The 72089-nt window shown below is 33.5% G+C and overlaps 1 pseudogene; it reads right to left on the bottom strand.

Moving 5' to 3' along the window:
- Nucleotides 1-23968: 23968 nt before the first annotated feature.
- On the bottom strand, nucleotides 23969-35229 carry LOC149576957 (putative anthocyanidin reductase; annotated as a pseudogene).
- Nucleotides 35230-72089: the final 36860 nt, after the last annotated feature.

Consider the following 72089-nt stretch of genomic DNA (forward strand, 5'->3'; position numbering starts at 1 on the left):
TAAGGTTGACACTATAGCAAGTACAACTATAGGGGAGACAACAAAAGAGAAAATTAGATAGAGAGATACCTCTATATCTATAGCACAAACACAAGGTCCATTTCCTAAGATAAATATCATTAACCAAGGTAGAAAATAATAGGACAAGGAAGGGGAGAGCCCTAAGGAGAAGGATCAATAGGAAATTCAAACATTAGCCAACTTGCTTAAAACATGGACTCCCATTGAAACTTCATAGCAGCCGAGCTCTGCAATACCATTGCAGATATCTATACCAAGATTGAGTTCTACCAAGGTTGCAAGGGTACTTCACTATGGATACCCTACTCTTGATGAAGAGATAGTCATTCCCAGGTATGACTCTCACACCATGACCATTGCCCAAATGACTAAAGTGCAAGAGGCACTTGAAAGGAAGAAGAAGCAAGAGGTACTTAGGTATGAGTATGAATAGAGGCAAGCATTAGTAGAAATTAAGGATATATTTCTAGATGCTTTCAATTTACAGGTACCTGATGAAACAAAGACCATAATGGAGCAACTAGCCAATATAGTGGACTAGGTACAAAATGAAGACCAAGAGATCAATGTAAAACTAATGAAATGGTCTGAAAAGAAACTTCAAGGGAAAGTAAACGAGAAAATTTCAAATGAAATAGCACTATCACAAGTTGAACTGGCCAAGAAAATTGAAAAGGTCAAACAGGTACTTGAGAATATATTCTCATTGTACAAAAAGTTGTGTGACTTCTCATATTCCACACAAGAGACCAACTAGAGGATAATGAGCTTGTAGAGGAATCTAAATATTTCAAGCATGTAGCTACTTAAGGATCCAGCTCAAAGTGAGAAGCATTTTTCTCAAACGCTTTCTACTCAGAAAGAATTGGCTAAATTGACAACAAAAGAGAGCACCATCAAAACCAAATTGCTATAGCTTTAATCTTCCATCACCCCACACTTGGAAATCCTCCATAAGGAACAAGCCTATGTAGAAAATGTTCTAAAGAAAGACCCTAATTTGTCTACTTTAGATGGTCTTGTTCATCTTACTATAGAGACTACCATCCAGTACAAATCTCTTGAAATTGCTTTAAGTAATTGGGATGCTTCTCTCAGGATGATTATGGAGGTAAATAGTACATTTTTGGTGAAATATGGTCTTAACCCTTAGAACCCTTTGATATAAGTGTCAAAAAGGGGGAGATAAAGAGAATGGCAGAGATGGGATAAAATGGGAGATATAATGTTATATTAGCATTCAGCATGAGACATATTCAACACAATAGTTTTGGTTACCAAGACAGAATAGATAATGGCACAATCAACTCAGGGGAAGTTACAATTATTTTGTGGTATATATTGTTTCTTACAAAATTTTGATCAAGTTTTTTTAACCTCTATATATATACTGAGTAGATTAGTGAATGTACTCATAAGGTCAGATAAATAATGGTTAGTTAAGTGTTTTTGACACTCATGTCAAAGGGGGAGATTGTTAGTCTCAGAATGGTTATGACATTTGAGTTCCAACACACTTAACCACTTTCTACATTGAAGCCAAGTGATCTTCAAGTGCTGAGCAGCCTTCAGGTGCCAAGTGAAGATCAAGTGTCGAGTGATCTTCAGGTGCTGAGTGAAGATCAAGTGCCGAGTGATCTTCAGGTGCCGAGTAGCCTTCAGGTGCCAAGTGAAGATCCAGTGCTGAGTGACTTTAGGTGTTGAGCATGATACAAGATCCAAGTGATATTTAAGTTCTGAGTCACAGATAATGCTGAGCAAAACATAAATGCAACAAGAGCCGAGTGAGATAGTTTTGTTACATGTGTCGAGCATCATAAATTAGTAAGTACCAAGTAACACAGAATGCACATATGATTTTATAACTTCACTAATTCAAATGTAAACCATTTTTATGGCCAAAATTGAAGGATCTAGAAGGATCAAATAGATAAGATTGAATCTTTTATTTTTCCTATGCAAACTACATGCAGCCAATTAAAAAAATGAAGAAGGCATGCAACCAATAACAAAACTGCAAGGAATGAGGGGGAAAAAAAGATTCAATATGGATCGTAGATCCACACCTAACCCTAAGTCTTTGAATGTCTTTATAAGGAAGACAAAATCTCATTGTATTATAAATGGATGAAGGAGTGTATGGGGAAACTATAGTGAAGTTTAGAGTGAAGAGTAAAATGACTTAGAGGAAGAGAGCAATAGTTAGACATTTAGATGATCAGAACAAAGCAAGGGATACAAAAAAAATCATATCTCAGAGGATCAATGTTAGAGAAAGTAGATCAAGTGCTTGTATTCAGCAATCAAGGATTGTAAGCTATCGGATTTATTATACCTAATACTCTCTAGCCATTGTATTAGAAAGGAAACCCTATGTTGATAGGTTAGCTTAACAGCTATTTTGTAGGTCCTTTGAAAAGGTGATTAAATCCTTTAATAGGGTAACATTTCATGTGAAGTATTTGTAAATCCTTTAACCAGGTCACTATTGACATAGTGTAAAGCCTTTAATAGGGCAGACCATCAAAAATGGTTAAACATTATTGCTGTAGTGATTTTGTGGGTATCATCCCCACCCCAATTTTACCTTCTTATTCCTAGAGGGTTTCTGGGTTACCAAAATCTCAAGTATAATGTGGTGATGCATGTTTGTTTCTCATGATTGTTTAATGTTTATATGCATGCATGTCAATTTCAGTTATATGTTATTAAGGATTTAAAATAGGCTAAAGGCTAGTACTTTTGATTCACCCCTCTTAGAAGCATTATTCCCATTTGAATATTCCAATAGTCAACATAACAAATTTCTATGGTATTTGATAGAAGAACAATGGAATGATCAAGTTGTTATGGATGGCTAGTTGAGTATTCTCACTATCTGAGGTAATAGGAGATGTATGACTGAGTATTTGGTATATGCAATTAATGCCGAATGAAGAAATCAAAAGTTTGGAAGAAGTTATGTAAGTTTTGGTGATGTTTGTTTAGGGATAGAGTTTATAGAGGCATGTTTTGGTAAACATGTTATATCTCTTAGAAAAATTATTATTCTAAGAATCAAGGTTGAGAATATGAAGAAGACATGTTGGTGATGAAATGGCTAAGTTCACTCATCACAATATTACCTGTACATAAATTTATTTAAATTATGAGGTGCAAGATTAATGTTATTTCTAAATGTAACATGTTCTTAGTGTGGTCCTATAATGATTAATTGAGATGGTCTAACAGATGAGTCAGTAAATTTTTTTGTGAACTCACTATAAAGGAAGGACATTTTCATTTTTCAAGATGTACAAAATTACATAATCTATAAGCAACACAAGAGAAAAATGTGAATTTGAGCATAGTAGGGTAGAAATGAAGGAAACTTCATTGTTGAAGTTTAGCTGAGCGACCTGAGGTTTGATATTTGGATCCAATGTTCATGTCCTAGTTTATAAGGTTTGATAGTGATTGGTTTAGTTGAAAAAATTGAGGAAAGAGGAACATAATAGTAAATTGTATGTTTGAGCAATGACCTCTTCTTGTAGTTGGAATTGCATGTTTGGGAAGTGGGCTGATCTTGCATATTGTACTACAATCCCTAATAGAGTCAAAATCTCCTAACAGGGATTCAAAGTCTCCTAACAAGGACTCATATGTGATAAATGTTGTAATAGAATCCTAATAGGTTCCATCCTCTAACATGAAATATTTATGTTAGTACATGATCTTGTGGGCATCATTCCCACTGGGGTTTTCCCCTTGATCAAGGGTTTTCCTAGTCAATATATCTAGTGTAATTGTCTATGTGCATCTTTATGTGGTTGTTGTTTACTATGGTTGAATGGTTAATTTTATTTAAGGAAGATAAATTTTCAGATTTCTAGATAGTTGATTCACCACCCCCACCCTTTAGTTATCTTGGTCGACTATTGTTTCTAATAATTGGTATCATAGCATCAAGTCCTTGAAGATAAAGTTAAACAACTTTGGGAGATCAGTGGTGAGTTATTTTACAAAATATAGTCCTGAGTCTAATGGAGGAAATTTTGAAACCCAAAAGATGGAGCTTCTTAGTGAGATCAGAATTATGTACAAAATTGAGCATTGAGTTTCTAGATAGAGGCACAAGAAAACATACATCTAGATAAGAAGAAGACATAAAGATATAGGAAGGTATTGATCTACTTACAAAGAGAGAACTAGAAGGTATGGAAATTTTTCTTGTTGGACATGTAAAGAGTTTTCTCATTTTTCATCTTCATGCCCTAAGAGAGTAAAGAAAAAAATAAAGAACCACTTTTTGATGAAGATGAAGAATTTAAGGAAAATACAGAAAGATTCTTGAATGATTGTGATAAGGATAATTTAGTTAAGAAAGAGAAAATATTAGAAGAGATAGCTTTAGTAGCTATTGTTGATCTAGAGGCTAACCATGAAAATGTAGAAGTTATAATTAGCAATGATTTACAGAATGGAATCATATTGAAGAATAAAGATTTGATTGTAGAGAAAAACAAAGCATTGAGTTGAAGACTCTTGAACATAATGGTATAGCAGAGAGAAGGAATAAGTTAGTTATAGAAGTAGCAAGAGCTGAGAATGATGTATCCATGATGTTTTAGAGAGAAGCTATGAGCACAATAGTCTACAATGTGAACTGAGTGCAAGTTAGGAAAGACACAAATAAAACCCCTTATGAATTGTTGTTTGTCCACTCACCTATAGTTAGGTATTTCAAAAATTTTGGTAGTAAGTGTTACATCAAAAGAGATGATGATATTTGGTAACTTTGAGCCTATTAGCATAAATTTTGATGATACTACATTAGGGGAGTATTTTGAGTATTGGTGAGTATTGATATGTTTACATTCATGACTGTATTTGTCATTGATGTCAACATAGAAGTAATTCTATTAAGATTAGAAAAATAGTAGTCAATAATATTAGTATGTGCAAAATTTGAGGAAGGTTCAGATGATGCATAGTAGAGGACATGTTTCTAAGGTTTTCCTAATGACGTTGTTTAAAGGAATAAGTCTAATTTGATGGTGTACAAAAGTTACACTTGATTTACTAGAAGTAGTATAGAAATAGAGCATTGGAAAATAGATTTCTGTTGATCTATCACTATCTTTCATCTGACATGTAATGAAGATATGTGTAGTCACACAGTGATAGATGAAATTCGTATGGTGACACAAACATGTGCACAAGACATAGTTTCACATGTGTGAAGTTTTTTATAGATTGTGAGCCAGCAATGTTGTTGTAATTGTAAATTGATTAATTATCTTATTTTAATTAATTGAGAAAGCCTTAAGCTTGACTCATGGAATTATTATGAAGATATAATATAAAGGAAAGTTGTTTTCATTATTTGTAAAGAGTCTTGAAGGAGAGGATCAAGTGGAATGTGAAATAATAGTGTGCAGTGAAAGGAGTAGAAGGCTTACTAAATGCATGTAGGAGATCCAAGGAATCATTGGATGCATAGTATGAAAACTGATTACAAGATTTGAAGGAGCATAACTTTGGTTGATAGCATAGAGATAGAGGAAGAAGTGCATTTTAGTTCTATTATTCTACAAGGAATAATAGAGAGATCATTTAGACAGTGGGTTCTTTGATCTTAACCTTGAAGCTATTTGGGTAGTGGGTCTAGCTATCTTCTACAACTCCTAAAAGGTTTGGAATATCCTAACAGGGATTCAAAGTCTCCTAACAGGGACTCATGTGTACTGAATGTTGTAACATATTCCTAACAAGGTCTATTCTCTAACAAGGAGTTTCTATATTAGCACATCATCTTGTGAGCACCATCCCCATTGCGGTTTTCCCTCTGATTAAGAGTTTCCCTAGTTAACATATTTGGTGTTAATTATTTATGAGTATCTTACTCTGGTTTTAGTTTATATTACTCACATGGTTAAGTTTTTTTAAGGTTAATGTTTGTGATGATAGTTGGATAGTTGATTCACCCCCTCGTTTTAGTTATATTAGTGGACTATATATTCTAACAATTGGTATTAGAGCATCAGGTCCTTGAAGATACGGCTTAACATCTTTGGGATATCAACAGAAAATATGCTTAGGAAAGATAGTCTAAGATTCGATGGGGCCAACTATGATGTTTCAAAGGAAAAGATGAAGACTCATCTATTTTGCATGGGTTCAGGTTATCAAATCTTCACAAAGAGTGAGAAGACAATTGTTGAAGAAGGAAAGCTTGAAGAATGCAGTGAAATAGGGAGAGATCTATTCATGTGTAACATGAGAGCAAGAAAACTACTACTATCAACTTTTCTAAAGAATGAATACAATCAAATAAAGACATTTCAAACTTCTCATAAAATTTGGACTTTTAAGGGTGATGATCATGCAAAAAGAATGAAAAATTACAAAGTTGGATTTGTGTATTTCAAGATGCTAAAATGATGGAAGATGAATCCATCAGAAATTGTTGTAGGTGTTTTCTCTCTTGGTGGAACTAAATAAGATGATGAGGTTACATAGAAGATCTTGAAAGGTTTATCACCACAATTCAAGCAAACAACTTAGATGATTTAGCTAGTAATGCCCTACACCAAAGATTTCACAAAGGATACTTTGGTTGGAAGATTAGAATTTGTAGAAGCAAAAATGAGACAGTTTGGAGAATTAGCTAGAGTTGAGACAACTTTCAGTGCTATGAACATTCGACCTAATCTTTCAAGAAGTACAAGCACAAGAGTAGAATTTGCTAGTAGTAAAAGATCTAAAGAAGATAAGAAGATTAAAGGAGGAATATCCCTTCTAGCAAGAAGAGAAAAAGATAGTAAAAAAATATTTAAGTGTTGGACTTGTGATGAATATGGTCATTATACATCTAAATATCATAAAAGAGACAAAAAGTTTAGAGGAATATTTAATCCTAGAATAGATAAGGATATAAATTGTTTATATGCTAACAAGGATGAAAAATATCGAAGTGAAAGTGATGATTAATTAGGATTTGTGGGTATCAGGGAAGATAAACTTGATAGAGAAATCAGAGAAGAGAAAGCTCTAGTTACTCAAGTTGAGAAGAAATCAGATTAGATAATTGATAGTGGATGTTTACATCAAATGACTGTTGATATGAAAAAAATTGTTAAGTTCATAAATCATGATGGAGGTATTGTTAGAGTTGGTAACAATACAGTCTGTCATATCATATGGATTCTAGAACTATTACTTTTCATGGTAAAATTGGCACTGATAATGTTTACTTTGTTGATGATATGAAACATAATTTGTTAAGTGTTGGACACTTGGTAGGAAAGGGATATCTATTGCAATTCATAGAGAAGACTTGCATTATCAAAGACAAAGATGGTAAGATGATTGATACTAGAACCAAGGTCAATGCAAGAAGTTGGGTCTCACTTTTGGCCAAAAACTAGAAGTGTTTTTCCTATTTTTGAAATATTTTGTCAATTGATGCCAAAATTTGAGCCATTTAGAGATTAAATATTTAAAAAAATCAGAAATAAAAATTGTAGTGCCTAGGGTCTTCTTTTTGAATATGTAATTTATTTGTATACCCATCTGATAGATTTTTTTTTGGTATGGATCTTTAAAAATCACTTTTTCAAAATTCATGTTTCAGGATCATACCACACTCATGTACAAACACCATAATTTAACACAATTAAATGAATTTTTGTGAATCCTTTTAAACAAAGTTACATGACACACCAAAGACTGATGAGAATATTTTTCTTAAATTTTTTAATGAATAATTTTTTATTAATTTTCAATTGATGATTAAGCTAATTTCTAAAATGTCTTTTGTACAGACGCCATAATTTAATCAAAAATTTATTTTTTCTATTTTTTTAAACTTTAAAAGAATTGTTTGAGGATTGATGTCATGTAAATTAATTTACAAAATATGAAAAATAAAAAAAGTTATTAAAGTTTTAGTGAATGTCACTTTGTAACATTTAAGAGATAGTTTTGATCAATAAATAATGCAAAAATAGAAAATGAATTAATAACACTATAAAATTTAGATTTTTGAAATCAAAATAATAAGACCTATAATGGGTTTTTTTTTTCATCAAAAAATTCAATGGGGATGACCATATAAAACTTATGAAAATACCTGATATTGTTGATTAAATGCCTTAGAAAAAGGGTGGTTCATAAAAGTATGGCTTGGTGGGACCAAGCCTATGCCATGCCTTTCCCTAAGGCAAAATCCCATGCAAAAGTCATGATCATTCCAAATTCTTACCCATGTCACAAGAATCGGGCACCCAATTTGTAATTCAAAAATTGGGTGCCAAATTGCATGGTAACCATTGTAAGAATCGAGCATCCGATTCTTTAAAAATTGGGTACTCAATTTGTAAGTGGGTACCTAATTTTTAAAGAATCGGGTATCCAATTTTAAAGAAATTAGGTACCTAATTCTAATTTACCCATTAGGCCCCAAAAGCTACCCCACATGCCAACTTTCAATGATTGAAATGATTGAATAATAGTTTTGATCTACAATAATGAATTCTATCATAGTCATTCTATTTTCTTTTCTTCATCTACAAATTGCAAGCTATTGATTCAAATTCAAAACTAGTGCAAACATGGGATCAAAACAATGAAGAAAGAAGAAAACAAAAGTTCTGAAAGATGAGTAGATTGCAACAAATAAAGAGAATGATGTACAATGTCAATGAGAGAGAAGACAAAGAATTAGAGACTTTAACAATGTTTCAAAGGATAAAAATATTGAGGATACCATGATGGATGAAGAGGCCAAAGAAGACAACCCAATACAAGGAGATTAAGGTGCACATTCTAATCAAAAATTCAATATAGGTGTGTCTCCAAACCCTCAAATTTTTTTGCATGATGAAATTGGTGATATTTTAGAAGCAGGTTATGATTTAAATGATTTGGATTTTCTTCATGAGAATAAATTGTCAAATGATCATGCACATCAAACTCCAATGGAAATGCATGCCCCAAAAGAAATGCCAAGAAAAATTGAAAATGAGATTCAAATCCCAAATAATAGTGAAAATGAAATGTCAATTGAAAATTAAAATTGTATTAATGTAGACATAGAAACACCAACTACTGAACAAACATGTCAGAATGATAGTAAAGTGTCTGAACATAATTTTCATTTTCCTAATGATGTGCTAGATAATCTTGAGGGATTTCTTTTATGGAGACAAATTAGGACAAATGCTAATAGATTATATAGACATTTTTTTAATAATAAGAAATTTGGGTTTCAATGTTAATTGATGTTGCAACTAATTAAAATGTCTAAAATGTGAAAAGTAATTAGAAGGTTAGGAATGTATGCAAAAACCAAGAATAAAAATGAGTCTTTAAAAAAATTTGTATCCATTGTTGTTAGTGCCTTTGATGTTATCGGAAAGAGAATTCGTTCTAAAGATAAGAATGAAACGCGACAAGCAATAACAATAACTTTAGTTAACAAATCAACAATTGAAAAAAGATTTATTAGCAACATAAGTGTATATCTTAATGTGAGTCATAAGACTTTAGAAAGAACTATCAAGAGAAGGGTTAACTTTGAATGTGATCCAACAAATATTTTGTGGACATCTAGTGGTAGACTCTTGAGATGTGATATGAAACTTACTAGTGAAATCAAAAGTTTGGTTGAAATTTTTTGGCATCATAATACAAGAGTATCACCTAATTCAAGAGATGTTCTTAAATTGAGATTTGGGTCAAAAATAAATGATCCACATCCTAAACACCTTTTGGACATTGCTCAAACTGAATTTTTTAAGAAAAAATTTAGATGGTAAAGTATTAACTATTACCATTAGTCAAAGATCTTTTGAAAAATGTAAATCATGGCATGTAAGGATTAACAAGGAAAGAATCACATGTTTTTGTAAAACTCATGTTCAATTTCATTACCATTATGATGTATTTCGATCTATACATAGTACCATGCATAGTAAAGAAATGTTGTAGGTATGTGGTATAAAAATACCACCTCAAACTATAAAGGATTTCATATCAGGTTTTTTTTGTAAGCCATGTCATGATCAATACTTTCTTTTCAATGCATGTCTTTCTGGTACATGTGATATGTGCAGCAATCTTTCTTTGTTAGATGAATCTTTGCATGAAAATTCTATGAGTACTTTTGGAAAAAAATTAGTTGATGTAAAAAGATTCAAAACTATTGAATATACATTGAAGGATGAGAAGATTGGAAGAAGGTATGATCTACTTACAGATAAAGTTAGTTGTCATGAATTTATGGATGAGTTTAAAAGTGTGATCATACCAAAATATATTAACACTCTCAATATGCTAGATAGCTTGATGGACAATTTCACATATGTAAGAATACATTTCCAATTAGTACTATACTTTTAGTTGTTGACTTTGCAGAGAACTACACACTTGCACCACAAGATGAGATACAACCACAGTATTTCAATTCAGTGCAACTAACAATTTATGTTCATATAGTTTATAGGCATGCACCTGATAGTATAGAGGAGGATCAAAAAATATTGAGAGAGTACTATTTCTATGAGTGATAATAAACTTCATTCATCTGAGTTTGTCCAATGTATTTTCAAGGTCTTTTATGATAATTAAAAAGAGAGACAAATTCAAATGACAAAACATTGAATATGTTCAAATAATTGTATAGGATAATTCAAGAATGTTTGAATGTTCTATTGGTTGAGCAGAACACATAGACAAACTAATATCCAACGTGTGTGGAGTTTTTTTGAGGCACAACATGGTAAAGGAGAACATGATGGTGTTGGTGCATGTGTGAAGAGAGCCCTTAGTAGAGAGCAATTAAAATTTGAGGAAAAAGCCAAATTCAAAACAATCAAATTTCTCTTCTACCTAGTTGAAGAGAAGAATATCCCTTCAAGATATAACTATGATATAATTAGTGGGTGAGCTAAATGGCATTCATTTAGGAGTTCAAATTCTAACACTTGGACTATATGAACTAGAGAGCTTGTTTGTTTTTGTCAGTTTTGTTTTGCAGGTGAATGGGAAGAATGAGAGAATACATAATGGGTTGAAGATTGGCAAAAAAAGTCATTAGCACCTACTAACATACATTTTCAAGATGATATAGTAAATGAAGGCCAAAATATTACTTTTGCATTTGAAGACTATGGTCATATTTCATTCCTCATACAACCCAGTATGCCCAATGTAATTAGATTTTGTTGCAATGTTGTGCTTCAATTTATATTATTTATATATATGTACTCATGTGACTAAAGTGTTTATGTACTTTATCTTATCTTGTAGGACATGTTTATGTTGTTATTGCACCTAATGATAAAAATGAATAGATTAAGTATTGGCTAGCTAGATGTGTGGAACCTAAGAAAAAAATGATATGTCATCAAGTAGATGATGATGGTTTTGAGTATCCAATTGGGTTTGTCATTGTAGCTGGCACCTAGCTATGTAGATAATTAACAAGAAGAAATGGTTTACTAGCATTTGAAGACTACCAATCCAAAAAGAATATTTTACACTAATCTCATTTGGTTGTGGCAACAAATATCAAATTAGAAAGATACAAAGGGAGATCTGCCAATAAGGTATTATGGACAATTTCAATGGACGAGCATGAGACAATCATAGATGCATTGCAAAAGAGAGAGGATGCAGATGGTACAGTGGGATGACTACATTTAAATCAAACACATGTAAGTTTTTTCTTTATTTTGTTATTTTTATGCATGTACTTATATAATTTAATTACATGTATGTTTGCACTATCAATACAAAATTCGAGAACTTATATATATATATATATATATACACACCTCTTATTCAAGTCTTAATTATAATTTATGAAAATTTAAATGTTAAAGTGGATCGAATATCAACATCTTGTGCAATTCGACATAGTGGGTACATACAAATTACACATATATTTACATAGTTCAAATAGCTCATATTAATTTATGCATTTATTAACATGCGTTTTTATTTTACAATTTAATTTTATAGGACCTCATTTGAAGAGATGTGTTGAACTAGTTTTCTGTTTTGAGTTCACTTCGATAAATATATCATTGACATTGTCTTACATATATTGTGAAATATGTTTTACAAAAAAAATTTAAAACAACAGTTTACTTCTATTTGAAAGTTAATGGTGTGCACTTGATGTTATAAATTAATTGTCAATTCAAGTAATGACCTAATATATTTTGCCATTACTTTTACATTCAAGCATGTTTAAATTAATGTTTGTTTGAAGTTTCAAATTACTATTGATTGTAATATTAAACCCTTCAATTGTACACAATAATTTAAAGATCATTACTCATTGTATTGATTATATGCTATTGTTATGTTGATAATTTTGATGTATATTTAACCATGTTAACCATGTTAAGTGAGAGGGAGGGAAGGAGGAAGAGAGGGAGTCAGAGGGAGGGAGGGATATGGGGAGGGTTATAAGTTCTTGTAATTTATCAAAAATGGTTATAATGGGTTCTAGGTGGTCCTATGATCCTTTTGGACCCATTATGACCCCTTAGGACACATTAGGACCCATTAGGACACCCTAGGACAAATTAGCATCTCCTAGGACCCCTTACAACACATTAGCTATTGTAGTCCTAAAAGAAATATTTTCTAATGTGTCCTAGTACATTCTAATGTTTCCAAGATGTTTTTATGGGTAATATGTGGTCATAAGAAACCTTAGGACCCATTATGACTCCTTGGAAACCATTCATACCATTAACAAACTTTATTAACCCTTAGAACACATTAATCATCGTAGGATACACTTTAGGGTTGTAATGTGTCCTATTCAATACTATTTTTTCCTAAGGAGTTTTAGTGGGTCCGAAGTGGTTTGAGGAATCCTTGAGACTAATTAAAACCTCCTAGGAACTATTATGACCCATTATGAGCCTTTATAGCATATTAGTCATTGTAGGACACCGTTTATAGGGCTAATGTGCCTTAATGAGTCCTAATATGTTTTAAGGGGACATTAAGGATTTTTAGGAGCCATTAGTACACATTGTATCTCATTAGGACACATTAGGGTTGATTCCCACACATTAGGACCCATTAGACCCCATTAAACCCTCTTATAACATATTAACCATTACAAGACATAGTGATGTATCATAAGTGGTCCTAATATCTCACAATGGATCATGATTGGTCCTATGTGGTTTGAGAACCCATTAATACCCTTTCGGGTGCACATTATGACCATTTAAAACATGTTAAAATCTATTAATGCCTCTTAGATAATCTTAAGGGGCATAAGACACACTAATGGGTTATAATATGCCCTAATGGGTCCTAATGTATCTTAAGGGGTTCTAATGTGTTTTAAGTGATCCCATTACCTTTTTGGACATGTTAGGAACCCTTAGAATCCACTAGGGCCATTAGGACACATAACAACCAATTATAACCCCTCTAAACACATTCCCCATCATACGATACACTACTATGTCCAAAGGTGTTATAATAGTTCCTAAGTGGTTGTAATTAGTCCTAATTTTTCCTCTTGGATTTTAAGTGGTCTTAATATATCATGAAAGGTCATAATGGGTTCTTAGTGGTCCTAGGACATCTTAGGGCCTATTAGGACCCCTTAGAACACATTAACTATAGTAGGACACACAAATGGGATGTTAATGATTCTAATGTATCATAAGGGGTCATAATGGATTCAAAGTGGTCCCAAAACCCAATAAAAAACCTTAGAATATATTAGGACCAATCAGGACATGTTAAAACTACCTCAATCATTTATTTAATTGCATAGGTAAATATATTTAAGAACATGCAACAAAGATAAGACATCGAGTTTCTTGTCTAGAAAAATAGGCATTCTAGCTAGAGTGACACTTGGGATGTAAGTAAACCTAAGTCAAAGTTACAATGAATCATCTAGGTATATTACTTTCCTAGGTACATAATCTTATTCATATATACATAGCCTTGATGAAAAATGTGTGAAAGGAAGGGTGTCATCCATAATTTTAAAAAAAAGTATCTGCAATCTTTACCTAAATTTTATAAATTTGAAATTTTAGGATGAAAAATATTTAAAATAGTACCAATTTTATTTGTATGAACCTCAATGTATAAATTTTATGTGATAAATCCAATAATCTTTTTGATATAAGTACTAATGCTCTATAAATACTTAAAATTATTGTTTATGTACCATATATACTTACAAAATGTGTCATATGTTCATGAATAAAATATGTCCCAATAAAGAAAATGGTTTGAATACTTAAAACATGATTTAACATAATAATATATAGTACATACACTAGAATGATAAGAAGTCATAAAAAAATAATACATGGTCTAACATGTCATAACATGATCTATGAAGTCAAAAAATACATATAATACAATTAACTGACCTAATACAAGGTGAATCAAAATAAACAATATCTATCATAAAAATAAAATCTAAAGGTGCCAACAAGACCTAATCTATCTGATCTGTAGTCCTCTTTACTCCATGTGAAGAGGACTTAGATGGATCATCCGATGTAATATGAGCTATCTCATCATGTGTGACACCCTGTGAGGTAGATGGATCATCCTATGTAACATGAGGCATGTCTCATCATGTACATGCTTTATTGAAATGGGTTTCAAAATCTAGCTTGCAAATACATTAAATATTCACTAAATGATAAAATTAATACCACATGAGATGGGTGGTCCTTTTTAATTTGAGGAGGTGCACTATGAAAGCTACCAAATGCAGCAGTGGTGAGGTCCTGTAATTTACAATTCATAGATTTTTAAAATTTTATAAAGAGCATAATGAAATATGTACATCATAAATCACAATAATGACCTCAAAGGATGATGTAGGTACCTCCATCTGGCTTAGTGTCATACTCTCAGCAACACTCATGGCAACATGGTCATAAAATTATGGATACATAAATGTTGAGTCAAAATTATATATACATGAATCCTTACAAACTAAATAAACTAAAAAGTACATAATTTGTACACTAAATTTTTTATACACTATAAAAAAATGCATATATATCATACCTAAGTAGTAACCAATGTCACAGATGTGTCTGAAGGTATGCTAGCATGATGATCAAAAGATGGAATTGAAAATAAGCTATACTAAGGCCTGTATGGATAAGTACGATCCATCCCCTATTCATAAAATCAAAACACATAAAATATATACATGAATCAAAATTGTTTAGATTATAAGATAATAAAAATGTACATACATAAAAATAGTACAAATTATTTGTCTTCAGTCAAAAGTTCATATCGTATGTAGTTGAGGTTGTGCCTCAATGGTCAATGGATTAGGACCTATACTAACATCCAACTATGTAGTAGCCAACAATCCCTACAAAATCAGATAAAAAGAACATATGAGCACATGTTATTAAATTTGAGTTCAAATGTACATTTTTATAGTTTAATTAGAAGTGCATACTATATGAGGGATGCCAATGTCTGTAGGTCTCAAAAATATATTGTACTCTGTCCTAGAAGGAACAATATCATCCATCCTCATTTATTTCAAAATCAACATGTACAAATTAATGTGGTTAATACAATTACACATGTATATAGAAAGTAAATAATTATGTACTTTATATTTAAATTTTAATTAAAATTTTACCTACTGCTCTTGACTGACTCCAGGCTCTCCCTGCATGAGGTCAAAAAATGATGACACATCAATGTCATCACTACCATCACCATTGGTAGCATATACATCATCATCAAAATCAACACCCTTAGCATAATGGTATCATGTTATTAATGTTTCTTAATTGTATCATGTTATTAATATGGGAAAACAATAAGATTTTTTATTGGATTCAAGAGGTCTCTTAGAGTGTGTTGATGTATTATTGCCCGACTTAGTTAGTTGTCATGTTGCATTAGATCATCAGTGTGATTGATAGATCATGGAATACTAGAGATTATATATGTGGGTCCTAACTATGTCTTAGTTTATATATCTTGGCTAAAATTGATTATTGTAGTTCATTTTTGTAATTAATATGATGGTTAAGATAAACTTTTTTTATGTTAATTGCATGCATCTAAAGATGAAATTATTTTTTAGTGTTACAAGAAAATGGTGATGCTATGAGTGTATGAGGTATAAAGGTGTGTAAGAATGTCATACTAAACATTGATCTAATAGGCATGACTAGAATATATTGAAATAGGGAGTCAATAACTTATATAGAGTTGTATTAGAATATCATAGATGCTACCAGTTAGTCCATAATTCAATGGATTTTTTTCCATAATGGATTGTTGTTTGTTCTAGGGTTGTTTCCCTCAAAATTGTTTCCCTTTTGTATATTCAAGTAGCTAGATCAATTTTTATGTATACTTATTTTGTGATGCTAGGGGATTGTATTCTCATTATGGAATATATGTTCACCTCAAGATCAAACAAAGTTTAGTAATGTTACCTTTTTGGCTCAAAATCTTAGTAATGAATGGGTTAAAAAGGTTATAAAATCTAATAGAATCATACAAACTCATAGCTAAAGTTGTAACAAATGTAGACTTCATCCCAAGTTGAAAGAGTACTAGACAATTATAAAATATACTTAATTTAGTAGTTTGATAGAGGAAGTTTATAGTTGGTATAGTTTTAGTGTCTCAAAATATCAATGTACAAAGATCTAGTATTTAACTTAAGATAATTGTATATATCAAATATACACAATCCATTTCATTATTTAGAACTAATTATTAATAACATATATTCTCAAAATAATATTATTCATATTATCCATAATATTTCTTCAAGCCAATTTAAAATCATTAAATATAGTTTTCAAACTTAGGATTAAGATTACTTTCCATTATACCTACTGTTATGGTTACTTGGCTAGGGATCAAGTGTTAGGTTTAAGATTTGAAGTTATAATTAGAATTAAGGTTTAAAATTTAGGAATAATTTTATTAATATGATTAGAGTTAGGCTTAGAATTAAGTTTATTGATTTTAATTATATAATTTTTTAAATAATTTTAATCATTGTTAAGGTTAGGTTAGAATCATGGTGAGAGTGAGATTCTACATCAAGGTTAATACTATGTTTACGGTTAGTGTGTAGTTTTATTTTTTTTAAATTATGGTTTTAAGGTAAGGGAGCACATTATGTAATGCCCAACCAAGGGATCCAATGAACTAACCTAAAGTTTTACTAAGTAAGCAATAACATGTACAATAATTTACATAAAAAACATAAGAGATTACATTCCTTAATGATTACAAGATGTTGAGTCACGTTTCATTTTTAAATAAATATACTAGAAATAAAACAAATAACACATCCACATGAAAGACTAACATCAAGTTCAATCCATTTAAATAATATAATTTTTTTCTGAATGCCACTTGGCATTAACTCAAAATGCACAATCATCCACTGTACATGTCGCATGGTATGAAAGGCTGAAAGAATATACATTTATAAAATAGTTTACATCATCCCTTTTCAATCCATGAAACAAAGTATAATACAATAAGTAAAATCATTAAATACTAAGTTTTGTGTTTGGATCCCTTGGCAGGGTTTTACGTGATTAAATACTTAGTTTTATGTTGAGGGTTTTAATGTACAGATATGGTTAGGTGGAGGTTAAAGACTTATGAATATAGTTAATTTTACTTTCTTTGTTATATGGTTTACAAACTAATCTATAATTAATCATTATTTATTTGAAATAAATATAAAAATATTGAATGTAATTACATGTTTAAACAATGAATTTACATCTACCTAATCATTCAACATTGTAATTTACATATCTAATACATTTCAAAACATCTAAAATAATAATTTTTAAATCAATATCTATGAAACTATTATTTAAATTAATAGATACTATAATCTAAAGATAATGCTATTAACAATGGAAATTTACAATTTTATGTATATTAAAATTGAGAGATAAAATAAATTGACACTATATAAAATGTAAAACTAAAAACAATTAAATAAAATAGTACAAAACAAAATAAACTACCTAGTATGTTAGAAAATATTAGTAGGGGGGTCAGTAAACATCAAAAATGGGCTTTTGTATTGCAATGAGATTAGGCTTACATTTTGAAAATGATAAAAATGACACAAAAAAGGCCAAAAAGGACGGGATTTGTAATGTTTTCAAATCGGGTACCCGATATTTTTAGAATCGGACACTCGATTTTAAAAAAATTGGGTGCCTGATTCTTAAAATGTTTGGGCACCCAAACTATGTTTTAAAAATTGGGTACCCAATTTTGTACACATGCATTAGGTGCCTGAAGCAAGATTTTAGAATTGGGTACTCGATTCTAAAAAAATCGAGTACCCATTTTTGAGAGGTCCAATTTCGTGCAATTGACTTCCATGGAATTGTAACCTAACTTTGAGCTCTTATCCATCAGATCCAGAGGTATTGTATTTTTGTTGAATCCTATTGAGATAACACATTTGGTTGCAAAGGTTGATAACAGTTGGTTATGGCATAGATGGTTTTTTCATATAAACTTTGATAATATAGTGAGGATTAGTAGCACATTTGTAGTGAGAGATCTGCCTAAGATTATCAAGCTTACTAATGTTGTCTGCAAGGAATGTATTTTGGCTAAGTAGAGGAGACAATATTTTCCTAGCAATAAATTCTCTACTACAAAAAAATTGGAGATTGTTCACATAGATCTGAATGGTCCTACAAGAACTAGAAGATTCTATGGTGAAAGGTACTTTATAATTTTTGTTGATGATTTCACTAGGATGATGTGGGTAGCATTTCTTAAAGATAATTCTGAAGCATTTGAGAAATTTAAGATATTCAAGAATAGAGTTGAAAATGAATTTGGTGTCAAGATTAAATGTGCAAGATTAGATAGAGGAGGAGAGTTCACTTCTAGAGAGTTCAACATGTTCTATGAAGGGAATGAAATCAAATTATAGTTATCTTGACCTTGAACAACTAAATAGAATGATATTTTTAAAGGAAGGAACAAGTCAATAGAAGAAGCAACAAGAGTGATGTTATTTGAGAATGATATCTCAAAGATATTATGGAGAGAAGTAATTAACATTATAGTATATACTCTTAATAGAGTACAAAAAAAAGGTATGAGCAATAATTTCTATGAGTTATGGTTTGGTCATTTAATGTCAGTCAAGTATTTTAGAATATATTTGGAAGTAAGCTTTACATAAATAGAGATAATGATATTGTTAAGTTTGATCCTAGATGTGATGAAGATATTCTTCTTGGTTACTCATTGAAACGAAAAACATATAGACGTTTTAACTATATAACCAAGACAATAGTTGAGTGCACAAATGTAAGGATTGATTAAACATTTGGTACTAAAGAGAAGATGGTAGATTATAATTTTGATGAAGAAGAGGATAATTTCAGATTTTTTAGACATAATGTTGAAGTTCTTTTTGAGACTAATAATGATTTGCAGAATGAAGTATTTGTTGAGCATAATGAAGATCAAAGATTTAAACATACAGAAGAGATCATATTTGAGATGTCAAATCCTACCTCCAATAGAAATATCACAAAGAATCACCCTCTAGAGAAGATAATTGGGAGCAAGGATAAAGTTGCGATGACAAGGAATAGATTGAATGAGGAATTGTGTCTAATTTCTCAAGTGGAACCCAATAGCACAGATGAGGCATGCAAGGATGACCACTAGATGCAAGGTATGAAAGAAGAACTAGATCAGATTGTGAAGAATGAGACATGGGAATTAGTTCGTAGACCTAGAGACAAGAATGTGATAGGAACCTAATGGGTAATAAAAAATAAGATGAATGAGCAACGAGAAGTTGTGACAAATAAGACCATATTTGTTTGCAAAGGTTACTTGCAATAAGAAGGCATAGATTATGAAGAAACCTATGCATTTGTGGCAAGAATGGAAGTAGTAAGGATGTTCCTAGCTTATGCAACAAGCATGAATTTCAAGGTTTATCAGATGGATGTCAAGTCATCTTTTCTAAATGGAGAAATTGAAGAAGAAGTCTACATTGAGAAACCTGATGGGTTCCCTCTGACATAAGATAAAGATTTTATATGTAGACTAAAGAAACCACTATATGGTCTAAAACAAGCACCTAAACCCAATATGCAAGACTAGATAGGCATTTATCAAAGGTACATGAGATAGTAATTTGTATGTGAGGTAAATTGATTATAGTCTATTTATCATTGTAATACTCGTGGATGACATAATATTTGGACGAAATGATGAATAAAGTGACAAGTTTTCTGACGAGATGAAAAATGAATTTGAAATTAGCATGATAGGAGAAATGAAGTTTTTCCTAGAATTGCAGATTATGCAAAACAAAGATGGGATATTTATTTCACAAACTAAGTATCTAAAAGATTTGGTTTGGAAAGTTGAAAACCTCTTGGTACACCCATAATAATTGGTGACAAGTTATCCAGTAAAGATGAGACACCTACAATTGAGTAGAAGAAGTATAGATCTATGAATGTAGGACTCCAATATGTGACTTGCACCAGGACAGATATAGGAAATACAATTGGGATTGTAGCAAGATTTCAAGCTGATACAAAAGCATATCATGATGAAGCAATAAAGAGGATATTCAAATATTTGAAGGGTACATCTGATTATGGAATATGATCCATGATAGATCAAGTGATTTCACCTTGTGCACATATACTAATGCAGATTGGGCAGGCAATAAAGATGATAGAAAGAGCACTAGTGGTGGAGTATTCTTTCTCAAAGGAAGATTGGTTTCTTGGTTGAGCAAGAAAAGAGATTGTATATCTTAGAGTAAAGTTGAGGCCAAGTATGATGTGGTAGAAAATAACTGTAATCAAGTTATGTCAATGAAATAACCTATTATCATTTATTGTGATAACCCAACTATGGTAAGTATGTCTAAGAATCTAGTATTGCATTCTAAGACAAAGCACATATCCATAAAGTATCATATTTTGAGAGAGAAGAAAATAGAGAAATAAATAAGGTTAAAGTATGTAAGCACTAAAGATTAGATTTCCAATCTCTTTACAAAGCCTTTGCTTAAAGATACTTTTGACTACCAAGGAGGCATGTTAGTGTTTATACCCCAACCTACTTTAGAGTAGTTGATGCAAGGAGTGCATCAATCTAATGGTATCTAGAGAACTATGGTTAGACTAGACTGAATGCTAATGCTTCCTATATGGGGGAGTATCTGATATGTACTGAGTCATGAAGGACTCTTAGTAATTGGTACTTGGTATTAAACAATGTCTTTGAACACTCAAGAGTATGTAAAAAAATTGTATTGTGATTGACATCTTTGACATTCATGTCAATTGGGGAGATAATGTACATAAAAACCATATTTAGATAAGGTACATAAGAAACAATAAGAGAAGAACCTATTGAGATGGAAATGGGGGAGAGTTATCTCTTTAGTGGAGATTTAGAAAGATTCATGTAAGTGGCAGAAGAATACTTAAGTGTGCAGAAGGATGTGTAAGTGCACAGATGCAAATAGAAAGTATTGGAGCTTGTTTACTATGAATAATTTTTGCCAGTCCTAAAAGAAGAAGAAGAATAGTACAATGTTCCTAAAGATTTGATTAATGAAGAGGATTTGAGAAGATGACAATAGCAGAGTACAATTTGGTGTTCTTGGAACTTCAATTTTTTTCATCTATTTTACCATCAATGCCAAAGGGAGAAATTATTAGCATGAATGTTGATAATACTACATTGGGGGAGTATCCTGAGTATTGATATGTTGCATTCATGACTACATTTTTCATTGATGTTAACATAGCAGTAATTATGTTAAGATTGGAAGAATAATAGATAGTAATCTTAGTATGCATAGAAGCTAAGGAAGTTTCAAATGATGCATAGTGGAGCACATATTCTTGAGGTTGTCCTAATGACATGGTTTAAAGGACTAAGTGTTATTCAATGTTGTACAAAAATTACACTTGATTTACTAGAAGCTGTGCAAAAATAGAGCATTGGAAAATAGAGTTTTGATGATCTATCACTATCTTTCATCTAAGATATAATGAACAAATGTGCAATCACGCATTGATAGAGGATAATCATATGGTGATGCGAGCATGTGCACAAGACATGGTTTCACACGTGTGAAGTATTTTATAGACTATGAGTTGACAATGTTGTTGTAATTGTGAATTAATTAATTATCCTAATATTAATTAATTGGGAAAGCCTCAAGGCTGACTCAAGGAATTATTATGAAGATACAATATAAAGGAATTTTTTTCCCCTTATTTGTAAAGAGTCTTGAAGGAGAAGATCAATTGGAATGTGAAGTATTAGTGTGTAGTACAAGAAGGAGTTGAATGCTTGTTAAATGTGTGTAAGTGATCCAAGGGATGATTGGATGCATAGTATGAGATTTGATTACAAGATTTGAAGGACAAGAAGTTTGGTTGAAAGTATAGAGATCGAGGAAGAAGTACTTTTAAGTTCTATTATTCTACAAGGAATAATATAGAGATCATTTGGACAGTGGGTTCTTTGATTTTAACCTTGAAGCTATTTGGGCAGCTGGTCCAGTTGTCTTCCACAACTTCTAACAAGGTTGGCAGACCTCCTATTAGGGTTAAAATCTCCTAACAGGGATTCAAAGTCTCCTAATGGGGATTCATATGTACTGAATGTTGTAACAGACTCCAAACAGGGTCTATCCTCTAACAAGGAACATCTATATTAGTACATCATCTTGTGGGCACTATCCCCACCAGGGTTCTCCCTCTAATCAAGGGTTTCCCTAGTTAAGATATCTAGTGTTAATTGTGTAGGAGTATCTTATTATGGTTCCAGTTTATATTACACACATGGTTAAGTTTGTTTAAGGTTAATGTTTGTGATGAAAGTTGGATAACTAATTCAACCTTCCCTAGTTATAACAAGGTTCGCACAACTCCTATTAGGGTTGGAATCTCCTAACAGTGATTCAAAGTCTCCTAATAAGGAATCATATGTATTGAATATTGTAACAGACTCCTAACAATGTCTATCCTCCAACAAGGAACATCTATATTAGTACATCATCTTATGGGCACCATCCCCACCGGGGTTTTCTCTCTGATTAAGGGTTGCCCTAGTTAAGGTATTTGGTGTTAATTGTGTATGACTATCTTATTATGGTTTTAGTTTATATTACTCGCATGGTTAAGTTTGTTTAAGGTTTATGTTTGTGATGAATAGTCAAACCAAGAATAAAATAATTGGCATTTTTCATTTATAATATATGAATCACATTCAAATGTTTTTTTATTCATTTCTAACTTCAACAAACAATGTTCTTTGTATTTGGTCGTTTCACACTAGGTTTTATTACTTCTAACATTGTCTAGTGTCTAACATTTGTACCAGAGGTCAGCACCCTCTTGCAATTTTTTATATTAAAAAACTTCAAAAAAAATAATGAATTATTAGAATTAGAATTCTAACAGTTTAAATAGTCTTTAGAAATATATATATATATATATATATATATATATATATATATATATAGAAAACAACATAGTGTAACATTTCTTTATATATGTTATTGATTTAAACCTAATATTTATTAGAAAACAAAATCAAAACTATTAAGAGTGAGCGAGCGATAAAATGACTACTCCATATTTTAGTTTCTAACTTTGATTGAATATTTTTTTTAAAGCCTTTGATAGAGCTATATTCCATGTCAGTGTTGATTTCAATGATAACTAGTAGAGAACAACAAAATATCCCCAAAAAATGGATGCATTTTAGCAAATCTAATAAAAATATTGAAAATGTTGACTTTTGAATACATTTTGTGGGTAAAATAACTCGTGTCTATTAAAAGAAGCCATAAAGCTTATTAAACAAACCAATCCCACATGAAAGCTTAGTAATCAAATGCCAATCACTGCGTAGTTAACAAGCCAAGCTTTTTGTAAGACTCGATGCAATCGTCATAAATTCCCTCGATCCCGTGCGGGAAAGTGAAACCTAAATCTTTGAGCTTTTCAGACTTCAAATGAGTATTCTGAACAACCATGAAATCCATATCCTGCGACCTGAATTGAAACATGCCAAATCGTAAGCTACATAAACATATTAAAACATAATAACAGATAAAAACGTAATGTATGAATGCAAAAACGTAATAATAGATCTTATTGAAATCCCTACCTGTCTACAATCTTCATATCTAGATAACGTTTTATGAAGAATTCCAAATACTCTTTAATAGAAAGTGCGTCCGCAGAGCACAGATATCTCCCTTGAGCTGCGGATTGCTGCATCAGAAATATGTTGGCATTACAAACGTCATTTATATGGACTATTGGAAATTTCCCAAAGGTGGCCAGGACAGTTCTTAGAGTGCTGTTAAGTAAATCCTCGTTGCCTAAAATGTAATTAACAAGACATACAGTCATTTACTATAGAGAAAAGATAGGCCTAAAATTGAATTAACAAAGCTAAAATGATTAACTAATAATAGAGAAGAGATAGTTAAGTGGTGGGTGAACATTAGGGTGAGAAAGACGTGATAGAAACCATAAGAGTGCGTGAATGCTGCCGGGAATGTAAGGAGTGATGAAAGGTCCTCCCACAGCAGCTGGCCCAATTGTTACAAGATCTAAATTGTTCTCGCCAGCGAATCTATAAGCAGTCTGCTCTGCTAGTGTCTTTTACACGATGTAGGACTGTTGTGTTCAATGCATTAAAGAACCCACATTAGAAAACCTCTTCCCAGATTTATATTTCAATCAAGGAAACCTACAAATTAGGCCATTCAAGCTATGCCCAAATTTGGATTCGTTGCGTTGAAATCCAATTGAATGCGGGCACTACCCTATTTGTAAATATTGTAATGAGATCAAATAAAGAACTAAAGGCAATATTCAAATAAGATCGAATGCACTTGTCTTTGGCTTTATTCTTGGCTTTCTTGATTACATTCTTGATAGTTTAAGTGATATGTGGAGAAGATTCAGCTATGTAAAACAACATAGATATATCTCTTACTTGATCTTGAAGTCTTACCAATAGAAACTAGAAAAATACGTGAGACTAACTCAAATCAGTGAAATAAAATTAAAGGTGTATCCTTATTTTAGAAGGATAAGCCATTCACAATTATATATATAGGTTCAATATTTATCGAAATACAAAATCATATAACAATTTTTATGTTGTTAGAATGCATAAAATCATAAAATCATATAATAATTATATAAAGAATGCATTATGTATAGGAAATAATTAGAAGAATAACTTGGATTTAAAAAAAAAAAATTGTTTCAGAGACATAATCAATGGACATAAAAGCTCTGAGACCAATCACAACATGTGTAGCTAATTGAAGTAATCAATTTTTCTTTAGCCAAAGATGCCACCATAAATTGCATAATACAATGATGAGATCTCCATTGCATGGTGACAGAATCACATGGATTAATCTTCTATACCTCTTCTTACCTACTCATAGATTAATCTCAATAATACCCATTTTGCACATTAGTGACAAAATGTAATTGTGTATTGGAAAAGTGTTATATTAGTTAAGTTATTATCAAACACATATTTTTACAAAATCTTTCCATACTTTTGACATTATTATTATAAGAAAGGTGCTCCACTGCCTATTATTATCTATATTTATCAGTTATTATTCATAAGATAGTTTTTGTTCAAATAAGACTATAAATGAATAGTCAAATTCAAAATAAAATAATTGACATTATTGATTTGTATTAAATGACATTCAAATTAAATTATGTTCTATTACTTTCCAACTTCAACAAAATATAATGAATTATTATAATTAGAATTCAAACAATTTTAAAATATTCTTTTATAAAAGTAATATATATTATATAATTTCAAAAATATTCTTTTACAAAAATAATATATTATATAATTTATAAAACAACTTATTATACCATTTCTTAATATAGAATACCAATCCATAGATTATATTTATAGAAATACAATAAATATTTACTAAAACACAATGAAGTTTTACAACAATTTAAGTGTAATGTGTGAATTTTTGTTGATTTCAATGATACATGGTATGAAAAATATAATATGCTAAAAAAAATCGTTAGATTTTAAGAAGTCTGAAGGAAAAACTTAAAATCTTTGAAATGCATTTTTTAGAGAAAATAATCCGCACTTATTAATAGAAGCCATACAGCTTAATATTAAACAAACCAATCCCACATGAAAGCGTAATTAAACTCTTGGAGTGCATAAGCTTATTAAACTTTTGGAATGCAGTTTATAGAAAAAATAACCCACACCCAATAATATAAAAGAAACCAATCCCACATAAATGCTTATTAAACAAATGCTAATCACTGCATGGTTAACAAGCCCAGCTTGTTGTAAGATTTGATGTAATCGTCATAAATATCCTCAATCCCGTGCCTCAAAGTGAAGCCCAAGTCTTTGAGCCTATCAGACTTGAAATGTGTATTTTGAACCACCCTAAAATTCATATCCTGCGACCTGAATTGAAGGGCAAAGCATGTCAAATAATAAGCTACATAAATAGATTAAAGCATAAGCTACATGATTGTGAAAAACAAAAAAATAGAGCTGGTTGAAATTCCTACTTGTCTACAATATTCAGATCTGGATAACGTTTTATGAAGAATTCCCAACACTCTTTAATAGAGAGTGCATCTGCAGAGCACAAATATCTGCCCTGAGTTGTGGGCTGCTCCATCAAAAATATGTTGGCATTGCAAACATCATTTAGGGGAGAGGATTCAGTACTTGAACGCGTTCCAATAGTTGTGAATGGAGTTGTTCACTTAATACCTACACTTATTGACTTAATGTCCATTTTTTTTTGACAACATTGTACCAATACTTGTGAGCTTAAAGTTGTTAGTACAATGTTAACTACCCAAAATTGAATAAAATGTACCCTCAGTTATAAAAATTAACCAATGATGTGATGCAGCATCAGCTATTCAACTATGGGTACCCTTTATGCACAACCATTGGTCTCACTTTTTTTTGGGCTGATTTGGACAACTTGAAAAAAAAATGCTGATGTGGCATCATAACGGGTCATGTGGACTTGAAATCTTAGTTATAAATAGACGACTCACCAAATAAGCTGCTGTAAAAAATTGAGAGTGATTTGAAATATTTACATAGGGTTTTGATAAGCGTGAAGTTAAGGTGTTCAAGTATCGGGTCCTCTCCCCTATATGAACTATTCCAAATGTCCCAAAGGCCGCCATAACGGATCCTAGAATGCTGTTAAGTAGATCCTTGTTGCCTAAAACATATTTAACAAAATATACAATCATCTACTATAGAGAAAAGATGGGCCTAAAATGTAATTAAGAAAGCATACAATAATTTACTATAGAGAAAAGATAGTTTAAGTGTTGGGTGAACATTAAGGTGAGGAAGACCTGGTAGAAACGATAAGAGTGTGTGAATGCTGCCGGGAATGTAAGGAGTGATGAAAGGTCCTCCCATAGCAGTTGGCCCAATTGTTACAAGATCTAAATTATTCTCACCAACGAATCTCCAAACAATCTTCTCTACTAATGTCTTTCACACGGTGTAGGACTATTGTGTTCAATACAATAAAAAACCCACATTAGAAAACCTCTTCGAGATTTATAATTCAATTAAGGAAACCTGCAAATTATGTCATTCAAGCAATGCCCAAATTTGAATTTGTTGTGTTGAGATCCAATTTAATGTGAGCAATACCAAATTAGATTTTTTTTGTAACGAGACCAAATAAAAAACTTAAAGGCAATATCCAAATTGTGAGAAATACAAATTAAAATCAAACTCACAACTCAACCCTCACCCTAAAAGATTGCTTGGCACTCACAATTGCCGAGTGCCAGTTTTACTCGACACTTGATGGTGCCGAGTGGCAGGTTGCTTGGCACTTGAAGAAAAGTGCTCGGCACAGGAAGGTGCTGAGTGCCAAAAATTTCTCAGCACTTGCTCGGCACTTGAAGGTGCTGAGTGACAGGCAACAGGTGCCAAGTGAACTCGGCACAAAGAGGAGCTCGACAGCAAATGCTGAGTATGCTCGGCTCACAAAGGAGATGCTCGGCAACAATTGATGCTGACTGAGCCCGACTCCAACTGAGAAATTATAACTTAAGATATTTCAACGTGAATGCATTCACCATTAAAACTAGAGAGCCAAAGCTTTAAGCTTTCAAAAAAATTTCTCAAATGCCACATACAAGGGAAGATCAATAGATTCAAGTATGCTTGCTTGCTTTCTATTCAACTGAGATTTAAACTATTACAAAATTTGAGAGCATTCAGCTTCAACCAGAAAATCCTAAAATAACTCTAAACTGATTATGCTTAAAAAAACTTTAAACTTACAACTCTAATGGCTGCATACAAAGGTGCCTGGAGCAATCACTGCTTCAATAGGACGAATCTAAACAACAAACTTATAGAGTAAACAAGGAAGCACGTGCAACTACAGGCACAAACTTCCTTCCTTCTTCATTCTCTGCTCAGCTCTGCAACTTCTCTTTGATCTTCTTGATCTCACTTGATGAATGAATGAATGTAGAAACATTCATTTTGTCATATTCTTCCTTTCCCTCTCAACGTTCAAATTTCAAATTCTCACCTACCAAAAATGAATGCTTGCCATCCATGAATACCTACGGTGCTAACAGGGTAGATGGGTGTGGGGCTTGAGGACAAATAGCTGGCTCTTGACGTTAATTTCAAACACTCCCCCTTTGTCCTGAGACCCACAAACAAGGATCACTGCTGATCCAAATCAACCACACCAAGACTCTATCTTAGGTGCACAAAAGTTCCAATGCCTAATGGCTTGGTGAAAATATCTGCTAGCTACTGCTCTGACTTGCAGAAATTCATTTTGATATCCCCATTCTCCACCAACTCTCTGATGAAGTGATATCTGATCTCTATATGTTTGCTTCTCCTATGGAAGACTGGATTCTTGGACAATGCAATTGATGAGATGTTGTCACAAAAAATTGTGGTTCCATCCTCTTGCCTTTCATTCAATTCTATCAAGATCCTCCTTAGCCAAATTGCTTGATAGGCTGCTGCATTTGCTGCAATGTATTCAGCCTCTGCTATAGATTGAGCAACAATAGGTTGCTTCTTGGATGCCCATGAAATTGCACCCGGTCCCATATGAAACATGTATTCGAAAGTGCTCTTCCTATTATCTAAACTTTCATCCCAATTGCTATCAGTATAACCTACCAACTTGAATTCATTTGATGTAGTATACAAAATCCCAAATCCCTTGGTACCTTTCACATACCTTAGGATCCTCTTTCTCGGTTGCCAATGAAAATCCCTTTGTGTTTCCATAAATCTGGAAATCAGACTTACTATGTGTATTAGCTCTGGCCAAGTTGCTGTCAAATACATTAGACTTCCAACCATACTCTTGTATAATGTTGGATCCACTCTCTTGCTAGAGTCTTCCTTGCTCAACTTCAGACCTACTGTTGTTGGCATGGGGGCTGCCTTACTATTCTGCATATTAAATCTCTCCAAGATCTACCCTGCATATTTTTTTTGAGAGATGAAGATGTCATCATGCATTTGTTTTACTTCTATGCCTAGAAAGTATTTCAAGAGACCTAGGTCTGTCATTTCAAATTCACTTTTCATGACCTCTTGAAACTCACCAATTAGAGTCTTGTCATTACCAGTAAAAATTAAATCATCTACATACAAGACAACAATCAATACATTACCATCTGCTGCCTTGATGTAAAGAGTGGGCTCACCATTGCTTATGCTAAAGCCATTGCTCATCAAATATGAGTCAATCCTACTGTACCATGCCCTTGGAGCTTGCTTGAGCCCATAAAGAGCTCTCTTCAATCTATATACTTTATTCTCTTCACCTACAACTTCATAACCAGGTGGCTGCTCCACATACACTTCTTCTTTCAATACACCATTTAGGAATGTGGACTTCACATCCATTTGAAATACCTTCCACTTGTGCTGAGTTGCAATTGCTATGACAGCACGCATGGTTTCCATTCTTGCAACTGGGGCATATGTCTCATCATAATCTCTTTCATACTGTTGTTTATAGCCCTTGACTACCAGCCTTGCCTTATGCTTATCAATCTTGCCTTCAACATTGCATTTGGTCTTATAGACCCATTTCACTCCAATCACTTGCTTCTTGGGAGGCAATTTAGTTAGCTCCCATGTCTCATTTTTTTCTATAGCATCTATTTCCTCATCCATGGCATTACATCATTTCTTCTCCTTAATAGCTCCCTCAAAATATATTGGATCACTATGAGAAAATAATGCAAAATTAACACTCTCATCATAATCTTCATACCTTTCATCTTGGTATATCTCCCTAAGACTCTTGGTCTTCTTTGGTAATAGGGAAGAGAGTGTGGGATTAGAATCTTTACTGCTGTTGCTTTGCCGACTAGCTCGGTCTTGACTGATACTCAGTATTGACACTTGATCATGCCTAGAAGAGCTCGACAATGTCTGAACCTGCTTGCCTTTTCTTCTATTTGCTCCTTCTTCTTGTTGTTCATTAGCATCTTCTTCACTCATAATTGACACTTTACTTGAAGTGCTTGGTGACTCATCAATTTGTCCATACCAAGATTGATTTTCAAGAAATTCTACATCTCTTGAAAGCATCATCTTGTTGTTCAATGGATCATACAATCTATATGCCTTTGATTCTGGGCTGTACCCTGTGAAAATGCATTTCACACCTTTGTCATCAAGTTTTTGCCTTTTCTCTTTAGGCACATGTGCATATGCAACACATCCAAACACCCTTAAGTGTTCAACTGTCCATCTTATTCATGACCAAGCTTCCATTGGAATTCTATCATAGATTGCTTTTGTAGGACACCTATTAATTAGGTAAACTATTGTTGCCATAGCCTCTCCCCAAAATTCAGTTGGGAGTCCTTTCTCTTTCATCATGCTTCTTGCCATTGCAACAATGATCTTGTTCTTTCTTTCAGCGACTCCATTCTATTGTGGTGTATAGCTGGTTGTGAGCTCTTTCTTTATTCCATATTTTCTGCAAAAATTTATAAAAGAATTGGAGGTATACTCCCCTCCTCTATCTGATCTTAGGACCTTGATATAGTGTCCACATTCTCTTTCAACCTGGGCTTTAAATTTTACAAATTTATCAAATGCTTCAGATTTATTCTTTAAGAAATGCACCCATATCCTATGACTGAAATCATTAATAAATGTCACGAAATAAGTACTCCCCCCAATGGAAGTAACTTGCATAGGACCAACTAGGTCGGTATGCACTAACTCTAATGGATATTTAGCCCTCTTAGAATTTCCAGAATTAAAAGGAAGCCTATGTTGCTTACCCAAAATACAAGCCTCACACTTGTTACATGAATTTCCTATTCGTGGCAAACCTTCTACCATTCTTTTATTTGATAGTAAATTTAAACCAGCAAAGCCAAGATGACCATACATGAGGTGCCATAGCCGTGAAGGGTCTTCAATCACACTCCTTAGAGCTGATTGTGTGGGAGGTGCAACACAAACTTGAGATGAGAAACATGTCTCTATCCTAAAGGAAAATATTCTATTCTTTGTCATTTGAACTGCTGCAAGTAGGTTCTTACTCCCATCCTTTTCTTGAATGACACACATGTCATTCTCCATCAGCACTTTGTATCCATTTTGAATGAGTTGACCAATGCTCATCAAATTGTGCTTCATACCAGGGGAAAAATACACATTTTATATTTCCCTTTTCTCACCTTTCTTGGTGTGGACCATAATAGATCCTTTGCCCACAACTGGTAGGGTTCCTTTGTTACCCATTTTAATCTCTGATTTGAAACTCTTGTCAATGAATGAAAACAAAGTTTCATTACCACTCATGTGGTTGCTACATCCACTGTCGAGGTACCAAACCTCAGGGCTTCCTTCTTCACCAATATTACACATGATGAAGGCAGTAGCATTGGGTCCACTTTCCATGTTCACATCAGCCACATTTTCTTGTCCTGATTGATCATTCTGCTTCTTCCAGCATTCATTTGCATAATGCTCATATTTATGACAGTAGTAGCATTCTACATTACTCTTATTTGAGTTTTAATTTTTCTTACCTCCTCTTGAAGTATTTTGTGAGCTACTTGCTCCATCTGCTCTTCCTGAATTTTCTGCTATAACATTTCTTTGTCCTCCATTTCCTCGGCCTCTGCCTCTGGAGTTCTTGCCTAAGCCATTTCTTCCCCTCCCCCTTCCTCTTGGATTTGACTCAGCCTTGAATGCTTGCTCTTGGGAAGTAGAAGATGAGAATCTATTGATCCTATACTCATGGGTTTGAAGAGAACTCGTCAACTCATCCATTGTCAAAAAAGTGAGGTCTTTTGCCTCTTCTATTATCATAACCAAATGGTCATATTTATGAGGTAAACTCCTCAATATCTTTTCCACTATCCTCTACTCTTGATAGTCTTCTCCATTTGACTTCAATTGGTTAATCACATTGCAAGGTCCTTGAACTGAAGTCTGCAACTTATTCATTCTCCTTCATTTGAAGGTTCTCAAACTCCCTCCTAATATTTTCTAGCTTTACAGTATGAACTTTATCAGTTCCCTTGAAGTTTGTCTCAAGGATATGCTATGCTTCCTTTGCATAATTTGCTGTTGCAATCTTTGAGAATATTGTCTCTGTCATTGCTGCTTCAATAAGACTTAATGCCTTAGCATCCTTCCTCCTTGAGTCTTTCAAATGAGTCTTCTGTGCATTTGTGAGGGCAGCATACTGAGTTGGATCAGTCACATCATTGAATCCATTTACTACAAACTCTCACAAATCATTTGCTACTATAATGGTCTTCATCTTCTTTGCAAATGTATCATAATCCTGTCCATTAAATGATGGTGGCTGCTGCCATATCTTTCCTGCATCTCCTGCCATGATAAATATCCCAAGAAAACAAATGCCCTAACTCACTTTGGATGTGGGGCCTCAAAGCTCTGATACCATGTGAGAAATACAAATTAAAATCAAACTCACAACTCAACCCTAACCCTAAAAGATTGCTCGGCACTCACAATTGCTGAGTGCCAGTTTTACTCGACACTTGATGGTGCCAAGTGGTAGGTTGCTCGACACTTGAAGAAAAATGCTCGACATAGGAAGGTGCCAAGTGCCAGAAATTTTTTGGCACTTGCTCGGCACTTGAAGGTGCCTAGTGACAGGCAATAGGTGCCGAGTGAACTCGGCACAAAGAGGAGCTCGACAGCAAATGTCGAGTATGCTTGGCTTACAAAAGAGATGCTCGGCAACAATAGATGCTGAGTGAGCCCGGCTCCAACTGAGAAATTATAACTTAAGATATTTCAACGTGAATGCATTCACCATTAAAACCAGAGAGCCAAAGCTTTAAGTTTTCAAACAAATTTCTCAAATGCCACATACAAGGGAAGATCAATAGATTCAAGTATGCTTGCTTGCTTTCTATTCAGCTAAGATTTAAACTATTACAAAATCTGGGAGCATTCGACTTCAACCAGAAAAACCTAAAATAACTCTAAACTGATTATGCTTAAAAAAATTTTAAACTTGCAACTCTAATGGCTGCATACAAAGGTGCCTGGAGCAATCACTGCTTCAACAGGACGAATCTAAACAACAAACTTACAGAGTGAACAAGAAACTACGTGCAACTGCAGGCACAAACTTCCTTCCTTTTTCGTTCTCTGCTCAGTTCTGCAACTTCTCTTTGATCTGCTTGATCTCACTTGATGAATGAATGAATGTAGAAACACTCATTTTGTCATATTCTTCCTTTCCCTCTCAACGTTCAAATTTCAAACTCTCACCTACCAAAAATGAATGCCTACTGTCCATGAATGCCTGTGGTGCTGATAGGGTAGATGGGTGTGGGGCTCGAGGACAAAAAGTTGGCTCTTGACGTTAATTTCCAACACAAATTGAGAAATGTTGAAGATTATAAAATTGAATGAAGGCCACTCTTAAACATTGATACTAAAGAAGAAGCTAAGTTTGAATTACTATTTAACACTTTTAATCTATGATTCAAGCCTTTGTGTATGATGTTTAAATCATTCCTCGAATGAAACACAATGAAGCAAAGTACCCAAATCGGAAACTGTTCTTTATTGGAGCGAAAGTAATTGACAGGGCTCCAAAGAGATTCAACAGAGCAGGGATTGTTGTTGAGCTTTCCTTGCTCATCCAGTGGTGTGATGCCCCATAATGTGGTAGTTAAAACTACACGCTTCACTGTTTTTGATTTCAGACAGGATTTCAATACATTGATTGTCCCCTGAACTGCAACTCCCACAACCTCCGTCTGAACATTAACACATTGCCGGAATAGGAAGAAACTCATGCAATAATAATCAGCATAAAGTTAATAATCGGCTTTGATGCAGCCTATACCTCGCCATCTTTGGAGGTAAGGTCCACAGGAGAAGCAACGAAGAAGACACCTTGGCAGCCCAAAATGGGCGAGTCAAAGCTGCCTTCCACTAGCAGATCTGTGTTGAAGAGCTTGAGCCTTTCATGCGCACCAGGAATTTGTCGTAGATAGGACATGTCTTCATTCCCTGTGAATGTTCCAATTTGATATTTCAAAGTCTAACGTTTGAAACATACCATTTATCCTAATCATGAATATGTAATCTTTTGAGAAATGAGGGTAATGGGTATACCTGATTTAGGAAGAATGGTTGCGTGGACATAAAAGCCTCTCTTGAGAAGCGATTTGACAAGTGAGGAGCCGATGAAGCCGTCTCCGCCCACTACGCAATACCTTGCTTCCGTTTCTTATTCCAGTAACTCAATATTCCAGTCGATGGGTGAGCTGGTTATATCTCTTTGCGCGTTAGGAAACTACAGGGAGTCTCTCAGGATATAATTGAACATAATTGCCGGCACTACATATTTAGAACGGATAATCGGCAAAAAAGGACATATAGATAGCAGAAAAGCATATTTAGATGCAGTTCAGAAAGGGCATAATTGAATTCGCTGCCGGCCGAGGGTTTTGCCGGCCGGAGAAGGGAGCGAGGATCAAATTCCAAAAAGATACTCGATGGATATTTGAAAACGAAAGTTTTTTCTGAAAGTACATAAGTTATTTGGTTTCTTTGGCCTGTCATATCTATATGGCCACTTTTAAACATCACAAGTTTGCAAAAAATAAGTCAATTTTGACTATTTAACAATTTTAGTTAGGAATGAAGCTTAGTGTGTGATGTTGAAGTCATTTGTATTGATATAAGATGGTTTGAGGGAAGTATCTAACGAGCTACAAAGTAAGCTTAGTGTGTGATGTTGAAGCCGCATCTAACTGAGCTACAAAGTATGACTAAAGAGAGCGTAGAAAAGTAGGAATTGTTTTATATTAGAACATTTAAATTTGACACTCTTCAGTGATGTGTATGTATTTTTCAAATTAGTTTCAATTTCATACACCAATTTATTTATAATTTTCTTATTTGTTGTAAGATCCTGTCCAATTAAGGACTTGTAAGGCCATTGAACATTATGTGGTTTATGCATTCTTACCAATCATTGGTCCTTTCTTCATAGTTAATAACATGATTAAGGAAATTTCATTTATGATGATTATGATTGACTCCATGAATCATTATTGAATTAAATAGGTTTGGCTTATCATACGTAACTATCTAAATACTATAGTGAAGTAATGAATGACGATACATTTCATTTTAATTGGATTACTTAATATGTATTGAGATAATTATGTGTATACCATAATTGGTTAGCATCATCAACTTTATGTATCATCAACTTATTTCATTATGTAATGATAATTAGATACTTTAACTAATCATATCATTCTTAGTTGAATAGATAATGTGGTTTAATGAATATGTTCTAGCTCTATTTAGCCCATGTTATGTGATGATGGTTTTGAACTTGAATTATGTACATTGGTATATTCCTAATTTTTGAAAATAACAAATTGATATATTGGACCATAGGATATAATCTTGTTGGTGACGTAGGTTATTTACATTATCTATGTGTGGGAAATTATTGAAATGTGTAGGAAAATCTACATACTTCAGAGAGCCAAGAAAAGCATATGCATAATAGTCTATAGTACCTTGTTTTGACATGACTTATTTGTAGAAGGTTTCACTTGACAATTCCTCAAAGATGAATAAGTGAATTTGTATTTATGTAATTTCATGGATATTCTATGTGTATGGTGTATGTGGAAAATGGCATGTAAAATTGAAGGGTGAGTATATTATAGCCTAGGCCTTATGTGATGATGGTTTTGAAGTTGAATTATGTACATTGGTATTTTCCCAATTTTGGAAAATAGAAATTTTTTATATTGGACTGTAGGATATAATCTTGTTGGTGAAACAAGTTATTTACATCATCTATGTGTGGGAAATTATCAATTACTATTAATAAAATTGAAGTGTGTAGGAAAATCTACATACTTCAGGGAGCCAAGACAAGCATATGTCTAATGGCCTACACTACCTTGTTTTGACATAACTAATTTGCAGATGGAGTCATTTGAAGGTTCCTCAAACATGAATAAGTGAATTTTTATTTATATAATTTCATGGATATTCCATGTGTAAGCTATAATATAGAAAAATGACATGTACAATTGAAGGGTGAGTATTGTTGCCCCACTTTTCACCCTGTAACCATTTTGCAAAAGTGGAAAATTTTGCATCTTAGTTAAGTCTAAGTATGTGCGGGTCTAGTTTTAATTCCTCTTAGGTGACAAGAGTCTCCATTAGATTTTTCATCTTTCCCTTCTTCCACATTTCATGGCCGGGTGGTTTTCCTTGATGTTGTGAGTTACGGGTAGCTTGGTACCTAATTTGATGGGGATTCTTGTAACATGAAAAAGTTATTCACAAAGCTAGGATTGTTCAGGACTTATCATGTTTTTGATGAAAGAAGGAAGCTTGTAGAAAATCAAGCATCACTTTCACCTATGCGATTTTTCAACCCATGAAAGCGATTTCCCACAAAGATTAACAAATGAGGCTCACAGATCGATGTAAGAAGATAATGAGATTTCTTATGAAAAATCTCTAATTTCACTACAATATTCTACCTTGGGAAACATTCAAAATTCATCATAGCACTTAGAATCATCTTAGGCAAAAAACTCAAAATTGACTTCTCCTTAGTGGGCTTTTGACCCATGAAGTCCATTTTCTACCAAAGGTAATTGTAAAGGAAAGAAATGACAAAGTGGGTCCCTTTTCAAATTTCATGGTCCTTTTAAGACTTTTCAAAACCAAAGGAAATATTAACTCAAAGGATAAAGTTTAAAGGAAAGTCTAGGTGGAAAAATGAGAATCGTCTTCTCCTTGGCAGGTTTTCAACCCATGAGGACAACTTTTTGCATTCAAGAGAAAATCAACATTGTAAGTGAACTAGGCCCAAAAATTATACACAAAACATCTTAAGATGATAATGGAAACAATCTAACCATTGCAAGAAAGGTATAGTGAGCAAAATTCAATTAGGTGGATATTTTGTTATGAGGTACTCTATTCATAATTCTTTGAAACTTAATAGGAAACAAAAAAGTAAGTATGAAAAAAAGGAAAGTTACCATTGGGCCAATGGAAATAGTGAAAAGACATTGAAATATTTGTTAGAGCTCCTAGATTTACTATTTCAATGGATTTATTCTTTAATTCATTTGTGTGGCATGAATCCTGAAGATCAACAGATGAATTGAGATTCCTATATAGATGGAAACATAACAGTTATTCAAACTACCACTTTTTCTTGAACTATTATTATGTTAAATTACACAACGCATTCAGATAGTCTCTATTTGTGAATTCAATATCATGTTCTTCATCTAGATTCAAATTTTCAATTTACTTCATTCTCAAACAGAATGACAACCAGACTTGTCCGGTTTGATGGGCTAAATGGAATCAAGTCTAGATTGTATAATTTTAGGGATACTTCACTTTGTTTTTATGATATGCAAGATTTCCAAAGAAGGCTGAAGGCAGATCTGATTCATCCCAGAACTAAGAAGCTCCAAGGAAGTGGATTAGTAGAGGTAGCTAGTTTCCTAGTGGCAGTCCAAGCTCCAGAATTGATTTATGAATGCATAAATCACTACAATCTAGATACAATATTAATCTCCATTGATAGGAAAATTGTGGTGAATTGCCTCTGAGTTCTAGAAAACAAGGGTTTTTTAGACTTGATAGTAGGAGGAGCAACCTATGAGTTCTCTGTAAAGAAGATGGTGTGTAGGAAGGAAATTATGCAATCCTAGTTTCAAAAGTTGTGGAGCACCAAGAGTAAGTTCCCCAAAACTCTATTTGGTACTAACCATAAACTTGAGATTGTAGAATGAAAGGTGAGGTAGAAGCTCTAAATTTTGTTGAACAATATTCCTTTCTAGTACAAGTTATTTTTTCAGATATAGAATATATTGATTGGGCTCATGAGGTAAGTGAAAATTTTACCAATGCTCTCAATCCTGCAAAGTTCTACAACACTTTCTATATGTCTTCCTTTCGGATTTACATGCTAGCATCTCTAAAATTATGGTCAGGCCTTCCAAGAATAGAAAAATTTCCTGATGATGTGAAGTGCTATGAGTTCTATCCATGTTTGCAATTGATAAATAGTTATGCAGAGTATGTCAAAGTTAATGACACATTCATAATGAGAATTTGCAAGGAACTCCAAGGATGCATGGAGAGGAGATCCAATCTGGAGGCAATGGCAGCTATTAGTTAGTTTGGAAGATATTTTATCCAATTCTTATCTTCTCACATTTGAGTCTTGTAGCTTTCAATGGATTCCTCTTGAAGCTGCCGCGGTATCTGTGTGACATGATTGTGCTGATAGAGATCGTGAGGCAGGCGGTCCAAGTGAATGTGTGAGGCGAAAGCTTGAAGAAGAAGGGATATGAGTTCCCTATGAAAGTAGGAGCTTTCAGTTGCAAGTCCTAATCTAATGCAAGGAATATGCTCAAAGTGTTCAAGATGAAATACAAATTGGAGATGTATGAGGTCATGAGATCTATGTTTGATCCGAATGTATATGCTAGGGAGGTGTTGCAGATTGGGAGTGTGATCAAACACATTACCATGGTTGAATATTATCGAGTGGATTATAAAGATGAATTTTAAATTTGATATCATGCTTTCACTAGGCTCATAGTGGAGTAAATAAAAACATATAATATCAATCTTAATATTGAAGGATTGGAGGATGATGGGAAATATATGTATAGTAATAGATATCTGACTAAGTTAAGAAACACTCATGTCAATTCAAAGCCCTATGAGGATGTTGAGGAAGATTTAGACACTATGATAGCCTGAATCATCAAACAAACTGAGAAATGGGTCAAATGGACAACCAAAAGAAGCCAAAGTAAAAGCACAAGCAGTCAAGCTTCTCTAGCAACAACAACTCCCTCTTCCTCCCAAAATGCTACACTAGGTGTAACACTAGCTATCACTCAAGGACCAACTCAGCCTTTAGGAGGAGGAGACCAACCTTTAGATAAGAACAATCCCCATAGCTAAGACTTGTCATGATGGCTCTCTCCTAGTTATTGGAACTCAAATTGATGCCGAGGAGAAGAAGAAAAAAGAGCCAAATGATAGTGATGTTACCTTAGTTCCGTCTCCTCATGTTACACCAGTGCCCTATCCTAGTGTTAGCCCAGTTCCCTCACCTCATCATAGCCCAGTTCCACCAGTAAGTGCTATACTTCTACAACCAAATGGCTTCTTAGTGCAAATAGTAGATTTGAGAGATGGAAAGAGAAGTAGCAGTGAATCTACTAAGTCTGATGAGGCATCTAAGAGAACCTCAGAGGTGGAGAAAGGCTAGAGCTCTTCCAAGCTCATTTCTTAGGCCCCAAAGAACCCCTTCTCTTCAACTGCGATGACAATCACTCTAGTTAAGAAGAAGATGTTTAGCATAGACTCAATCGGGATGGCCTCCAAGGTGATAAGCACTGATTCTTGGTTAGAGGATACTGTAGGGAGAAAGAGAAAAATTAAAGATGAAAGCACCCCTGCCAAATATATCATATCCCTTGTGGTTTGTTTTTGATCTGCATTAACCAAGGTGAAGAAGTAGAAAACCTTGCATATACCTAGGCAAGATCTAGAAATAGGGCACCTAAAAATGGAGAGAGCCAAGACCAACAAAGAAGGAAGAATTCAAGATATAAATACTAATGATTTTACTCTGCACTTGGTCAACCTTGGAGAGGCTAGACATGATACCAAGGTTGGCTTGTGGAAGTCAACCAATGAAGTAATTGAGGGACAACTGGAAAACCTGAAGTCGTCAAAAGTTAGGGTGAAGGCTGAGAGAGAAGAGTTGAACAGATTCATCAGACAATTGGTCACTCCATTAGCAACTATCTCTAGAGTATCAGTAACAAGAAATCCTACTATTGCCAAAGTTCAAGCCCTTATCTCTCAACTTCAAGAAGATAGGTACTTTGGCCAAATTGCTAAAGAATGGACTAGGAAGCTCAAATTAGAGGGAGTCTCTATTATAGAACAAATTGGCAATGTTATCTTAAGATTAGAAATAGAGAAGGATAACATCATAGCAAATAGTAGTAATTTGGCTAGAGAAAGAGTGAAGAGAAAAAATTGTATCTCTCTTCTAAACATGATCATTCAAATAAAGACAAAGGAAGTTGTTGAAGAAAAAATCTTGCCAAAGAGAGACGAACCTCTATTTGAATGGCTTCAGAGCATGTAGTTCAAGTCAGAAATGATCTTATTAGCAGAAAAAAGACTTAAGGAAATAGAGGATAAAGTGAAGAAGACCCAAGATAGAGGATTTGAACTCATGAAGGGACTACATACAAATTCATAGACTAGTGGCCAAGGGAAAGAACTCATTGGGATAAATGTCATGAAGAGAATTTCTCCAAATTCTTAGATAGTCTAATTGATGTATCTTCTAGTAATCAAAATAGAGTTGTGGAACTCTAAAAACTTAGTAGATGCATACAGGTGGCCAGAGAGGAAGTTCCAAATTAGTTAAATGTTGTGAAGGAGTTGGGTAGGGAGTATTCCAAGTGGCTATTGAGATACACCAACATACACGTTCCTAGGCATGAAGAGTGTTGGTGTTTGAAAATGCTAGAGAGTTTTCAATTATCCCCATGAGAATATGACATATCTAGGGGCAACTAACTCCCATTCTAAACATATCATTTTAGACACAGGGCCAACTATAAGGCTTGACCCTTCTTCTACTTTAGGTTCTGCTAAACCTAGCAGGGTAGACCTGAGATTCAAATGATACCATACCAATGCAAAAACATATCTCTAAATCTATTTTCTGTAGATGAAAACCCTTATATCTCCTAATGACTTATGAAAAGACACAGATCTACAATAGGTGAATGCAAAACTTTGAATCTCATAAGCTGAGTGAGGGTTAAACATTTAGGTCCTTCAACATGAAAGTGAAAGAGCATTTGATTATTGATGTTGATTTTCAACAAATCCTCAAATATGCAAAAATAAGACCTAGTGATCCTATAAACTGATCAGTGCCTTAACTATTGAGCAAATCTATGAATCAAAAACATACATATGAATATCTGAGACATATGTGTATCTTCAGATATCTAATCTATCTATCCAACTTGTAAATAGACATCTATGTTCAGTTTAAATCTCATTCTTACTTGATATCCTCCTCAATCAATTTGTAACCCTGTTGATTTCTATGAAGCATTTACACAATTCCTTGAATTATCATAAACAATGAAACAACATATAGCCTTAATTGACTACAACTATGACCTAGGCTCTTTGTTCAAAGGTCATAAAACATTAAAACTCACTGAGAATGGAGACAAGATTCAACTAAAACTCAATCATCTACTGCTCTTTGTATTATTTTCTTGAAATTACACAATCATATGCATGAAATGAAAGACATTAAACAACCTAATAGATCTAAACTATCTATATACTCCTTCCTACTACTATTCACATGAGAGAATTCCGCTGAAAAATATGGTGTCTTAGTATTGGGAATACATAAAAATTGGAACCAGAATATGGTCTCATAGTAATGTGCAAAATTTTCTCCAAAGAACTGAAACCAAATGGTCTCTCAGTGACAAAACTAGAACCTCTACAATGAGAAAGAAAGGAATTGATATAGAGGAAGGAATTCCTGGATTGAATTAGGGGATGACAAGTGTCCCTTCAAAATTCCTTCCCAAGAAGCTCAAAGCCTCTCTCTACCTTCTCTCTGCAACTGAAAATCAAATCTCATCATTTTGTCTCTACAAGGTAGAAATATCTAAGATATTTTATCCATCATTATAACTGATTTTGATGCCAAGATGAACCCACAGTAAAAGGTGAAAATAAGTTATATGACCTTTAGAAGCCAACAAAACATCTCAAAATTGATTTTCACCACATTCAAATCCTAACAAGCTTTTAAAATCTTCCCTCTAACAAATTTTGATCATCAATGAAGAAATTTGCTCATTCTACTACCAATGCCCCAGATTTCACAAATTGACCTATAGCATGAACTGGTGAATACCTATGCAATAATTGACCTCAAAAATGAAAAATTTAGCTCATTTTGATTTTGGTGGTATATTGAAGTGCTAGTTTTCGATAAAAAATGCTCTAGATATGTCCTTTTGAAAATCAGGTCTTCGTTCTTGGTTTCCATTGCATTTGAAAATTTCAAAAATTTATTCCTTTATATAGTTTGAACTATATAAATAATTTCTAATTTTATTTAAAAACTAACTTGTGCACATGATCTTGGGGAGAAACATTTAAAAAATTAAAATTTTAAAACCTTTGAAAATTCCCTCATATTTCTCACTCGGGTCAAACTTGGTTTGACCACATTGCCACTTGACATTTAGATTGGCTAGTGACTTCAACCTTGGTGCCATGTGTCATGATCTCAGAAACCCTTGCTATCTCGCTATGGTTATCAGGTGAGCAACTCTGCTTGGTGAGATAGCGACAATCACATGATCTGGCATGTGGTAATACCTCAACACTTAGATCTGTTTCCTGCCATCTCATCACCATCTAGGACCCACTTGTCAATTTCTAATTCATTGCTCGCACTATAGGCAGGACCCACATAGCATTTTGAATCTCACCAAATTTCAAAGTTTTCTAGTGACCTCGCTATGTCGCTAGATAGATTTTTTGAGATGTCCTCGCTAGCGAAGTAGCGAGGCTCCAGATTTTTGAAATTTTTGAAGGCCTTTATTTGTGCTGATATCATCAGTTATTGCATGCTTATTTGTTCAAAATTTAAGCTTTAAGAGCATCTATTTGGTCGATCGGGACCCACGTGCTCATTTTGTATGGCTTTGTCTTCTATAACCTACACCACTCGAGACACTTATGATTTGTATGTTTGGGGATTTAAATATGGCTATTCATCTTTCACTCAAACGATGTGGGATATATCCCCTCTTTAGTCCTCAAAAAGACCCAAGCCTCTCCCTCCACAACTCTACAGGATGTTTTATTACCAATCTTTGGTGATCACTGCATATCTATTTTTCTGAGCTCAATACCCATATCACAAACATTTTTAGGGATTAAAAACTCACGACCTATTTCTGCATCAATTCATGTCTTTTATCTTGAAAAATGTTTATGTTTTGATCCTGTTCTTGTTCTTACAAAGCCTGAGTGAGAGCCATGTTTGAATCTTTCTGGCTGAGGGAGATAAATGGCCATATTAAAAATTTCTCTAATGACAAGTCCAACTCAGAACTTGTAGATTTTTTTTGCTATTTCTTCATTGCCTCAGTGACTTCCTTCTACATGGCACATGCAGGTTCTTAGCTCTTTTCCTGGACATTTTCAAATTTGGGTATGAATCTATAGTGTCTCCCTTTGTTAAGTGTTGTCGCTTCCTTCCTTCATATGCTACCTACATTGGATGTTCTCTGCTTGCGACCTGGTCTTCATATCATTCTGATTGACCTATATGGATTTGCTATGTGGGCATTGATCGAGCAATGAGTTAATGTGGTCATCCACCTGAGGCCCCTTCTATACCACCCGTGCATGCTGACTAAATAGGTTCCTCATTTCTTTGAGCCTAAGGGCTCGCTCCTATAATGGATAGTATAGGGAGCTTACTGTCGAGTTTACGAACTAGATGAACTAGAATACCTCCTCCCTTACTAGCATGCCTAGCTTCATCCACCCCTCATTTATTGTCCTATTATAGCTTTATGAGTGCACACCTAATATATATATATATAGTTCCAGATCCACCACTGGCCTACTCTCTCTGTGGGCATCTCCTTCAACATCCCGCCCTGCCCTATTCTACTCACAGGCTTCCTTTTTGCAATGCGTGGCTTGGTGTTTGACATATTCTTCATTGTTACTCTGATCTTCTTTCTAACTATCGGCCTGAAGTGTTCCTCTTCACCTTAACAATGGGGCTCACTACTTGCTTAATTCCTGAAACTAATATTTGATCATAAAATTGCATCATAGTATTTGGTGGTTTTCACATAGAATATATCTCATAGCTCTTAGAAGAAATGGGCCTTGTATTATGCATTCGGTTGTTATATTGGTCCTGATGGTATTGTGCTTCACCACTGAGAATCTGATTTATTTGACCTTTATCCCTTGTAAGACCTTTGCCATTCCTACAACATGGGTAGATTTACAAAGGCAACTTCCATTCTTTCTAATGCTGACCCTTTTATTGCTCTACCTCTTCTTCTTTCGTATGGAGTGGATGCTCTCTTAGTTTGATGCCATAGGCTTTGAATCTAGAGTGTCCAGGTACTTTTCAATGGATCCAAAGGCACATTAGATAGAGCAAGCAACTTGAAGCTGTCAACCGGTCTGGCACTCTTGGAATTGATCAATATATACCTCTAAAGTAGCAACCGAGATACTTGAGACTTCTCATGAATGGAGGCGATCATATGTGAAGTTGCATTTTCCCTCTATATTTAATGCAACAAAGAATACCCAAACTTCATCTGGAAATAGATGCAATCAAAAGTCTAGATTTCTAAAATCTTAACAAATCACACATTTGGAACTAATTCTCTTTTTATCAAATAGTAACACTCTTGTGACTTCAAATTAGTCTGTCATTCTAAAGCAATTAGGTGGACCCCAAAGTGGGTTCGGCTAAAAAAAATTTGTTTCTAAATGACTGAACTACAAAACTGACCCATTCACCATCCAGCACTGAATTGAAACAAATTCAAATACTGAATAATCAAATCAAACTCATTTTAACTCTCTTTTGCAAACTATCAATTTTGCGTTAGGAGGTCCTTTGACTGGCTTTAAAAATTAACCAAATCACCTAATTGGGCTCTGAAAATTGGCACACTAATTTTTTTCTTCTGCATACTTTTACCACGTCGAATCTTGTCTCATGATGAATTCAGGGTCAAAAGATATTTTGTGTTGAAGTTGACCTTTCGGAACTTCCTGCAAGAAAACATGTCAGAAAACAACAAACTAGGTTCGGATTTGGCTTCAAAACTAACAAATGAGCACATGGGCAAATAAAAATTTGGGCATTGGTTCTCTGTCATGAGATGAATATAAATCTATGATTTTGGCTCATGAAGAATAACATGACACAAATGATGATCAATCAAAGTAGGCTACTTGGGTTTTGCAGACTAGAAACAATGACAGAAAAGTTATTTTTGCAAATGGAATTAACCTAGAAAAGTGTGCAGATGGATTCCTCATGACTTGCAAACTGACACACTTAAATTATTTTTAGAGGAAAACATAGTGGTACAATCCATTCAATCTCACCTATCATGGATCTCAAGTTATAACATCTCGAACAGGGGTTTCGACAAATCTACAAAATGCTGACAGCAGTAAAAAGTTACAAATTATGTTTGGAATCGCGTTTGAAAACTGATTAAATGGATTTGTCATAAGCTAAAACTTGAAACATAACAATTCTATAACATCTAAAATGAAAAAAAGAAGTAATTTTAGCATTTAGGTCAACTGGATCAAAGTTATAACTCGTTGAACAGAGCTTCCCAAAATTATGTGCCAAGTGCATCAGCATGAAAATAATAACTAACCAACTTTGAGGGGTTCAAAACTTAGTCAAACAGACTTGAAATGACTCAAAACCTAAAACATAGGCTTTTAGGTATGGACACTAGACATTTCCAAAGTGATAAGTCATGGAACATTTCTGGGTGCGAGATATTCAATCACAAACATAGCCTCCTGTCGTTGTTTGACACATAGGGTAAAAATGCAGATTTAGCAATTGCTCAAAACGGGATCTTAGAAAATAGATCGGAATGGAAATTTAACTTCATGGAACACTTAGACGGGCTGAATGGAACGTGCCAGAGGCATTGAACACCTCTTAGGCCTCAACTTGACAGCTGGGTACATGTGCATCAAAAAAGCATTAAAAGGGCTCAAATTCTCAACAGTGCTCAAAATTTGGGCTATAATTTTGAGGCCAACAAAGAACTAATCCAAATCATAGTTGTTGCTAAGGCCTATAGAAAAAAATTAGAAAAGTGGAAGAAGACGAAGTGATTCACATTTTGCCCCCTATTCACTTTCTTATGTAATTATTGCAATACAATAAATTGGTTTCTTGCCATTTATCATTCTTTGAGGAGATGAACCAATTGAACTTCTGTTATAGCAGTCATCTCAGAATCCTATATGTATAAAATTGAAAGATTAATAAAAGGTTGGCAATTTTTTTGTGTGAAGTACTTGATGTTGTAGAGTCAATTGAATGAAATTTTGTATTAACTATTTTTTGTTCCATTTCTATTAATTGTTGGTTATATGTTTTGTCTTTACTTGGATTGAAGCAAGGAAAGAATAGAGTTTCATTCCCCTAATTCAAGGTAGAAAATGGATGTGATAAGTAGTGTCATTGCATGTTCAAAGAGGAATCTCTTAAACATTTTTCCCTTTCAGTTAACTTCTTCTTCTCTGTAGTTCAAATCATAGTTAATTTAGTTTAGTATTAGTCGTTATTCTATTTCAAGTCATTAAGCTTTTGATTTCATAAGATGTGTGGGTTCATGAACTTAATCAAATTTTCAAAAACCTTTTTCTACCTAAGTTATATCCTATTTAGGCCTAGCTCAGTTTTACCTCATATGTTCTTGGGTCAAGAACACACCCCCATATTAGTTTTAGAAATATAACATAATTCATTGCAAATCCACCATAGGGAGCTGTACCTATAAATTTAGAGAAAAGCCAATCTATCCATAAGTGGTTTTTCAACTGTTTGTAATTAGATATTGTTCATAATTTGGGCATTCAATAGTCATAATAAAAAAAGAAAAAATCTATTTACCAACAAGTATGTTGTAACCTAAGCCTAGGTTAGTGCAAAGTAGGATCCCTAGGTGAAAACTCATGGATAAAGAACTTTGGAGTGAGCCCAGAATTTGTAAAATTCATATGTTAACTTTAAGTGGGGTGTAGGAGGGCTTATGTAACTTCCACGGTTAGTTTAGGAGTAGTACCTAGGGTTAGTGGCCAATTTTATACTAAACTATTTTCCCCATCCTCATTATGACTCCCCAAATGGGCCACTCACCAAGAGTGGCAAAAGTGAGAAGTGGGAGACATTCCATGCCTTCTCCACTTTTTAAGAGATGTGACATTATGAGTAGGAGACAATGCCTTGTGCTTCACTTAAAAATAAATTTTAGGAGAAATCAAGAGGAATATCGAGTATAATGTGTGAGTGGGAGGTAGAATCTACAACTTGAGTAGGAAGGTTGTGAAGAAAGACATGGAGAAAGGAGAGATCTTTCCTATGAGAACCTTGTTAGAAGATAAGTAGTATATTCACTACATTCTTTCATTTATAGTAGAATATAATGTAATTTAATAAATAGATATGTAATTGAAAGTTCATTGTTTAAAAAATAAAAAAGAGGATCTCTTATAGAGACACCTTGATCTTCTTGGTGCATAGAGATCCCTTTCTTGGGGGTATGTATAGGGCACAAAGGCCCCATGATGTCATTATTGTAGGGTAGAATCAAGAAAGTGTGTAAATATTTTGTTATTAATTCTTGTATTATTACAAATAAATATGGATGTAAATTTATAAAGTTTATGCCTAGTTATTTGACTCAATTTTGTGTAATGATTATGTCCAAAATGATCACTTAGATTTTTGGTTGGAAGAAAATGTCTTTTGTGATTTATAATTCACAAAAATCAGGTTAATAAAAGATTAATTGTCATATAGTGAGTGCAGATCATAAATATCCTTCTAACTCTTCCCAAATTCTGATTTCAAAAACAACAAAATTTTAGTGTTTTGGGTAGAAATTTTGGAACATGACACTTGGTATCAGAGCATAGGTTCCCAAAACTAGGACCTAGGCTTATCATATTTCTACTTGATTCTTCATTATGTTTCTAATTTTTTATATATATATATATATATATATATATATATATATTTGTGGATCTAGAACTCCTTATAATTTGCATTCATCTACTAGATATTAGAAATCTAATTTATTGATTTCTTCAAGAAAGTGGTATGCATTGCTCCCTTGTTTACATATAAATTCTTGTTAGTTTTGCTGGTGGTTTCAAATGTCATGGTTTCAAATGATCCCAATGCTCAAGAAATAATACATCTAGGGGTAGCTACTTCCCATCTACAACATATCCTTTTAGACACTAGGAGACCCTTCTCTTACTTCAGGCTCCACAAAACCTAGGTGGGTAGACCTATAGATTCTTCATATGGTACCATTATTCAAAGCATAGACTGAATCTAAACAAAGCAAATTAAACCCTTATATCTGTAAGAGTTGATGAAATCCAACTCCACTATCACCAAGATCACTTGTAGTGCAAATAGCATGCCAAAGAGAAACCTAAGGAGCAAGAGCTTGAAGGAAACAAAGCAAGATAAAATATTTCACAATAGGAAAATGAAATTTCTATGTGAATAGATGAATTTACAATAAGAGAGAGAGACCACTTATAAAGGCCTCAAGGAATCTTGTAGAACAAGCTGGAAGGAGGTAGAAGATAAGGTTGAAAACCAAGCACTCTTACACAAAAAGGTGGAACATGCTAGAAAGGAAGAAACTCTCATGTTATCAACAACTCATCACTACAACTAGTAACTACTAAATATTAAATAAATGCATTAACCTAAGTAAGCTTAAGTAAATAGAATAAATAATTAATTAATTATTTACTCTAACACCCCCCCTTAAGTGCAACTTAGGGGAATGTCTTAAGCTCCCAAAACTAAGATGAAAATGCAGAATGGGTCTCGAAAATGAGGCCATGTTAGGTACCCATGTACAATGTAAAGAAATACAACCTCTGAAAATGGGGAAAGAGGGAAAACCTCATGGGAAAAACCTTCCCCCAAAAAGAGATAAGTACAAACATGCAAAAAAAAATGAAGGAAGGCCTCAACAACACCCCCCAAGGACAACTTCCACCGAAAATGTTTCAAGGGACTCTCTCAAAACCATAAATACAACCAGCCCCCCATGAGAGATACTAAAGCCTCCCCACAATAAAAGAGCCCCTAAAGGAGGGATCGAATCAATGCAACTCCAATGTGGAAGAAAAAAGGGTACATAACAAGGGAAATCCTGAATGAGAGGCAAAACTAGAAACCCTAGCTGATGCCGAGAGGAGAATGTATGAGGAACCAAAAAGGGAATCCCCAAGGTAGGTTTGATGACACTATCATGAATGTCCACTATAGTATCTGCAATAAGTGCTCCTAGAGTCTCAATGAATGAAGTTGGAGGATCAGGCAGAGTAGAAGAAGAATCATGTGGAAGAGAAAAGCCCTCAAGTAGATGTGGTGTGGTAGTCAAAATAGGGATCTCAGGAACAATACAAAGGTTCAAGTACCCAAACTACACCACATGATACCCCTGCTAAAGAGAAGTAGTGTGCTCCAACAATGGAGATGGTGGAAAAAAGTGTAAGAAGGTGTAGTGATGAGTGGAAGGATCAACTACCCCTATAGCAATAAGACCTCCTATTACACCATCTCAAATGAAGACTAAATCAATAGTGAAATCAACTGTCTTCCCTAATCCACTGTGTGTAATCTGAGAAATTGAGAGAAGGTTGGTAGACAAAGATGGAACATATAATACATCATTGAATATACCATCCTAGATGTGAACTGAACCTGTCCCATAGATTGGTAGTGCAGTTTTATTCCCCATGAGAATATGAGGAATAGGAGAAGCCTCAAGAGTAGAGAAGACACCTTGAGAAGATGTCATATAGTGAGAAGCACCTGAATCTAGTATCAAAGGAACCTGTGAAGGAGATGTAATGGTAGCCTATAATGCATGACCCTTTCCAATATCTGATGTAGATGGCAAAGATGTGGAAGAAGACTAAAAGGCAGACCCCTATGAGGTAGAAGAGGATGGAGAAGAAATAGTGTTCTTCTAAAGAAGAGCTTTCAAATCTACAATTTGTTTCTCATAGCCATCAAATATCTTCTAAAAACAATGTGCCTCATCATGAGATCCTTTTTGACAATAGGAACAGGTAGGAGTCTCAATCTTCTTTTTCTCTTTCTTCTTAGAAGTTGATGAACTAGTAGAAGAGTGATCTAATATCTGCTTCGACTTCTATTCGTATGTATCCTTGACAAGAAATGCTCATGATTGTGAACCTGAAAGTGAATCCATTTGAGTGATCTTGGACTATTCACAGGTTAACCGATCACAATATATCTCAAATGAAAGCATCATATGTCTATCACCCAAGGCATCCATAGTGGAGTAGAAAGTGGAAGAGAAGATCTGATACTATCCTACTCAACTTTGAGAGTATAAAAAAGATACACTCATCATCTATCTTGGTTTTCCCAAATCCCTACAAAAGTGTACGCAAATATTTGAATTTCATCAAGTAGTCCTCAATGGTGGGAAAGCTATTAGGTGTTAAAGAAGTCAACTTTGCATCAAGCTGCAATGCTTGAAATTCATTCACTATGCCAAACAAAGTCTGAAATATGAGCCAAAAAGCCTGAGGAGTGGTCAAACCATCTAAGTGAAATAGAAGATTGTCAAAAATGTTTAGTGCAATCAATCCCATGGCCTCATTCATTTTGTTCCTATGCTAAAGAACCTCAAATGCTTGTGTAAGAACAGATTGATTCTCATCAAGACATGACCATAAGCCCCTTGGCATGAGAATTCGTGTCATTTGTTCCTTCTAGGTGTGATAGTTGTGTGGTGTGAGATGGGTCACAGATGGATCCACCATTGAGAGAAAGAAGAAGATCAAAGTAGAAGGGTCTTATTCTAAAGTAAATTATAGAAAAGAAAATGCTCCTCCCTCCACGATGTATAAATTGGGCACTCTTTACTTAGTGTAATTAAAATAGCCAATTTAGGGCCTCTTTCTAAAAGTAATATTTCTATCCACAAAACCTATAATCTAATTGCAGATTTGCAAAGTAGACAAAAAAAATGCACTTTCAAAAAAAAATAGAACATAATTATGTGTCCAAATGAGCCCATACAAAGCATTTAAAGTGGCAAAAATTGAAATTTGCAAGCTGCAAAAAATTCAGGAACCAAGATGTGAAACCACCTGCACTAATGTGTAGATCAAAAAATTCTACCCCAAAACAAAAAATTTGCTCGAAAAAATGAGTCAATATGAGGGAGATATCGTTGTTTGAAAATCACCTCTATAGTTTTTTTTTTTTTGAATCACCACCGTCACACCTCCAAAAAAATAAAGAAAAAAGCCCAAAAAATATCAGACATATTATGCCAAACCTTGTTTCTCCTTTTACTCCAAATACTGAAAAAATGCTCTTCCTCCCGATTGAAGAAAAAATCACAAACAAACTAGGGTTTGTGTCTCTGAATCGCGACTTCAAAAAAATTCCTTTGAACAAGAAGTAGTAGGGAGGCTCTGATACCATGTAGAAGTTGATGAAATCCAACTCCATAGTCACCACGATCACCTACAATGAAAATAGCTTGCCGAAGAGAAACCTAAGGAGCAAGAGCTTGAAGGAAACATAGAAAGAGAAAATATTTCACAATAGGAAAATGAAATTGCTATGTGAATGGATGAATTTACAATAAGAGAGAGACCGCTTATAAAGGCCTCAAGGAAGCTTGTAGAACAAGCTGGAAGAAGGTAGAAGATAAGGTTGACAACTAAGCACTCTTCCACAAAAAGGTGGAACATGCTAGAAAGGAAGAAACTCTCGTGTTGCCAACAACTCATCACTACAACTAATAACTACTAAATATTAAATGAATGCATTAACTTAAGTAACCTTAAGTAAATAGAATAAATAATTAATTAATAATTAATTAATTATTTACTCTAACAATATCTTCTATACTTATGAAAAGATCATAGACATGAAATAGCTAATGACATGATCTAAGAAATTGATAATCGAAGTAAGGGCATCCTTTTAGCTCTTAAAAAAGAAGGGAAATGGATGATTATAATTGTCAATTTTAGAAAATCCCCAAAATATATGGCAATAAGAACAAGTTGATCTTGTAGCTAATCAATGCCTTATCTATTGGGAAATTCCACGAATCACACACATACATCTATGATACCATTGACATATTCCATACACTAAGATATCAGATCTATCTCATCACTTTATGAATCAAACATCAATATTCATAAAGACCTCATTCTCATCAAATATCCTTCTCAAATAACTGACAACTTTATCAAATACATTAAGCATTTACTTGGCTCTTTGTTCCAACAAAATAACATACCAGACATACAACCTTAAAGGGATGCCAATGGGTCTCAGTTCTTTGTCCATAAACCACATAACATTGTAGATTATAGAGATAGGAGATGAGAATCTAAATGAAACTAAGAAGATTCTTAATCATTTTTATTCATTTCTTTGAAACTATACATGATTCATATTCATACAGACAATTCATAAAACCACTAAATAGATTAGAACTAGCTATATTAGGTTAACTACTACTATTCATACAAGAGAAATATGCTGAAGAATGGTATCATAGTCATGAAAACATATTAAAAACTAGAACCCTTGGTCTCATAGTGAAAACTGCCCACCCTTACAATGAATGAGAAAGAGAGAGATATAGGAAAATAATAAAATCCCAGATCTGATCTGGAAGTGACATGTGTCAACTTGAATATTCATTCCATGTTGTTGTAAAACATCTCTCATCTTTCTACCTTAGAAATTTGATATGATTCTCATCATTATTATGTAACAAACTTGAAATATCTCTTCCTCAATGATTAAAAACCTTGTATTGCCAAAATATTTGAAATGCTAATAAAATCTCCATTTAACTAACTTGGAGGTGAGAAAAATTGCCCCTTGCTACATTTTTAATTACCATTTCATTGGAAATCAAATTTGAACTACCCCAACTAAATGAAACTAAAAAATGAACACCTAAGACAAAACCTTGAATAGCTAGAACAAGTGGCTTCTTGTGTGAAAAAAAAACCCAAAAATGAATAGTTCATTCTCTCCTAATTTTGATGATATATAATAGTGCCATATTTTCTTATTGAAAATGCCAAGAATCTAAAAATGAAAAAAGGCTCTTGTCATGGTTCTAAGACTACATTTTAGTAAATATCTAACTTAACCTAAAGTCAAAACCATAGGTTAAAAACCATTTTGGTTTAAAAAGCCCTGCACATGATTTTCTGGAGGAAATAATAAAATATTGATTTTTATGAATTTGGTTTCTTCCCTCCAAACTTTCCATCTAGGTCAACTAAGTTTAATTGATTTGTGACATGTTTTACACTCTAATTGGCTCATTTTGTGCTCTATCATTTGGAACCTACAACCCAGATGCCATGTGTCACTATCTGATAGCTTCCTATCCTAGCACATGGCAACCACGTTACTGGTCACTATGTCATCATCCTAGTCAGCATGGTGCCACATCATCGTGACATAGTGACATTAGGACATGTGGCACCTTAGACCACATTAGCACCCAGTCAGTAATGCCACATCACTACCTTGTCATACTACTACATCATCAATCGCTATGTTGTATGACACCTTAGTACAATGCCATGCCATCATGACATAACGATTTCATGACACATAGCACTATCTCCCATGTCACTACCTTTGGAAGCGAGCTAGGTCTAGGGTCCTCTACCAAATGTCACTATTAGACTCATCCATCTTAATCCATGCATTATCACTTGCCATCATATAGTTGGTCAAGTAGTCTAGTCATACTACCATTTCATCACTATTGTCATCACTGATGTCATCACTTTGTTTTGCATGTTTGTTTAAAATTTGGTGTGAGATCAAATTAAGAAAATTGGGACCCATGTGAGAAAGCTCCTAATGTCTCAAAAGCCATTCCTTTTAAGACATCTTATGTATTATTCTCTTTTGTATCTAATGATTTAAAAATACCCCCACTAGACCAAAGTTGGTTTAAGCAATTTACATTTTCCTTCATTACTCTCGTGTCTTCTTCTCATGGCATATCACTGAGGGCCTCCTAGACGTTCCTATTTAGTCCTTTTGTTTGAACACCATTCCTCATTTGTTTCCTTCATAAAATAGCCTCTTGCCAAACCTAGCAGTTGTTGAATCTTCTTTGATTCTTCACAAACCCCTATTCTTCTTATACATCTAATACGTACACCTATTACTCTACTAGGAAGATCGACATTGCTAAATTGTGCCACACTAATGGCCTTGTTACTGAGAACCAATGTTATGATTACTCCAATATGGTCTTGAATTCTATCTAAATTCCTCCCATCATGACCTTTTATCTTCTTTACCATAGAAGACACTGATGGCACACCATTACTACCTGGGAGAATAGGACTTTCATACAAGAATTATTTTACACACACCCCTTGATAGGCTATTTCCCTCAGCAAGTTTCAGGCTTATTTTACAAACCATTGAGCTTCCTCCTCATCAAACTTTTCAGATGTGCCCATTGAAATCCAAAAACAAAGAAGATTTGGTTGTAGCTCTCTCTGCCTTGTACTGAACATCCATTGAAGGATCAACTTGGCGTGAAACCTTTTTTTACATCTTTGAGTCTCCTTGCGGTAATGTATGGTAAAAATTTGAGGAATTCTGTTTATTTCATGCTGCCTTGATAACTTTGTTTTGTTAATTTCATCTATGGATAATTTTAATGGATATCAACCCACATTCAAATTTAAACCGTGTCTCCAATTCCTATATGCACATGCACATGCAAACCTCTTGATTCTCAATCCTTTATGTGGCTAGCTGAATACTGGGGAAATCACCAATATGTGGTTTTTTGCAATAACAATTTCTCTCCTGTAATGTTTAAAAGAATAAAGTGAAAGAACTCATGGGCACTTTAGTGTGGAGAAAATAAACACTTAGGAACTTTATCAATCAAAGTTATCTTCTTTCCTAATATAAAAAACTCTTAAAATAATGGTGTATACCATTTGTTAAAAATGAGGAATGCTTTGATTCATTGAGCAACCAATAGAGAAACAACTAGAGATGAATCATTTGGATCATGCTTAAAAGAAAAATTCCTTGGTAGACTTATTGAATAAGTATCAAGATAGACAAATTCATAGAGAGATAATGATGGATCTCATTCCATAAATTGATGACACATCTTTTTTACTTAACAAGTCACAACCTCTACTACCAAGGAAATAAATTATGTCCTCTAAATACACATTATAATTTTTGCATGTGCAAACTGTGGTATTCTAATGATTAATACCATTATAATTCCTCTTTAAAATATCTTAAATTTCCTTAAAATGTATCAGTTTGACAAGGTTAATAGGGCCCCAAAGTGGATTTGGCAAAAAAGGATCAAAATTAAAGACCTAACCCATTAAAATTGGCTTACTAGACCTATTATATTAATCAAAATTAAAATCCATTACTGAACTATTGATTAAACCTCATTTTATTATTTTTTGCAAACTGTAAATTTCATTCCATGAGATCCTCTTACTAGCCTTAAAAACTAACAAAAACACCTAACTAAAGCTTGGGATCTGACATACTAGTTCTTTACTCTACATTCTTGTACCTTGTTAAACCTCATCTCATGATGAATTCTCAATCAAAGGATATTGACTATCAAAGTTACCTTCTCAAAACTGCTTGCAAGTAAACAAGTCAAACAACTATTAAACACATTCAGATTTGGCTCTGAAAATAGGTCAAATTGACACTTGGTAGAATGAAAACTGGGGCATTAGTTCATTTTCATGAGGATAATATAAATCTATGATTAGGGCTCATGTCAAATAATTGGGAAAATTTGGAAAGTGGTTAAAATGGGTTACTTGAATTTGCAGAACTATGAACAATAGTATAAAAACATTTTTTGCAAAGGGAATGGACTTGGGAAAATGTCCAGACAAATTCATCAAGACTTGTAAATTGGCATACTAAAAGAATTTTCAGTGTATAATACAATGCTACAATCCATTTTCTCTCATGTTTCATAGATTCTGAGTCATGACATCCTAAATAGGGGTACCAATCAATTTGCATTTCTTGACACCAGTGACACTTTACAAATTGTATTTGGAATCACATTCAAAAACTGATCAAACGGATTTGTCATAAGCTCAAAATTGAAACATAACAATTCTCTAACATTTAGAATGAAATTCAAAACTAATTACCTCATTTTAGTCAGCTAGTTCAAAGTTATAACTAGTCAAATAGGGCCTCCAAGAATTCTAAACAATTTACCTTAGCATGACAACAATAAACAACCAACTTTGAGGGATTCAAAACCTAGTCAAAACATGTCGAAATGACTTGAAATATGAAATATAGGTTCTTTGATATGGATTATAAATACTCCCAAAGTGGAGAGTCATGAAAAATAACTAGGTGTGAGATATTTAGATGCAAACTAGGCTTCCTGTCACTGTTCGACATTTGGTCAAAATGCAGATTTGGACATTGCTCGAAACAAAAGTTCACAAAATGACTCAAAAAAAAAATTTATCTTCATGGGATGAGTGGATATTTTGAATGCAAGGTTTTAGAAACATTAAATACCTCTTAGGCCTCAAAAGGACATTCAGGTACACATGCATTAAAAGTAGCTTGAAAAGGGCTCAAAAGCTTGGAATGGTACTCAAATTAAGAAGATGATTTTGAGTCACAACAAGTTTCTTTAGTTGTGAAATTATACTTTTATTTAAGATCATGTATCCATTCTTATGTATTAAAATAAATATGATTTTCTATTTTCCCATAATTTAGATAACATAAATATGACATAAACTTGTGATTAGTTGGATGTTAAATTTTTCTCATCCTAAAATATGAGAAAAATATTAGTATTTCAAAATATCTTTTTCTAAAGTTCATAGTCAACCATTTAAAACAAAATTTGGATCCATAATAGCATATAAATTTTATAAAATAATTAAGATTTTATTATTTACATAAACCTATTTGATTATAGGAAAGGAAATTGTGTAGTTAAAAAAAAAGGGAAAAAAAAAAGAGTTTGTTGAAATCTGATTGAAAAGATCACTATTGAGAAAGGGAGATTGTTGAAGAAGAATTTTTCAATCATTGTATTTTCACTGATGTCAAACTTGCTATTTTTTGGAAAGATAATTGCTTATAAGATCCAAGTACTATCAATTAGCTGATTAATGAAAATGATTTAATCAATAAGATGTAACAACAACACCTAGAGGAAACGTTGAGATATGATTATGTAATGAAGTAGAAAGATCAACTAAGACAATGGTGAAATAATGTATTATTAGTATACTTGAAGATAGAAAGGTTGGCTACACTTATAAACTTTAGAAGAAGAGGTAATACTAAGACTGTCTGCAAACCTTGACCAAAGTTTATAGTGGGTGTCGAGAAAAGTTAGTTCATGCCAAGAAAAATATCAGTTGGTACCAACTAAAAGTAAATTCTAGTGTGTTCCGAGTAATATAGTTAGTGCCAACAAAAATGAAATAGGTGTCGAGCATCAATAAATTGTAGTTGATGTTGAGCGAAAACACAATAGATGTCAAGAAGCATAGTATGTGTTGAGCATTAGAAGATTAATAGTGTTGAGCTATTGCATTATTTGAAAAGTCAAAGATTTGCCAAATATGAGCTGATATGTTTGTTATCTTGAATTTTGTGAACTAGGTGGAAGATAAAGATGATAAGCTAGTGGTACAAAATTTGAGGTTAACCATTTTTAGGCTATTTCAAATGGATTCTAGGAGAAAATTCTAGAAGAAGAAAGATAAGGGGTAGATACATTGTATCCTACCTAATCCATCCAAACCCTAATTTGGACGATATAAAATAGAGTGGGAAAAGTATTCTAATTTCCTACTTAAGGAATTTCTGGTCATGAAGCAAAAGAGTTGGAGTGTGTGGTGTCAAGGAGAAGACATTGAGAAGGTCATAAAATACCAGGGAAGAATAGAGAACATAGATTGCTTCATTAAGTGACCACATGAGTGACTACAATTGGCACAACAATCAAGAAGGCTTAAGGAGACTATAGCTTGAAGAGTCAACAAGTTATTAGAGCTACAAAGACTATAAGCCAAGTAGAATTGAGAACTAAATTGCGATCTAAAATTTGTAAATAAAAGTTGTAAGTTGTATCAGATCAAAAGCCCTATTGTTACTCTCTAGTAATCGTATAGCTGTGGTAAAATCCTTTGGACTAAGGTTGACTTAATAGTCATTAGAAAGACCTTTAACAAGGTGGAATTCTAGGTGAATGACCTAAAGTCCTTTAACTAGGTTCACTTCTAACAAGGTTATTGTAATCCCTTAATTGGGTCACAGTTAACAATGTGTGTTATAACCTTTAACAATATTGGCCTTTCATAGGGCATCACTTTAGAAGAGTGAGAAAGAAGTAGCATGTTATTGGTGGTTTTTCATAAACATAATTTCCACATTAAAGCATTGTGTTATGTATGTTGATCTTTCATGTTTTATTGCTACATGTTGGTTTATTAGTAATTTGCAAGTTTGTGTGATTAGCTTGGATGTATGAATGATTAATGGGTTCACTAAGTTGAGTGAAAAAGTTTTATTGGTACATTTGGACCTTGAATAATTGATTCACCCCCCCTCTTAGTTATTCTAAAGAAATTTTAACAATTGGTATCAAAGCCATCTATTGATTGAACTAGATTGAAGGTACTAGAAGCATAAAGATCAAGATGTCTAAGAGAGAAGTTCCCAAGCTCAACAGAGACAACTTCCCCACATGGAGAAGTCTAATGAGATTGCATTTTGGAGGAATAGGAGACCATGCACAATCTTCAATTATAGTGGAATGTGTTGATTTAGTTGGTGTGCCTATTACTGAAGATATGAAGAAGAAGAAGGAGCAGAATTAGGCAATGTTGGAGATTGTCTCTGCCCTCAGCTATGCAAAATTTGATGACATCAAGGGATGCAACATTGCATACTAGATGTGGGAAGGCCTACAAACCATCTATGGATGAGATAAAAATGTACAAAGAGCCAAGTCAAAGAGCCTGAGAGCTAGTTTGATGACATGAGAATGGAGGAAGGTGAGAACATTGCTCAATATGTTACTAGAATCACTACATTTGAGTTATCCAACTTTGACAACTACAAGCCAAAAATTCTTGAATCTACTTTCAAGGCTAAGTTGTTGCTAAAAGATTCTAATGAGAAGAATCAGAGGAAGAAGAGAAGGATAAAACATGTGTTTAGTGATAGTGAAACTGATGAAGAAGATGTCAATCAACTAGAAGCACTGCTAGCGAGAAGATTCCACAGAGGAAAAGACAAATTTAAAGGTAAGCTACCCATCATTTGTTTTAATTGTGATGAAGTTGGCCATATTGCTACTAGGTGTCCAAAAAAGAGAAACTACAAAGGAATGACAAATAAAAAGGCAGAAGAAATGAAGATAGCAAAGAGTACAAAGACAAAGGCAAAAAGTGCTACATTGTAGAAGAAGATGATTCAAATGAAAATGATGATGAGGTAGTCTATGTTGCAGTGAAGGATGAGTTTGATGAAGATGAGGCAACTACACTTGTAACCTATGTAGACAAGAATGAAAAATGGATCATTGATAGTGCATGCTCCCATCACCTGATAGGACACAAAAGTAAGTTTTTCACCTTGACCCAGTATGATGGAAATAATGTTAGATTTGGAAATGATGCTCCATGTCTAATAAAAGGAAAAGGTTCCATTAAGCTTGTAGAAAATATCTCATGTGATAATGTGTATTATGTTGAAGGGTTGAATTATAATTTGTTGACTGTGTAATAGCTAAACAATGTAGGTTGCAAAGTAGAGTTTGGAAATAAAACTGCCAAGCTATATGACACAAATGGAAATTTGATAGGAAAAGGAAATCAAACTAGAAGCAATCTATTAGACATAGAGGATGCTACTTGTTGTATTATAAAATTTGATGATGTGTGGCTATGGCATAAAAGGCTACGTCATTTCAATTTTGATAACTTGATTAGTATCAACAATATGAAAAAAGTGAGAGGTTTGCCTAAACTAAAAAAGCCTAACAATGTAATATGTAAACAATGTTAGCTAGGCACGATGACTAAGTAAAGTTTCAAATGAAAAACCTATACTTCTAAAGAAGTATTAGACATTTTTCATACTGACTTGTGTGGACCTATAGAAGTACAAAGTTACAAAGGAGACAAGTATATAATGCTATTTGTAGATGATTACTCTAGGATGATGATAGTCATGTTTTTAAAGAAAAAGTCCAATGCCTTTCAAATGTTTAAGTGGTTTCTGGCAAGAGTTGAAAAAGAAATAGGAAAGAGTGTGAAATGTTTAAGATCAAACAAAGGAGGAGAGTTCACATCAAGAGAGTTTGAGATATTCTACAATGACAAAGGAATCAAAAGACAGACTTTAGCACCAAGAACCCCTCCATAGAATGGAATTTCTGAGAGAAGAAATAGATCAATAATGTACTATGCCATAACACTCATGATGGAGAAGAATGTTGTTCTAAAGTACTAGAGAGAAGTTGTAAGTACAACTATCTATACCCTAAACTGAGTACAAATCAAGAAAGTTAAAAATGCAACACCTTTTGAATTATGGTATGGTCACTCACCCAATGTGAAACACTTCAAAGTATTTGGTACCAAATGCTATATTCTTAAGGATACTAGAAATGGTAAATTTTATGCAAAAATGATGAAGGTATATTCCTTGGCTACCCCACAAGAAGTAGCCAACTAAAAATTGTGGAAAGTGCAAATGTAAATTTTGATGAATAGATAGAAGTTCATGATGGTTGTAAGAATTTGGTATAGCTCTAATACCATGTAAGAATTTTCCTAAGGGAAAGATTCACCCAAGATCATAGAACTCAACACAAGCACAACTATAGACCAAAAATGGATATGATATATTAATTAGAGTATGTCATAATACATTGCTCTGTTGAATATTTCATGTACAAACACACTAGGAGTGCCTGTATATAAAGGCCTCTTAGGAAGCACCTAGATTGTCTCTACAAAGAACCAAGAGATAAGATAAGCATCATGATAACTAAGTACATGCCTTATCCATTATTCTAGATGAGTGGAGAAGAATGATAAGGTTGTAGACACCATATGCTTAATTAGTGTGCTAACTCTTGTGTTGTAGACATTTGGAGTCTAGATGAACCTAATTTGGAGTCTAGATGAGTCCTACTAAGCATTTTAAGTGGCAAAAAATGAGATTTTGGAGTTGTAGAAAAATTTAGGAACAAAGATCTCAAAAAACCTACACCATTGTGTAGATCACGAAATCCTACCACCTAAAAAAAAAAATTGCATGCAAAAAGGAGTCCGTATGAGGGAGATATCACTGTTTGAAAATCAATACTATTGTTATTTTTTTGAATTACCATCATGCCTCCAAAAATCAAATGGCTCTAGATTTTTCCTCAAATGTCAGATTTGGATGAAAAAAAATCTGATCTGGGGGTTTTGGGACCTTTCGAATGTGATAAAAATATCTAATTTGCACTAGCAAGCTCCAATCTTCACTTGCAAAAAATATCTCCTATGGCCCTATGGCCAAAAAATTTCTAGAAAATAATGCTGATCGAAAAAATATATCAAAGATGTAGATGAAAAAATGTAGATCTAAAAATTAAATATACAGATCTTAATTAATCATACTAATTCTGTAAATCGGTCCTTCAAGTGCTAGTTTGCAAAAAATTTGCCTCACAATCAACTTTGGCCTAGGGTAGGCAACTTTATAGCCAATTTTCACTCAGTTAGCATTTCATATGCAATGGCAAGGTCGGATCTAGCTCTAGACACTCTCAATTTTTGTTGTACTCTAGAGTCATGATGCATTAATGAAGCCAAAAGATGGTCTCGAATAGCTTTGTGAAGTGGAATTCTCCAAGATCTCTGATACCATGTAAGAATTTGGTATAGCTCTAATACCATGTAAGAATTTTTCTAAGGGAAAGATTCACCCAAGATCATAGAACTCGACACAAGTACAACTGTAGACCAAAAATAAATATGATCTATTAATCAGAGTATGTTGTAACACATTGCTCTATTCAATATTTGATGTACAAACACACTAGGAGTTCATGTATATAAAGGCCTCTTAGGAAGCACCTAGATTGTCTCTAGAAAGAACCAAGAGATAAGATAAGCATCATGACAACTAAGCACATGCCTTATCCATCATTCTAGATGAGTGGAGAAGAATGATAAGGTTGTAGAGAACATGTGCTTAATTACTGTGCTAACTCCTATGTTGTAGACACCATGTGCATAAAAGAGGTGCAAACTCCTGTGTTGTCAATATGACAACTCACAAGAGTATTCACACTCCTAGGTGGCTAATAAATAAATAATAAAATATATGCATTAACCTAAGTAAACTTAAGTAAGTGTAAATAGTGAATACATATTTACACCAACAATGATGAACCCATCAAAAGACCAGAAGAATAAAAATCATTTGTATACTTCTATGAGGGAATTCCTATTGAAGAAGAAGTTGTCAATCAAGTGGAGCTCTAGCAACAAGTTTTAGCAATTGCTGAGTCATAGCCAATGAATGCCAAACTAAATTTAGGAACTAAGTTGAATTTAGATGCTAAGTTGCAAAATGAAGAAAATAAACATTCTAATTTTGAAGTTAGTACTCATGATAGAGATACTGAGTTACCTACAAGAAATATGCATAGTAACTTTGAAGTCGAAAGACCAAATGTAGAAACAAGGACTAAACCAAGACTATCCAAGTATGTAAGAAGACATCACCCTATTGAACAAATAATTGGAAATAAGGATTCTAGAACAATGACAAGGAACAAACTAAGGAATGAATCATGCTTGGTGAGCCAAAAAGAACCCAAGACAGTGAGAGATGCACTAGAAGATGATGATTGGTGCAAAGCTATGGAAGAATAAATTGAGTAGATAGAGAAGAACAAAACTTGGACCTTAGTTTGAAGATTAGATGACAAAAATTTGATTGGTACAAAGTGGGTGTTTAGAAATAAGCTAGATGAAAATGGTGAGATCACAAGAAACAAAGCCAGACTAGTTTGTAAAGGATATGCCTAAGAAGAAGGAATAGACTATGGGGAAATGTTTCCCCCTATTTCAAGGATGAAATTAGTCATAGGATTCAAAGTCCACTAGATGGATGTTAAATCTACATTTTTGAATGGTGTATTAGAGGAAGAAGTCTACATAGAATAGTAAGAAGGATTTGTGGATGAAAACAACAAGGATATGGTATGTAAACTTCATAAAGCACTTTATGGATTGAAACAAGCACCAAGAACATGGTATGAAAGGCTTCACAAGTATCTTGTGAAGATTAGATTTGAAAGAACTGATGATAATAATAATATGTACATCAAGATAGAAAAAGGTCAAGACACACTATTGTCTAAAATCTTTGTTGATGATATAATATTTGGGGGAAAAGATGCTCTATGCAAGGATTTTTCTTATTAGATGAAGCATGCGTTTGAGATGTCAATTTTGGGTGAACTCAAATTCTTAATTGGCCTACAAGTTTATCAACTGAAGCATGGCATATTTGTTACCTAGTCAAAGCACATCAAGAAGATACTAAAAATATTTGGATTGGAAGATTCAAAACCAATGAGTACACCCGTGATAAAAAGACATAAGCTATCAAAGAATGATGAGTTAGTTGAAGTGAATTAGACACTATATAGGTCAATGATTGGTAAGTTACAATATGTTGTACACAAAAAACTTGATATTGCATTGTCTATTGGAATAGTTGCAAGTTTTTTTGCAAACCCAAGAGAAAATCATCTAATGGCAGTAAAAAGAATAATGAAGTACTTAAAAGGTACATAGGACTTTGGCCTATACTATAAGAAGAATGAAAATTTTGAATTAAGAGCCTACACTGATGCTAATTGGGGAGAAAATATAGATGACAGGAAAAGCAATAGTGGAGGAGCACTCTTTTTAGGTAGGAGACTAGTTACTTGGACTAGTAAAAAGAAAAGTGGTACCTCACAATCCATAGTTGAAGCTGAATATATTGCTGCTACCATAAACTGTACAAATATTATATGAATTAAGAATCTACTTAAAGGTATGAAGGAAGAGATAATAGAACCTATGATACTTTACTGTGATAACACTAGTTCCATAAATATATCAAGGAATCCAATGATGCACCCAAAACAAAGCACATTGCAATCAAGTATCATTATGTAAGAGAGCTAGTTGAAGACAAAGAGGTGAAGATGGAGTATGTAAATTCAAGGGAACAAATTGCTGACATCTTCACAAAACCATTACCTAAAGATACATATGAATATCTTTGAAGTAAGTTAGGGGTGATGCCCCTATCGAAGGTTGTTTAAGTAACAACAAGACTACCCTGCATCAAATAGGTTGATTGTTGAATGACATAAATTGATGTAGAGGATCTTACTTTATGTTTTCCTATAGTAATTAAAGTGTTGAAATTCCAAAATCAATCACAAGTAAGGTGATAGAGGGAGAAATTGGAGCTACTAAAAATTCTAGATCTGCATGTTAATATGTTAAAACGTTGTGTCTTTGGCATTGTTGTCAAAGAGGGAGAAATAGTAGAAATTGATCAAACCTAAAGAAACAATAAAAGAAGGAGAAATAGCAGCTAAGGGGAAGAAACAAAAAAAGATAACATAAACCAATCACAATGACAGATCAAAGAGGGATTAGATCAAAGAGGGAGAAAATAGATAGAGTATCCGAAAAGGAGATGATTACCCTAGTCTATCTTGTAAGAGGAACCTACAAGAAAAAAAAATTCAGAGGGAGTCATAAGAAGTTGGAAGCTGCTAATGAAAGGAACAATTTTGAAAACAAGATTTCATTTTGGCATTGCCTTACTATTTTAACCTAGTCAGTGTGGTTGAACAATATACTTTATCATTTAGATGACTTGGTTGATCAGTTTGGATGAAATCTAATTGAAAAGATCATTGTTGAGAAAGGGAGATTGTTGGAGAATAATGTTTCAATCATTGTTTTGTCACTAATATCAAACCTACTATTTTCTAGAAAGATGTAATGAAGAGGATTTAATCAATAAGATGTAACAACAATACCTAGAGGAAATGTTGAGTTATGATTATGTAACGAAGTAAAAGGATCAATTAATACAATGGTAAAATGATGTATTGTTAATACATTTGAAGATAGAAAGGTTGGCTACACTTAAAAAATTTAGAAGAATGGGTAATACTAAGACTATCTACAAAGCTTGACCAAAGTTAATAGTGGGTGCCGAGAAAAGTTAGTTGATGCCAAGAAAAATATTAGTTGGTGCCAAGTAAAAGAAAATTCCAGTGTGTGTTGAATAACATATTTAGTGCCGAGAAAAATGAAATAGGTGCCAAGCATTAGTAAATTCTAGTTGATGTCAAGTGAAAACACAATAGTTGCTGAGCAACATAGTATGTGCTAAACATCAGAAGGTTAATAGTGATAAGTTGTTGCACTATTTGAAAAGTAAATTTTTTTCCAAATCTAAACTGATAAGTTTGTTATCTTAAATTTTTTAAACTAGGTGGAAGATAAACATGATGAGATAGTGGTATATAATTTGAGGATAACTATTTTTAGGTGATTTCAAATGGATTCTAGGAGAAACTTCTAGAAGAAAAAAGATAAGTGATAGATACATTGTATCCTACCTAATCCATCCAACCCCTAATTTGGATGATGAAAAATAGTGCAGGAAAAGTATTCTAATTTTCTACTTAAGTAATCTTTGGTCATGAAGAAAAATAGTTGGAGTGTGTGGTGTCAAGGGGAAGACATTGAGAAGGTTAGAAAAGACAAAGGAAGAATAGAGAATAAAAAATCTTCTTCATCAAGTGACCATAGGAGTGACTACATTAGCACAACAAGCAAGAAGGCTTAAGGAGACTATAGCTTGAAGAGTAAAAAAATAGTTAGAGCTGTAGAGACTAAAAGTCAAATAAAATTGAGAATTAAATTGAGATCTGAAATCTGCATAGATAAATTGTAAGTTGTATCAAATCAAAATCCTTATTGCTACTCTCTAGCAATTGTATCAGTTAGGGTAAAATCCTTTGTACTAAGGTTGACTTAATAGTCATTAGAAAATCCTTTAACTAGGTGGCATTCCAAATAAACGACCTAAAGTTGTTTAACCATACTCACTTCTAACAAGGTGATTGAAATCCCTTAACTGGGTCACACTTAACAGTGTGTGTTGTAACCTTTAACAGGGTTGGCCTTTCACAGGGCATCACTTTAGAAGAGTGAAAAAGAAGTATCATGTTACTGGTGGTTTTTCCTAAATTGGGTTTCCATGTTAAATCACTATGTTATGTGTGTTGATCTTTCATGTTTTATTGCTCCATGCTAGTTTATTAGTAACTTGCAAGTTTGAGTGATTAGCTTGGATATATGAATGATTAATGGGTTCACTAAGTTGAGTGAAAAAGTTTTATTGGTACATTTGGAACTTAAATAACTGATTCATGCCCCCTCTCAGTTATTCTAAAGAATTTATAACAAAGTTTACTTCAAATATTTACATTATCAAAAGAAAAAAAACTAATAGTGTACTCTATTGCATTTGATTTTTATTTTTATTTATAAAAAGTAACAAATTTCAACTAGAGGTAGCAAAAACCCAATTAAAATACCTCATACATGGAGGTAAATCTATTGTTTAGCTGAGGCTTTCTACATTGGAAGCAATTATCAATGTAAACATTAAAAAGAAATTTGATGTTCGTTTGATTATTTTGAGGAATTCACAAAATAATGAATGGCGAATTAGATTTGGTAGAATTTGGGGTCCACATAACCAAACTACCTAAAGTGGAAGACCAAAAATAAGAAAGAACTTGAAACAGAAGTGTTACACATTTATACCATTATGTTGGTATTTTAAATCTTAATAAAGAATTCTATTTCAGCACGATGGGAGTTGAGGGTTTTTTGGATTAAAAAAGTTTGGTTATACAAGTTTGTTTTACTCACAAGTGTATTCAATGTATAGGTAGGAAAATTTATATTTTTGATAGTTGGGTGATGTGCATCTTTATAAAATTAGTGAAGGATCAAGAAGCTAGGCAGACCTTATTTAATTTGTAGCAACATTATGAAAAAACTTCTCCATACATTTTTTAATATGTGTCAGTCTTCATGTTTCATACCTTTGGATGTACTAGATATATACAAATCAACAAAGTTGGCTACAATACAAGTTTACACAAAATACACAAAGTTGGCCCAACTTCATGAACTCAAGTTCTAAAGACTAGCTCGGTGAGGTTCTAATACTTGACATCCATTGTCAATGTTTGACATCATCATGCACTCAATAGAAATAGAAGCTTGGTCCATACTGATCACTTCCAAGTAGTCTGAACTTGGTGTGCACTGGTGACTCGGTGAATACTATGAAACTCAACATATAAACTTAATCATTTGATTCACATTTCATAGCTCAGTTAATGTTATCACTACAAGCTCAACATTAACTAAATCACTTGGTTAACATTGAGTGGCTTAGTCAATACTAGATTCACATCACTATAACTAAAAACTTGATAGGCACTACACAACTCTATTCGCAATAAGAAACTTAGTAAAAACTAAGAAGCTTAGTTTATACTAATGATCATTAACTTGGTAGAAACTACTGAATGCAAATTGAATGTTGTTCCTTGAAGTTAGTAAAAACTATAGAGCTTGGTAGAGTCTAAAATGCTTGGTTAACACTGTTAATTGTACAATAAGCTTGGTAAATACTATCTTTCTAAATAAGTGCATCACTAATAACAAACTTGATTGCAATGTCAACAATCTCTCCCTTTGGCATTAGTGACAAAAACACTTATCAATCAAAATTGAGTTCTCAAAGAGTTCAAAACACTTTTTATTCTACATCTCATGTCTTCAACTTAGTAGAGTATTTTATTTTTGAGATTTTTCAAAATTGCTTTTGTAAGAGATGTATCTCTGAATATCTATACAGGTATAGAATATGATGCTACTCCCCATACATATATATTCAATATTATATACATCTTCTCATCTTATCTCCTTTATATATCACATCTCTTCCCCACTTTACATATGCTGTTTATGTTAAATATTTTCTCCTTGTTTTTGTAACCTCCATCTTATATTATACTATCTACATTTTCTCCCCCTTTTTGACATAAATGTCAAAGGTGTAATCTATATAGTAATACCAAAATGTGACATGAAATCAAAATGTACCTTTAGAATCAATGTCATTGTCTTGTCCCAATTTTCTTGCAACACCTTGCTTATGTTCAATGCGACATGAACTTCTGCACTAATAGTTCAATCATGTGGTTTGCAAGAGAGGAGTTGTTATCATGGATGATGGTTTTAGCATGTGCAATATGTTTCTAAAATGCATCCATGTTCGAGAGAATCATGCCTATATTTCTACCAATGTAGCTCTTATGTTGGCTTCTTCTCTTCGCGGTTATGCCTACATATCAACTAAAAATCTAATCGTCATATAACTAGGCATAGTTGTAACTTGGATCAAGTTGAAACTATTGTGCACTTGTGTTTCGATCTTCATCAATCTTTGAAAGTTTATCTTTAATTTCCTTGGTGAAACTGAATTGTCATAGAATTTATGAAAGAAAGAGGTCACATTGTTGTAAGAGGTCTCTAATGAGCCTAGAATAGTAAACAAATCTACTTGATGAATTGTAATCTTTTGTGCAATTAGCTCCAAGACTTTATTCTCAAATTTCTTTTTAGCTCTCTACAAAATATTCTATTTTCCATTCAAATCTTCATTAAATTTCTGGACTTCTTCAACTAGTTGAGCCAAAATTTGTTGAGAAGTGTCAACCTTTGTGATGAGTTCCTCTATAATAATTTTATTTGCATCTTTAAACACTTAAAATTATTTATTTCTTTCTACTATAAGCCTCTATTGCTTAGCTTTCTTCTAAAGTAGTTCTCCAAATATATGCATCTAATCAGGATTAAGATTTGAGATATCCCAATTTGGGATGATTATCTCCTCATCAAGATCAATTTCTTCATCCTTCTCTTTGCCTTTATTCAAAAAATTTGTACTCGATTGAGGCTTGATCTAAACTATCCTTGTACTTATTATTTGAATGCTAGGAATAGAAATCATAGTAGAAATATTAGGATTGGCAAAAAAAAGTAGATACTATACTTATTGAAGAAATACCTTGCGTGACCAAAAATAATGAAGGAGGAAGTGTTGATTTCTCAATAGATGAAGTTCTTGTCACTTCTTCAAATGATGTACTGAGCTAAATACGTGTAAAAACTGATTGAGTGCTTGTACTTACAATGTTTGACACAATCAATTCTGTAGTGGTTTTCTCTAAGCTTGATGTATTCAATGGTTTGTTTTTTAGAATGAGGGAGTGAGGCTATGACCACTACTACAATCTTCTATGGGTCAGTCTCCTCAATATTATGAACTTCAGGTAGGTCTTCCTCAGTAGCTTCCTATTCCTATTCCTCATCATCAATACTGTCATAATTTGTTTCCTCTTCATCATTAGTCTCCTCTTGATTGACATCTTCACCATAATCATCCTTATCACTACCATGAACCACAAAATCACTTCTCTTATGAAGATTGAAATTTTTTTTCCATGTGTTGGTGACATTCCTGACCACATGTTCAATGCCATTCATCAATATTAGACAAATGTTGAGTCTCAAGGTAAGTTTTTCTTCATTCTTCTTAATCAACTTAGATCCATATCTAAAGGTAAGTTTTTCTTCATTCTTCTTAATCAACTCTTCTTAATAGATTCATATTAGTGTTGAATATTTTCTTGTTGAACTGATTCAACATCAACTTAGCTAGGTCATATGACATGTTGCTCTTGACCACTTTGTATGCAAGATCCATAGCTTCACATGATACACTATTAAGTCTTCTCAAGTTGTATATATCTTATCTACAATCACATGTATAGTGAACTTCAATTTCATATTCATAACGCAACTAATTTCCATTCCCCTTCCATCGCATTTAGCAAGGGTTTTCTTTTCTAGCTTGACCCGACTTAGGATTTTGGCCATTTTTGCCTTGGTTAGCATTGGGAGAACTATGATCCTATGAATCATTTTCTTCATTATCAAAATAGGTTGCTCCAACCACAACTAATTATTATGCACTTGACTAACAATAAACTTTATCCACTTAATTTGAAAATCTCATGGCATGTGAGGAATGTGAGTCAAACCCTTGACTTCAAGGTGTTGATGTTTTGGTTTTAATACCTCAATGACATACAATTTTCCCAATGACTCATCTATTTCAAGGGTTCCAATATTTTGAATACCACATTGAATATCATTAATTAAAAGTACCTTGGATGGAATTTTTGACTAAGCTCCACTTGGATCTAGGGTTTCTATGACTGTTAGACTAAACTTGAAGTTTGGTGCCTTCCATTCCATGCCTCGAACTAAAATCTATGACCCTTTCTTAGTCTTTCTATTGGAGGATGCCATTTTATTGATAGGGTTTGTAAAGATACAAAAATCTTCAATAATAATTTTCTCAGCTCACTCAGATGCATTAAAAGTTACTCTGCATAGATAGATCTTGAAAATTTGCGGTGGCAAATGAATTCAATTTTGACATTTTATCAAATTTTTCCTTTCAATCACCATAAATTCCTAGTATGATTGATTGGTAGATGATAGCATTTCTTCTGATTAGCTTGCATTAAATGCTCAACAGAGTTATCAATGACTCAATGTCCACACAATCACCTTAGTAGCTCCTGACCTTGCTCGGCAAGGTTGTGAAACCCAACCTTGCTTAGTAATGACTACGATTTTCTTGAATGCTCAATGATCCCTTTTCATCTTGAATGTTGATATGGATCTATTCATTTTATTGACCAAAACTGATGTAAGATGTCTACTTCAGAATCCTAGTTCCAATTCTTCTTGTGGTAGATCAAATGGAGATGCTTGAGTCACTCAATTCTTGAGTGACATTTTCTTCATTGCTTAGACTAGATATCTTAGAATATTTTGGAATCCATTGCTGTCTCATCTGGTTTCTGATGTTATCAACTTTTTCCTTCTTTTCATCTTCAATTCTTCTAGTATTCATACACTTCTTACCAAGATGACCAAGTTTGGTACAAATGAAACATCTTTTGGTAGTGTCTCTTGTCCTCGTGTGATTTTTACACATTTCATTCCAATGTATCCATATTCTCCATAGTAATGACATCTGCACCAAGTTTTATAGTGCCAACCAAATATATCTTTAACAATCCATTCACTTGGGTTCAATATCTTAGTTTTTCATTCAAAAGCTTCGTGACCAAACTTCTTGCATTTGTGAAATTTTCCTTCAAATTTAGGTTTCTCTTTGCATT

This window comes from Cupressus sempervirens, chromosome 1 (assembly GCF_028749045.1).
Source record: "Cupressus sempervirens isolate cs-2001-9-10 chromosome 1, ASM2874904v1, whole genome shotgun sequence".
Classification (NCBI taxonomy): domain Eukaryota; kingdom Viridiplantae; phylum Streptophyta; class Pinopsida; order Cupressales; family Cupressaceae; genus Cupressus; species Cupressus sempervirens.